The sequence below is a fragment of the Mobula hypostoma genome, assembly GCF_963921235.1.
Source record: "Mobula hypostoma chromosome Y unlocalized genomic scaffold, sMobHyp1.1 SUPER_Y_unloc_1, whole genome shotgun sequence".
Lineage (NCBI taxonomy): Eukaryota > Metazoa > Chordata > Chondrichthyes > Myliobatiformes > Myliobatidae > Mobula > Mobula hypostoma.
Window position 1 is genome coordinate 14,794 of NW_026948171.1, and position 72,089 is coordinate 86,882.

The window sequence follows — 72,089 nt, forward strand, 5'->3', positions numbered from 1 at the left end:
TTTTCTCCCATCTCCATCCATAGGTAAGACTCAGCTGTCCACTTTGTTGATTTTTTTCCCCCCCAAAATATTTAGCAAAGATGTCCTTTTTCCTGGGTAGAGGTTATTGATCTACTTATGGCAATCTAAAATCATCACAAATCCTGATGGACCAATCCTTAGCAGCTTCTGCGAGCACTGGCATTGCCCCTAGTCTCCACTCAAACTTGGAAAGAATTCCTTCAGCCTCCACGTGATCTCGCTCACTGATTAAATTTTTTCAAGGATGGTATATGGAACTGGACAGGCTTTATAAAACTCTGGTGTGGCATTTTCATTTAAATCTATTTTACCCTTGATAGGTTTGAGTTTTTCAATGTCATCGTTGAACACCGTTGTGACATCATCCACAACAGTGTTTCTTAATTCTTTCTTAATTCGCATTCAGTTGGCTATTGTAGGGCATTTGGCTTGGTGGATGGATCTCCAATCAAGATTAAGCTTTCTCAGCTAATCATGATTCCACAATGCCAGTCCTCCTGTTTTTAACCACTATGATGGGATCTTGAATTATCCTTTATGAACTGTGCTTTTAAAAAAAGAGAGAGAGCTGTACAACACAAAAACCTTGTTATTAAGAGAAAGAGAGGTGACGACTGGTCACAGTTTGTTTGGAATTTCTGCAGGGACACTGCTAGCTTCTGTGTCCCTACAGAGAGAGAAGGGAGGAGCTACTTGATGGACAGCTGGTGTTCAGCACGGTGAGATATGTAGAAGGTCAGATGATAGACTCACAGACACATGATTTTCGACACTGGATGAGCGTTGTTGTGCCCTCAGAAAGGTGGGTTTTTAGAGGATCAATCAGGAGAATCGATCAGTGGCTCTCACAGTGTGGAGCAGGGGTGACCGGTGGGGAGTTATTTGTGTGTCCAACCCTGGATTGGGTTGATAACTCTGCCACATGAAATGGTCCCCTTGTTGTGGTCACATTCGCTGACTTCTAAAGGATTTCGGAGGACAACGGGAAGAATCCACTGCTTCGACTTACTTGAACAACCACAAATCCTCTCTCCCTGCATCAATACTCAACTCAATACATAATAAATAATAAATATATAATAAATAATAAATAGTAATAGTGTGGCGACCCACTTTCTAGCACACACGAACCGGATCACGAAACAGCGCGCGCAGGCAGAGGGCCAGCCCCAAAAAAGGGTGCCAAGCCATCTCCACCAGCAGGGGGAAAATCCTGTGTGCGGAAAGGGTCTGGGAATATGCATTCCCCACAGCAGTCCCGCCCCAGGGAGGGCGGGAACTGGAAGGCTTTAAAGCAGGCCGCGAAGTTTGAATAAATCTCTTTATCACAACTCTAACTCATCGACTCCGCGTGGTTATTCTAGTGCTGTGTGTAGCACACCACTAAATTTGGTGACCCCGACGGCCCAAACGATATTTGGGCCAGAGATGACCGACGCCGCATCTGTTCATGCAGTTTCGTTACAACTGCCAGGCTTCTGGCCGCTGAGACTCCATCTGTGGTTGGAACAGGCAGAAGCACAATTCCACATTCGGCAGATAACCTCGGAGTCCACTCGCTACTACTACGTGCTGAGCTCACTCGACCAGGAGACTGCTGCACAAGTTGAGGAGTTTGTACAGTCGCCCCCGGAGGATGGCAAATACACAGCATTCAAAGCCCTGCTCATAAGGACTTTCGGACTCTCACAGCGCGAACGAGCTGCCTGGTTACTGCACCTGGATGGTTTGGGAGACAGGCCGCCATCGGCATTAATGAACGAGATGCTGGCCCTGGCTGAAGGACACAAACTCTGCCTCATACTAGAGCAACTGCCCAGGGACATATGCCTGCCGCTGTCCAACGCAGATTTTAGCAACCCCCGGGAGGTGGCGGCCCGAGCAGATGCGCTGTGGAATGCCAGGAAAGAGAGAGGGGCGTCCGTCGTATGGATCACCAAGCTGCGTGCCAAACGACAGACCAGACCAGGCCCGGCAGCACAGCCTACAAAACCCGGCGACGGGAGTGAGGAGCCCAACGAACAATGGTGTTTCTACCACCAGCAGTGGGGCACAGAGGCCCGCCACTGTAGACCACCCTGCAAATTCCCGGGAAACGCCAGGGCCAGCCGCTGCCGATCGCTACGGCGGCTGGCCATCAGGACAGCCTCCTGTATGTCTGGGACAAGCAGTTGGGACGCCGATTTTTGGTTGACACCGGAGTGGAGATCAGCGTTTTACCTCCAACGAGTTACGACACCCGCAACAGAAAACCCAGACCCACCCTGAGGGCTGCAAATGGCAGCACAATACGAACCTACGGCACTCGCACGGTGTGGCTGCAATTCAACTCCAGCCAGTTCACATGGGACTTCACACTGGCCGCCGTGGCCCAACCACTCCTGGGGGTGGGTTTTCCGCGAGCCCACAGCCTGCTGGTTGACCTGCAAGGGAAGCGACTAGTCCACGCCAAGACTTTTCAAATGTTCTCCCTGGGTGAAGCCAAGTTGCCAGCCCCACACCTGGACTCCATCACTCTGTCTAACGACGAATTCACCAGGGTCCTGGCGGATTTCCCATCAGTACTGACACCGCAGTTCACGGCAGCCATGCCCAGACACGGAGTACAGCACCACATCCCGACCCAGGGACCACCCCTCCACGCCCGTGCTCGAAGGCTTCCCCCGGACAAGCTCCGACTGGTGAAGGAAGAGTTCAAGAAGATGGAGGAATTGGGGATCATACGACAGTCCGACAGCCCATGGGTCTTCCCCCCTGCACATGGTGCCCAAGGCAACGGGGGGCTGGAGACCATGTGGTGACTACCGCAGACTGAATGAGGCTACAACGCCAGACCGCTACCCTGTGCCACACATTCAAGACTTCGCAGCAAACCTACAGGGCGCAAGGATCTTTTCCAAGGTTCTGTCTTCACTAAGGAGGACATAAATAATCTTCCAGAAATAGTAAGGGACAGAGGGTCCAGTGAGATGGAGGAACTGAGCGAAATACATGTTAGTAGGGAAGTGGTGTTGGGTAAATTGAAGGGATTGAAGGCAGATAAATCCCCAGGGCCAGATGGTCTGCATCCCAGAGTGCTTAAGGAAGTGGCCCAAGAAATAGTGGATGCATTAGTGATAATTTTTCAAAACTCGTTAGATTCTGGGCTAGTTCCTGAGGATTGGAGGGTGGCCAATGTAACCCCACTTTTTAAAAAAGGAGGGAGAGAGAAACCGGGGAATTATAGGCTGGTTAGCCTAACGTCGGTGGTGGGGAAACTGCTGGAGTCAGTTATCAAGGATGTGATAACAGCACATTTGGAAAGCGGTGAAATGATCGGACAAAGTCAGCATGGATTTGTGAAAGGAAAATCATGTCTGACGAATCTCATAGAATTTTTTGAGGATGTAACTAGTAGAGTGGATAGGGGAGAACCAGTGGATGTGGTATATTTGGATTTTCAAAAGGCTTTTGACAAGGTCCCACACAGGAGATTAGTGTGCAAACTTAAAGCACACGGTATTGGGGGTAAGGTATTGGTGTGGGTGGAGAATTGGTTAGCAGACAGGAAGCAAAGAGTGGGAATAAACGGGACCTTTTCAGAATGGCAGGCGGTGACTAGTGGGGTACCGCAAGGCTCAGTGCTGGGACCCCAGTTGTTTACAATATATATTAATGACTTGGATGAGGGAATTAAATGCAGCATCTCCAAGTATGCGGATGACACGAAGCTGGGTGGCAGTGTTAGCAGTGAGGAGGATGCTAAGAGGATGCAGGGTGACTTGGATAGGTTGGGTGAGTGGGCAAACTCATGGCAGATGCAATTTAATGTGGATAAATGTGAAGTTATCCACTTTGGTGGCAAAAATAGGAAAACAGATTATTATCTGAATGGTGGCCGATTAGGAAAAGGGGAGGTGCAACGAGACCTGGGTGTCATTATACACCAGTCATTGAAAGTGGGCATGCAGGTACAGCAGGCGGTGAAAAAGGCGAACGGTATGCTGGCATTTATAGCGAGAGGATTCGAGTACAGGAGCAGGGAGGTACTACTGCAGTTGTACAAGGCCTTGGTGAGACCACACCTGGAGTATTGTGTGCAGTTTTGGTCCCCTAATCTGAGGAAAGACATCTTTGCCATAGAGGGAGTACAAAGAAGGTTCACCAGATTGATTCCTGGGATGGCAGGTCTTTCATATGAAGAAAGACTGGATGAACTGGGCTTGTACTCGTTGGAATTTAGAAGATTGAGGGGGGATCTGATTGAAACGTATAAGATCCTAAAAGGATTGGACAGGCTAGATGCGGGAAGATTGTTCCCGATGTTGGGGAGGTCTAGAAAGAGGGGTCACAGTTTGAGGATAGAGGGGAAGCCTTTTAGGACCGAGGTTAGGAAAAACTTCTTCACACAGAGAGTGGTGAATCTGTGGAATTCTCTGCCACAGCAAACTGTTGAGGCCAGTTCATTAGCTATGTTTAAAAGGAAGTTAGATATGGCCCTTGTGGCTACAGGGGTCAGGGGGTATGGAGGGAAGGCTGGGTTCTGAGTTGGATGATCAGCCATGATCATAATAAATGGCGGTGCAGGCTCGAAGGGCCGAATGGCCTACTCCTGCACCTATTTTCTATGTTTTTCTATGTTTCTAGACCTCGTCTGAGGATACCATCAAATCCCGGTACATCCGGATGACATCCCCAAAACAGCACTCATCACCCTGTTCAGACTTTTCGAATTCCTCCGAATGCCATTTGGTCTAAAGAATGCCGCACAGACGTTCCAGCGGCTAATGGACGCAGTGGGACGCGACCTGGACTTTGCATTCATCTATTTGGACTACATTCTCATAGCCAGCAGTAGTCGTCAGGAGCATCTGTCCCACCTCTGCCAGCTCTACTCCCGCCTGAGCGAATTCGGCCTTACAATCAACCCGGCCAAATGCCAGTTCGGACTCGACACCATCGACTTCCTGGGCCACAGGATTACTAAAGACGGGGCAACCCCGCTGCCCGCCAAGGTAGACACGGTCCGCAACTTCCCCGACCCAACACAACCAAAGGCCTGCAGGAATTCGTGGGTATGGTGAATTTCTACCACCGTTTCCTCCCCTCAGCAGCCCGAACCATGCGCCCCTTGTTCACTCTAATGTCGGGTAAGGGCAAGGACATTACCTGGGACGAAAAGGCCGCAACCGCTTTCGTTAAAACCAAAGAAGCCTTGGTGCTAGTGCACCCCAGAACGGACGTTCCTACTGCCCTCACAGTGGACGCATCCAACACAGCAGTCGGCGGAGTGCTGGAACAACTCATCAAGGGTCGCTGGCAACCCCTGGCGTTCTTCAGCAAACACCTACGACCACCCGAACTTGAATACAGTGCTTTCGACCGGGAGCTATTGGCACTATACCTGGCAATCTGGCATTTCAGGTACTTCTTAGAAGGTAGGCCCTTCACCGCGTTCACGACCACAAACCGCTTACCTTTGCGTTCACTAAGGTGTCCGACCCCTGGTCGTCCCGCCAGCAGCGACATCTGTCCTACATCTCCGAGTACACGACGGACATCCGGCATGTCTCTGGAAAGGACAACGTCGTGGTGGACGCACTTTCCAGACCTACCATACAGGCCCTGTCCCAGGGGGTGGACTATGCAGCGCTGGCAGAGGCACAGCAGGCAGACGCTGAGATCCCCAGTTACAGAACTGCGGTCTCTGGTTTGCAGCTCCAAGACCTCTCCATAGACCCAGGTGAGAGGACCCTACTATGTGACGTAGCTACCGGCCAACCCCGCCCCGTCGTCTCAGCAGCCTGGCGCCGGCGGGTTTTCGAGTCCATTCACAACTTAGTGCACCCCTCCATCAGGACAACCGTCCGGCTGGTGGCCAACAGGTTCGTGTGGCATGGACTTCGTAAACAGGTCAGTGAATGGGCCAAAACGTGCATGCAGTGCCAAACGGCCAAGGTGCAGCGGCACACCAAAGCTCCGCCACAGCGGTTCGAACCCACCCACCGGAGGTTCGACCACATCCGTGTGGATATCGTAGGGCCCCTGCCAGTGTCACGAGGAGCGCGGTACCTCCTAACTATGATAGACCGGTTCACCAGATGGCCAGAGGCAGTCCCGCTCAGTGACACCACCTCCGAATCCTGCGCCCGAGCACTGATCGCAACCTGGGTAGCACGCTTCGGGGTACCAGCCCACATTACCTCCGACAGGGGCGCCCAGTCCACCTCCAGCCTGTGGTCCACTATGGCCAGCCTTTTAGGAACACAGCTACACCACACAACTGCCTACCACCCACAGTCGAACGGACTAGTGGAGCGTTTCCACCGTCACCTGAAGTCGGCTCTCATGGCCTGCCTGGAGGGGCCTAACTGGGTGGACGCACTTCCCTGGGTCCTGCTCGGAATCCGCACGGTGCCCAAAGAGGATCTGCACACCTCGTCGGCCGAGTTGGTGTATGGCACGCCCCTGGTCGTCCCAGGAGAGTTCATACCAGCCCCAAGGGGGCAAGAGGAAGAACCCACAGCAGTCCTGGACAGACTACGGGAGAGGCTCGGTAACCTGGCCCCCATCCCCACTTCACAGCATGGACAGAGCCTGACCTGTGTACCCAGAGACCTGCAGAACTGTAAGTTTCTTTTTGTACGACGGGGCGGACACCGGGCACCGCTACAACGGCCCTACGAGGGGCCGTTTAAGGTGATCAGGAACAACGGGTCCACGTTCGTGCTGGACATTGGGAGAAGGGAGGAGGTTTTCATGGTGGACTGACTCAAACCGGCCCATGTGGACTTGGCGCAGCCGGTCCAGGCTCAGGCACCGCGGCGCAGGAGCAGACCTCCCAAACAGAGGCCGATCCAGACTGTGGACATTGGGGGAGGTATTGCCGGTTCTGGGGTGGGGGGGGGGTTATGTGGCGACCCACTTTCTAGCACACACGAACCGGCTCACAAAACAGCATGCGCAGGCAGAGGGCCGGCCCCAAAAAGGGCACCAGGCCATCTTCACCAGCAAGGGGAAAATCTCGCGCGCAGAAAGGGTCTGGGAATATGCATTCCCCACAGCAGTCCCACCCAGGGAGGCCACGAAGTTTGAATAAATCTCTTTATCACAACTCTAACTCATCGACTCCGCATGGTTATTCTAGCGCCGTGTGTAGCACACCGCTACAATAGAAGCATAAATAGTTAAATAGTAATATGTAAATTTTGCCAGTAAATTATGAAATAAGTCCAGGACCTGCCTATTGGCTCAGGGTGTCTGACCCTCCAAGGGAGGAGTTGTAAAGTTTGATGGCCACAGGCAGGAATGACTTCCTATGATGCTCTGTGTTGCATCTCGGTGGAATGAGTCTCTGGCTGAATGTACTCCTGTGCCCAACCAGTACATTATGTAGTGGATGGGAGACATTGACCAAGATGGCATGCAACTTGGACAGCATCCTCTTTTCAAACACCACCGTGAGAGAGTCCAGTTCCATCCCCACAACATCACGGGCCTTACGAATGAGTTTGTTGATTCTGTTGCTGTCTGCTACCCTCAGCCTGCTGCCCCAGCACACAACAGCAAACATGATAGCACTGATCACCACACACTCGTAGAACATCCTCAGCATCGTCTGGCAGTTGTTAAAGGACCTCAGTCTCCTCAGGAAATAGAGACGGCTCTGACCCTTCTTGTAGACAGCCTCAGTGTTCTTTGACCAGTCCAGTTTATTGTCAATTCGTATCCCCAGGTATTTGTAATCCTCCACCATGTCCACACTGACCCCATGGATGGAAACAGGGGTCACCGGTACCTTAGCTCTCCTCAGGTCTACCACCCACTCCTTAGTCTTTTTCACATTAAGCTGCAGATAATTCTGCTCACACCATGTGACAAAGTTTCCTACCGTAGCCCTGTACTTAGCCTCATCTCCCTTGCTGATGCATCCAACTATGGCAGAGCCATTATATTACTGTATTGCGTAGTTACTAACAAATACCATTAGTTAACAGCAATATCAAACTCCAAGGTGTTTTCTATTTCTGCTGGTTCTTTAAACTGTCATGGGGTACGTGACACCACCTACAATACTAATGTGGTTTGCTGGTTACTATATCTCACTGTTTGGAACATAATTTGCAGTAATTATCTTTTCTTTGGAATAAGTTCTTAGTTGAATATTTGCAGGCTTTAGGTCATTATCTGAAATGCCATTCATACTCATTTTGAATGAAACTACCAAACCAGTGACTATATCCATTTTAAACGCAAACAACAGGAATTCTGCAGATGCTGGAAATTCAAGCAACGCACATAAAAGTTGCAGCAACTTGTTTGTGTTTAAATTCACTACTGCGAAGCCTCTTCCGGTGATGCCTACACAGAAGAAGTTTAGATCCTCTCTTCAACGGGAGTTCAGTGAAACCATCTCTCACTGCTCCCCATCTGTAATTTCTTCGGCTCTTCAACTTTTCGACCACACTTTGACTCAGACTCGCTATCACAGCCATATATCCTTTCTTGGAACGTGCCTCCATCGCCAACTTACTCCAGTTGGCTTTAGAACTCGTTTCCGAGCCACTCAATTTGGACCTTCTGAGGATCCCAGATACTCACATTTTATTGACTCTGCCTCTCATCGCTTCTCCCGGCAAGCTCTGAAGGCCATGAGGAGGTATTTGGTCTCCCTATCCCAGACCCTTCTACACCTTCGGGACACTTCATTCGCCGTCTGTAATGGTCCTACCCGTTATTTCATCCTCCGTCGGATTCACGCCTGCAATCGCCGTTCTTTTGACTTTGTCATGTTAGGCAAAGATCGCAAGATCCTACATCTACGGACTCCAGAGCCTGTTGGCCATGAAACTAGCAGGCATGAACTTCAGATTGCCTCTGCCATTGATCTCGCAGGTTCCAACACCTCAGGGCATATTCAAAACCCGGACTCCAGCATTCAAAGCGATTGCGCAACCACCAACTGCGACTCCAGCCTTGAACTCCAGGCCAGATCTTTATGCGCTGCTATTGTGACTCCCGTCTCCCCTTCCCCCACCAATACTCTGCAACCCCGTCTCCCTCAGATCCCACCGTCAGCTCCTGGGCCCTCAGAGGCTCCATCTTCCTCTCACTCCAACCCTCCCCTCTCCATTGACACCCCCAGCCTTCCCCCTCCCCCGTCTGATCCCAGCTCTCATCCGTGCCGGGTCTTTACCATCCCCTCCGACCTTCAACTGTAGGAGGCAGAACGCTCTGTCCTCAGTAAGGGCCTCACCTTTGTCCCCCTTCGCCCACACCTCAGCGAGTTCCGTGTTCGCCACGATGCGGAACTTTTCTTCCGCCGTCTCCGTCTCCGAGCCTACTTCTTCAGCAAGGACTCTTCCACCCCCACCGATGACCCCTTCTCCCATCTTCAACCCTCCTCTTCTTCATGGACACCCCGCTCTGGTCTTCTGCCTGCTCTGGATCTCTTTATCGCTAATTGCCGACGGGACATCAACCATCTCAACTTCACCGCACCTTGTTCCCATTCCAACCTTACTCCTTCGGAACGCTCTGCTCTCCACTCCCTCTGCTCTAATCCTAACCTTACTATTAAATCCGCCGATAAGGGTGGTGCTGTTGTAGTCTGGCGTACTGACCTCTACCTTGCCGAGGCACAGCGACAACTCGCGGATACCTCCTCTTATTTACCCCTCGATCGTGACCCCACTAAGGAGCACCAGGCCATTGTCTCCCACACTATCACCGACTTTATCCGCTCAGGGGATCTCCCATCCACTGCTACCAACCTTATAGTTCCCACACCTCACACTTCCCGTTTCTACCTCCTACCCAAGATCCACAAACCTGCCTGTCCTGGCCGACCTATTGTCTCAGCATGCTCCTGCCCCACCGAACTCGTTTCTGCATACCTCGACACGGTTTTATCCCCCCTTGTTCAATCCCTTCCGACCTATGTTCATGACACTTCTCACGCTCTTAAACTTCTCAATGATTTTAAGTTCCCTGGCCCCCACCGCTTTATTTTCATCATGGATGTCCAGTCCCTATATACTTCCATCCCCCATCAGGAAGGTCTCAAAGCTCTACGCTTCTTTTTGGATTCCAGACCTAATCAGTTCCCCTCTACCACCACTCTGCTCCGTCTAGCGGAATTAGTCCTTACTCTTAATAATTTCTCCTTTGGCTCCTCCCACTCCCTCCAAACTAAAGGTGTAGCTATGGGCACCCGTATGGGTCCTAGCTATGCCTGCCTTTTTATTGGCTTTGTGGAACAATCTATGTTCCGTGCCTATTCTGGTATCTGTCCCCCACTTTTCCTTCGCTACATCGACGACTGCATTGGCGCTGCTTCCTGCACGCATGCAGAACTCGTTGAGTTTATTAACTTTGCCTCCAACTTTCACCCTGCCCTCAAGTTTACCTGGTCCATTTCTGACACCTCCCTCCCCTTTCTAGATCTTTCCGTCTCTGTCTCTGAAGACAGCTTATCCACTGATGTCTACTATAAGCCTACTGACTCTCACAGCTATCTGGACTATTCCTCTTCTCACCCTGTCTCTTGCAAAAACGCCATCCCCTTCTCGCAATTCCTCCGTCTCCGCCGCATCTGCTCTCAGGATGAGGCTTTTCATTCTAGGACGAGAGAGATGTCTTCCTTTTTTAAAGAAAGGGGCTTCCCTTCCTCCACTATCAACTCTGCCCTTAAACGCATCTCCCCCATTTCACGTACATCTGCTCTCACTCCATCCTCCTGCCACCCCACCAGGAATAGGGTTCCCCTGGTCCTCACCTACCACCCCACCAGCCTCCGGGTCCAACATATTATTCTCCATAACTTCCGCCACCTCCAACGGGATTCCACCACTAAGCACATCTTTCCCTCCCCCCCTCTCTCTGCATTCCACAGGGATCGCTCCCTACACAACTCCCTTGTCCCCATCCCTCCCCACTGATCTCCCTCCTGGCACTTATCCGTGTAAGTGGAACAAGTGGTACACATGCCCTTACACTTCCTCCCTTACCACCATTCAGGGCCCTAGACAGTCCTTCCAGGTGAGGCAACACTTCACCTGTGAGTTGGCTGGGGTGATATACTGCGTCCGGTGCTCCCGATGTGGCCTTTTATATATTGGCGAGACCCGACGCAGACTGGGAGACTGCTTTGCTGAACACCTACACTCTGTCCGCCAGAGAAAGCAGGATCTCCCAGTGGCCACACATTTTAATTCCACATCCCATTCCCATTCTGACATGTCTATCCACAGCCTTCTCTACTGTAAAGATGAAGCCACACTCAGGTTGGAGGAACAACACCTTATATTCCGTCTGGGTAGCCTCCAACCTGATGGCATGAACATCGACTTCTCTAACTTCCGCTAATGCCCCACCTCTCCCTCGTACCCCATCCATTACTTATTTTTATACACACACTCTCACTCTCTCACTCTCCTTTTTCTCCCTCTGTCCCTCTGAATATATCCCTTGCCCATCCTCTGGGTCCCCCCCCCTCCGACTTTCTTCCTGGACCTCCTGTCCCATGATCCTCTCGTATCCCTTTTGCCAATCACCTGTCTAGCTCTTGGCTCCATCCCTCCCCCTCCTGTCTTCTCCTATCATTTTGGATCTCCCCCTCCCCCTCCCACTTTCAAATCCCTTACTCACTCTTCCTTCAGTTAGTCCTGACGAAGGGTCTCGGCCTGAAATGTCGACTGCACCTCTTCCTAGAGCTGCTGCCTGGCCTGCTGCGTTCACTAGCAACTTTTATGTGTGTTACTATATCCATTTTAATTAATTTGCTGTTCACTTCCAGAGTAAGCCATATTGCTTGTCTAATGTTAATTTTCACACTGTAAATCCTAAGGATTTACACCTAGTCCTGGGTCATCCTCATTAGTATTGGAATTTTCATCACCAGCATGCAGATTAGTATTCTTTTTAATTTGATTGTTTCTGTCCCTTCCCAATGAAGCAGTTTCTGTGCTGCTTTTTTAAAACTCTTGCTATATCATTTTTAAAAACTTAAACATCTGCTGTACTTCCACAGTAGATAGTTGTCTCAGGTCCATTTAAAACTTCCTCATCTCCACTGTCATATTTTGTAGTTCCAAAACATAAAATTAATTAAAGAGTGAACACAGAGCCAGGAATAACTCACAAATATTTAGTTTAGAGCTTTTTTTAAACTTATAGCAAGACATGCACATATGAATGTGGCATGATGACATATGCCATTCACATGCTTTAACAAACAATATATTTACTTTGTTTATAATATTTGTAACCCTTGGTTTGGCTTAATCTAGTGGATGATAGCCCCAGCCTGGCCAGACTTAGGTGGATGCTACCTGATGTGTACCCTGTTACAAATCAGTACCATGAAATAACAGAGTACACAATATGTGATTAAATGATTGAGCTTTATAATTCTTAATTTGGCTATATGGTCAAATAAAATAAAAAATAAAAAGGGTCTATTCTCATGAAACACACTAATGTGCAACATTGGAGCTCACAGTTCCGTTCATTTGCTCCCCATCGACCTCACTCCTCAGACCACTCTGTCCCGCGGTCTACCAACTCTCTCCATTTGCATCCTTTCTCTTCATCTCTCCCTGACAAAAGACTGAAAAATCCCGCTCCCAGACACAAGAAAGAACAACATCCCTCTCACTGGCTAACATGCCCCATTATCTCTAGTCATAACCCAAACGTTGCTGCTACAGAGAAACCATTACCTTAGCAATGGAACATTAAAGAGGAGCAACTTTAGTGAAGCCTTACAGCATGTTAGGTGGATTAGATTAGGAGACTACCTGATAGCACCCACCAAATTTAGTCATGTCTTCATGATTTTGAGATAATTTGCCAACCCTTCCTGCAAAACTCAAGGTCCATTCCAGGTGTAAAAAGCAGTGACATAGCTACTCAGAGTGACAGGGGCCACGCTCTTTTCCCCAGATGCCAGCCTATCAGGTAGTCTCCTGATTCTATGAGATCTCCATACTCTAACTTTTCATGTTCAGACACTACTAGGGATACTTCTAATCCACCTGGCAAGGCCTACCCCGACCTATCACTCATGTCCACCTGTAACTCAGAGCCCTCTGTCCCATGGCCAGGCCACGCTTCCTCCCCTGTACAGCCCCGCTACAACCCAGGCTGCCCACAGATAGCCTCCCCCCCCACCACCTCACCTGACTCAGCGGGAGAAGGGCCAGGAGTCTCTTCCTCAATCAGTGGGGAGTTAGCAAAAGGCAGCACTTTCGAATCATCATCTTCTGAATCAGTATCCCTCTCATGGCCCAGCCTCTCCTGCTGAGGGCCGTGCAGTCGCCCTGCGTTTTCGCAGAGTCCTCTTACTAGGTGTAGACTCCAGGTCGGGCTCTAGGTCCCCCTGCACCTCTTGACGCAGGGGCAACAGGTGGTTCCGATGGAGAATCTTGACAGGCCCATTCCCATCCTCTGGTTTCACCTGGAAAACCAGTAGGTTTGGCATCAGACTGTCTATCTCAAAGGGCATGGCTGCCCAGCGATCAGCCAACTTGTGCTTTCCAGGTAGTTCCAAATTCCTTATGAGTACTCCGTCTCCCAGCAGGAATTGGGAGAACCTCACCTTTTGATCATACCTCCTACTATTTCCTAAATTCTGCTTGGCAGCTGCAACCCCAGCTAATTCATAAGCCCTTTTCAGCTCTGTCCTCATGTCAGACACATTGTTCAGATAAGGCTTTGGTGGTAAGTCACTCTCGTCAGTCCCAAAACAAAGATCAATGGGCAACCTCACCTCGTGCCCAAACATCAGATAATATGGCGAGTACCCAGTAGCTTCATTTTGTGTACAGTTGTAACAGTGAACCGGATGCCCAATATGTTGACTCTACCTGCTCTTCTTGTTGATCTCCAGGGTCCTGTGCATGACGGAGTAGAGGAAGACAGAGTAGGAAGACTTTGTCTCGAGAGGTTTCGGCGAGCAGAGGCTGAGAACGAGCTTCACTCCAAGTGAGGTAAGGCCGGGTAGGTTCCTTTAAAAGGAGAATGGTCTGGAGCAAGGAAGGCGGTGAGGCTGTAGCTCATTAAGTGAGCTAGGGCAGTAGCAATAGTTGTGAGGGAAAGAGCGGCACCACTGTGCAGACACGTGATGTCAGCCGGGTGAGCGCCGAGCATTTAAAAAAGAGGAGCTCCCTATCCAGCGGGCAGCAGAGTGAGTGGTAGCAGAGGGAAAGGGCTTTGGCTGAAGTGAGCAGAGGCTGAGGAGGAGCTTGCTCCCAGTGAGGCCCGTCCACTCCCGAGGCAGTCAGCAATGTTCCACGCCCACATTTCAAAAGTTGAGGCAACATATTGGATAGGTCATGACAGCTGAGATTGGCCCCGTGGTTTGTTCCTCCTGCAGCATGTGGGAAATCAGGGATACTTCCAGTGTCCCTGATGACTATGTGTGCAGGAAATGTGTCCGGCTGCAGCTTCTGGCAGACCGCATTGAGCGGCTGGAGCTGCGATTGGATTCATACTGGAGCATCCACGATGCTGAGTAAGTCGTGAATAGCACGTTCAGTGAGTTGGCCACACCGCAGGTAGAGGCTACACAGGCAGAAAGGGAATGGGTGGCCACTAAACAGAGTAGCAGTAGGCAGGTAGTGCAGGAGTCCCCTGAGGTCATCTCCCTCCTAAACAGATATACTGTTTTGGATACTGTTGGGGGAGATGTCTCATCAGGGGAAGGCAGCAGCAGCCGAGTTCATGGCACCATGGGTGGCTCTGCAGCACAGGAGGGAAGGAAAAGGAGTGGGAGAGCTATAGTGATAGGGGATTCGATTGTAAGGGGATAGATAGACGTTTCTGCGGCCGCAAACGAGACTCCAGGAGGGTAGGTTGCCTCCCTGGTGCAAGGGTCAAGGATGTCTCTGAGCGACTACAGGACATTCTGGAGTGGGAGGGTGAACAGCCAGTGGTCGTGGTGCACATATAGGTAAAAAACGGAATGAGGTCCTACAAGGTGAACTTAGGGAGTTAGGAGATAAGCTAAAAAGTAGGACCACAAAGGTAATACTCTCCAGATTACTACCAGTGCCACGTGCTAGTCAGAGTAGAAATAAGAGGATATATCAGATGAATACGTGGCTTGGAATATGGTGCAAGGGGGAGGGATTCAAATTTCTGGGGCATTGGAACCAGTTCTGGAGGAGGTGGGACCGGTACAAGCAGGATGTTCTGCATCTGGGGTGGACTGGAACCAATGTCCTAGGGGGAGTGTTTGCTACTGTTGTTCAGGAGGTTTTAAACTAATGTGGCAGGGGGATGGGAACAAGTGCAGAGAGACAGAGGGGTGTAAAATGAGGGTAGAAGCAAAAAGTAGTAAGGTATAAGGTATAAGGGTTAAGAGAGTTGTAAAAGCGCGCCTGAAGGCTTTGTGTGTCAATGCAAGGACCAGTTGTAACAAGGTGGATGAATTGAAAGTGCAGATTGTTATTAATGAATATGATATAGTTGGGATCACAGAGACATGGCTCCAGCGTGACCAAGGATGGGAGCCAAAAGACCATGAAATCCTTGCTCCTAGACAAACAAGAAAGAGCAAAATCCTTCTCATTGGCTAACATGTCCCGTCATCTCTAGTCATAACCCAAACATTGCTGCTACAGAGAAACCATTACCTCAGCAGTGGGACATTACAGGGAAACCATTACATTAGCAGTGAAACCTTGCAGTGTGTTACATATTAATCAAATATTACTGAATATTAAATACATATCAGTAAGAATTCAGTATGCTGTCCTAAAATAGATAAGAACACATATCTCTTGCCTACAAGTGTGAAAAACTAACCCAAGAATCCCACCGAAGATTCAGATACAATAATGGTGATGGTCAGGCAACTCATGCAAAACTAGTCATGTGGGGTTACATGCTGACTGATTGTAAGTAATTGACTGCAGATAGTAAAGAATGTCTGGCATATAACAAAAGAGTAGTCATAAGACCACCTTCTAAAAGACAAATAAAGCCAATGCACCAATGCAGATATAGCAAATTGATCATAGAGACACATTTATGACATCTCAAGGCAATCCATTGTATCAGAAATTAAACAGAAATTAAATCTTGATGTGACACACTTAAAATGCTGGAGGAACTCAGCATGCTTTGAGGTGGTAATCTTTGTATGGACATATGTGGTTAGTCCCTAAGTCTTCTTGTAGTGAAACCTTCACCATCATGTTACTCAAAACTTCATATTCCCACTTGGCAGCATGTACATTTTCATACTTGCCAACCATTGGTAAAGTCTGATTTTACACCATATCTGAACAAATGAGTATCCAAAGATTCCACATACAATCAAGTGGCACAATTGAGAGAAGCAGCCAAGTGGGTCTATGAGGCATCGCAATACTAGTCTACTCTAGATGTTAAAAGTGGGATGTACTTGTTCCTGGAGTGTAACCATCCATAAACAATATGGCAATTTCAAAAATGTTACACCTTATTTTTTAATGTATAAAGAAATTCAAAAAAACAGAGGTACAAAGGGACTCCAGAGTCCTCATACAGAATTCTCTAGTAGTTAATTTGCAGCTTGAATCATTGGTGAAGAATGCAAATGCAATGTTAGTGTTCATTTTGAGAGGACTAGAATATTAAACCAAGGATGTATTGCTGAGGCTTTATAAGGCATTGGTCAGACTGTACTTGGAGTATGTGAGCAGTTTTGGGCTCTTTATCTAGGAAGAAATGTGCTGACATTAGCAAGGATTCAAAGGAGGTTTATAATAATTATGGGAATGAAAGTCTTATCATAAAAGGAGAACTGGATGTCTCTGGCCTAGACTCACGAATTTAGAAGAATGAGGAGGGAATCTCATTGAAACCTATTGAATGCTGAAATGCCTAAATTAGATGCAGAGAGAATGTTACCTATAGTGAGGGGAGTCTCAGCCCAGAGGGAACAACCTTAGAATGGAGGGATGCCTGTTTAGAATGGAGATGACAAAGAATTTCATTAGCCAGATGGTGGCGAATCTATAAAATTCATTGCTATAGGTAGCTGTAGATGTGAGGTATTTGTTTGTATTTAATTAAGCAGATGGGAACAATGTTGACAACACTGAGTTTGAGATGATTTGTCTGTAGATTTTAGAACTGGCTTACTTATAATGTTTTTATTGAAGCAATTATTGATACACTATGACGAATTATGAAGAAGCAAAGAGTGTGATGCACAAAAGAACTACTAGTTCATTTCTTGCTGGACATTTTGTCATAGTTAAGCAATACAATGACTTCAGATTAGCTGAAAGAGGAAAACTAAATTCAAACTGATTACCAGCTTTTCTGAAATGATGACATTTGCAATACAAAATGAAGAGTTTTATGACTTTGCAAAGTCGATGAATATTGGAAGAACCTTTCTTGCAAACAGAAATTAGGAAATCTGCGGGCCCTAAGACAGCTAGCATCTGTCTCCACATTAAACACCTTTCAGCAATTATGCAGGATAGCTTTAATCATTTCAGTTCCCAAGAAAGACTAAATCACTGAACTTAATGATTTTAGGCCCTTACTGTCACTTCAGTAATTATGAAAACCTTTGAACATCTGCTGGTGGTTTACGTTAAGTTGATTACTATTCCTCTTTTTGACCTGCTACTGTTTACTTACAGAATTAATTGTTCAGGTGAGAATGCTTGTACCTTCAAATTTGTGAGTGTTTTCAACGGAGTTGAAAGAGGACCAAATCTGCAGTAAGGTAATTCAACACTGTGATCATGGATGACCAGCTGTTCCAAAGGGAGCTCACAAACTCAGACTTCAATGGCTTGAAAGAGACACACTGACTATTTTTGACGGTTTTCTGCTAAAGAGTTCCAAGCTAATCATTCTTGCTTCTATGTACACCAAAGATGAAAATGAATAGTATGCATGTTCTCAGACACAGAGCAAAATATTTGTCACAACTAAGGAGTGGTGAAGCTGTGTGGGTTTCAGACTAATCCACCAAAGGAACAAAAGTCCAGTAGCACGGACCATGATCATTTGTGATGAGAACATCAAAGGTGAAATCATGCAGAACAGGTGTGTGCTCGTGTGCCTTTAGAATCCGCAAAAGGTAGAGGAAAAATAAACAAGGTGAATGCACCAGTTCAAGAATCTCCATCTGCTCCCTCCCTTCCAGGAACCTAAAAGAGATTGGGCCATTTATCTGTCCCACCACGAAGATATAATCCATAGCCTAACAGCTTAGGTCAAGTGACTAAAGAGGCAAAATTATCCTCTCAATTTGTCGGAGAGTTCAGATAGTCTACCCTGACCTCATTAGGTTTAGAGTTTTTTTAATGAGGGTTCCAATGGCAAAAACATTTCACAAAATGAGCCTTCTTTTAAAAATGTATTTGGTGGAAAAGGAGGAAAACAAAGAGAGAGATTATTAACACACAAAAGACAAATAAAATGTCAGCAATTATTTTTCATGCTTATGTAAGGATCATAAGTTGCATGTTATGGGTAAAGTGAACTAAATCAAACCATTTTAGTAATTATCATTTCAATGCGGATCATAACAAGTGCATACCTAGTTTTTCTACATCTTTCAAATCAAGTTTATATTGTGGAAGTTAATAATGGTATTTCTATGCCACTCTGTTAGCTGCTGACCTGTGGGTGGGGTTCACATATTGTACAAGCAGAGTTATCAATAGAATTAAGTAGCTACATGCACTATCCCTCAATAATAATCACAATAGAGGTAAAAGCCAGTGCCATTCATTGTAGTCCAAGCATTGTATTAATATGGTCATTCCAGAAAGAAATTCAAGTTGCTTTCATCAAAACATTAACTGTTAATAAATCAGTAAACAATCATTAATTTTCATCAAAAATGTCAGATGCACAGTTATGAATAGATCGAGCAGTGTGATGGTGCTGCCATTAGTGCCAAGCCTCGTATCTCCAGGACATAAGTTTAACCAGATGAAGCATTTTAACTGAAAGAATAACTGTCCATTTCTTCCACAGATAGTGCCTTATCCACCATCTTCCTCTAATAATTTGCTTTTTGACTTTGACTTTGAATCTTCATACCAATGAGACTTCTCTCTGGATATCAAAAACACAGACACACAGACACACAGACACACAGACACACACACACACACACACACACACACACACACACACACACATACACACACACACACACACACACACACACACACACACACACACACGTACACACAAATACACACATACATACACACATACACACGTTCTCACACACACAAGTACACATATGCATACATACACACACATTCACACAGACTTCCACATAGTCATTTGCACATGCACATACTTTCTCACAGAAACACACTAACAGATGCATTCACATACACACACCCTTATTCGTGTATGCATGCTCACATGCACACCCATATGTATACACACATTTATTTGCACACAAACATACAGACTTACATTCACATACCCTCACATATGCACACACATGTACAACTCACAGAAACACTCACATACATACACACATGCATACACACTTTCATACACATTCATTAACACGCATGCCACATACTTTCTCAGACACACATGTACACACACTCATTGACATAGACACACATACTCATTCTCTTATGCACAAGCATATAGTAACACCACACACACACTCACAGCTACATGCACACTCATACATACTCATATTCACATACCCTCACGTGTGCATACATGCACAACTCACAGACTCACAAACATAAACATACACACACACCCACACACATTCATCTGCACACATACTCACATGCAAGCTCATGTTTACACACTCACATTCGTGCTCATGTTTACACACATTTACAGACACACACTTATTTGTACAAGCACACACACACACACACACACACACACACACACACCCGACACAGGCACATACACTCATCCATACAAACATGCTCACATGCACAATCATGTGTGCATGCACCGACAGACACATTCGTTCACACACAGAGATACCCATAAACACATTCATACACACTCATTTGCACACATATACTCACATGCACACCCACCATACGCAGACTCACACACACATTCATTCACACACCCACACACACATACTCTCAGATGTATTCACACATACAGATTCACAGATACACTCACACAGACAGGGCTCCTCATATACGCACATTAAAAAACACTCATTTGCACAGAAACATTCACATGTACACATTGTTACGTACCCCATAACTGGGTTGCCAAACCAGCAGAAATGGATCACTCAGTTGGAGTCTGGAGTACTAGAACTAAGCAAGTTTTATTAAAGAAACAAGCAACACAGTAATCGAAAGGATAATAAATGCAACAGTTCTTGGTGGGTGGGTCCTTGGTGATGTCACCTGAGGTCACCGACTGTGACCCCTCCTCCAGATGCGGTCGATCCTCTGCAGTGAACCCGGCACCCAGGCAAGGGTGGACACACACCGGGTTCCCGCTGATCGTACCTTTCCACCCTGTGTGTTTAAGGTCCGATACTTCCCACCGGCTCGTGAGAGGCGCACCACTTCCAGGGTCTCGTTACCTCGGGTGTCGTGTGTCCTGCCTTAGCGAACCTGTCCCTTTTTATCCCCCTGCTGGGGCATCGCCTGTCCATCACTTCAAACAGTTCAGGGTTCAAAGGGGGAGCCGCTCCAGACAGCTCTCTCTCCCGTCCCTTCATTACACATCTCCAGACGCTGCTTCATTGTTCCTTATCTCTCCTTCCCCTGAAGGCAGGTGGCAGACCAACTGCTGATGCCACTGATGCTAGCCCAGGCCAGCAAACATCTTAATTTTATGTGTATTCTCGTCACAACATTCACTCAGACACATTCATACACACACTCATTCATGCGCATACTAACACACATTCATACACTCACGTGGACATACCTCCCCTGTACCCACACTCCTTCTTCTTCTTCGGTTGTCCATTGAAATCCAATGACGATGTCCACTCCTTTAACGGTGAGATCTTTGATGAATATACAGTCCTATCCTGGACCCACAAGCTCTATTGCAGGTGGGACATGTATATATAGTAGTGGTGACAATCATGGCTGCATTTCTCCTGGCTCTCTTCTACTGTCTTCTGGTTGCTCTTTCCATCTCCAGAATATGAACCCCATCCCTTCACAGCTGTCACCAAGTTGTATGGTCAGCAGCAACATCCTCCAGGTCCGCAGGTCTGATCTTGCACTTCCTTAAAACATTCTTCATCTGATCCTTATAGTGCTTCTTCGGCCCTCCAGCTGAGCATCGACCATGATGTAGCTGGCAGTATAACACTCTGCAGGGTAGCTGACATGGGGGCATCCTTATCACTTGCCCCAGCCACTGCAGCTGACGCTGGGTGATCATGGCCTCAATACTCCTGCAGTTGGTCTTTACAAGTATTTCAGTGTGAGGCACCCGCTCATGTCAGGTAATTCCCAGGATGTGCTGGAGGCAGCTTACTTGGAAGCGCTCCAAGGTCTTGATGTGATGCCTGTAGGTTACCCAAGCTTCACAGCTATAAAGGAGGGTGGTGACACAGACCGCTTGGTATATGGTGACCTTTGTGGAGGGACAAAGGCTCCTGTTCTGAAAGACTCTACGCCAAAATCTCCCAAAGGCAGCTGATGCCTGTTTAATGCGGCTCTGGATGTTGTTGTCAATGCCGCTATCCTCAGAGAGAATGCTCCCCAGGTATTTGAAAGATGGCACTACAGACAACTTTTCATCACCAACAGTGAAGGCAGGTAGAGTGGGTGGGAAACTGGTACTCCACTGGCAAACCACTTCTGTCTTGGTGGTATTGACAGTCAGCCCTATCCTTCTGTACGCTCTCACCGCCACGGCAAGGACAGTCTGCAGATCCTCCGGAATATGGGCCACAAGAGCACAGTTGTCTGCATACTGCAGCTCCAGGACACGCTCTCTACGGAGTTTGGTGGTTGCGTGGACCCTCCTGATGTCAAAGAGGTTGCCATCTAATCTGACGTCCACTGCCACACCGCTGCTGTCTTCAATCTCGTTGTGGAGAAGCTTGGTATCACACAAGAGGAAGATGTTAAAGAGCACTGGTGCTAGCACACACCCCTGTGCATACAAGGAAGGGCTCGGACTCTTGTCCTCCTATGGTCACCCGAGCACTCATCCCATCATGGAACTGGTGGAGGATGTTAACAAATTTATTGGGACAGCCGAACCTGAGGAGCACATCCCATAAGAGCTCTCTTTCCACAGTGTTGAATGGTTTGGAGAGGTCAACAAAGGCCATAAACAGGTCCTGATGTTGCTCCCGGCACTTTTCCTGAAGCTGCTGGGCTGTGAAGATCATGTCAATCGTGCTTCTGTTCTTCCTAAATCCACACTGCGATTCAGTCAGCATTGACTCGGTTTTGTTGCTGAAGAGTCTCTGAAGCATCACCTTAGCCAGGACCTTTCCAGCAACAGACAGGAGTGATATGCCCCTACTATTGCTGCAGATGGCCTTGTCACCCTTGTTCTTATAAATGACAATGATGTTTTCATTTCTCCATTGCTGTGGGATGTTCTCATCAGTCCAGGCCTTGGTGATGTACTGGTAGAGGGTGCGCATACACATGTACCCTCCGTTCTTCAGTAACTTAGCAGGGATATTGTCATTGCCAGGGGACTTCTTGTTCTTAAGGGAATGGACAGCTGATAGAACCTCCTGGAAGGCTGGAGGTAGACTGAGGTTGTGGATAGGAGGGAGTTCAGGCAGTTCGTCCAGGATGGTGGGGTTTGCGTCAGAATCCTGATCAAGCAGGGTGTTAAAGTGCTCAGCCCACCTCAGCAGAATCTGATTCTGCTGGTAAACACACACACATACACACACACACACATATGAGTGCCTATATACACATATATTTGCACAGATAGTTTATTCAATCAAACCACATTACTGAGTTAGATCTCCATTAGTGTTATACTGAGATGTTACAATTAAATCATCTGCAATACCATGGGTAAGTAGCCATTAAATGTTTTGTTTATTAACACAACAGTAATGAACTTCTTGCTTGTTCTTTCATGGGAACTATTTTTACATGTTTAAGGCACAGTAACCTTATTAAGAGAAGACATTGAATCTATTGCACACTAAGAGAAATGGTGCTTTGATGAACAGATTTATTCCAGACGGCGTGGGAGGTGTTTGAAATGTGCACTTGCTTTTCAGCTTTCTGTGTTGGAGCTATAATGGGTAGGATGCAAGGATAGAAAGTGAGAAGTAAAAAAAAAAAACTGGTTTACTAGATTAAGGAGAAGTTGCAATGAATTTTGTGATGAGTTGGGTGCTGCCATAAACCAGATGATTTTGGTTTAACAGATTATATCTTCAATAATCTCACAGGCAGCATTAAGTGTTACTAGTTTTGTTACTGTACTTAAGTCACAGGACTACTCTTTCAAGGGTTTACATGGATTATTCTTAGTGGTGTGAAACTAAATCCTGGGCTGAACAAGGGGTACAATGTCTCCATGAATGTGGCTTTGAAGGTGTATATTAAATTCATATAGTCGGCATTGTAAAAGGATACCAAACCACCTTCATAATTGAGATAAATTCCAACTTTTTGGGACTTTAACCGTGAGAAGATAATCACATGGGGCACAGTGTTTGCCAAGTAGTGATTATTTCTTTTCTCCAAAGTCCATAAACCATTTTGAGGTGTCAATGAGATATGCATCTTACGTTCCACGGATTTTTTAGTCACCCCTAAAATCCAATCTGTCTTGCAACCTACAAAGATCTCCCAGTAGTGTATTCCAGATGACAACCCTTGCTTGCCCAAGACAAAGGGATGGGTAGTGAATCGCAAGCTGCTATCCAGGGGTTTCTTCAGACCATGCCTGTATACGACACTGCTCATGTTGTTGAAGATGAGGAGGTCCCGGTGTGCAGTTTCAGCATCTAGACTCAGCAGCACTGAAGCAAAAATTAAAAATTTTAACTTAGAAGAGTGAAGAAATGTACTGAAATAAAATATGATATCTTGACAAAGTGAAAAAATTTTATCATGTAGGAATCAACCATTGATAATTACAGAGCTCCAAAAGAGCTATATACATTACAATAAAAACAAACACTTTAAATTCAGATTCCACTTTTACTATGTTGCACCATACTTCATTATATTGTTCTCTCAAAGTACAAAGCTCAAAGTTCAAATTAAATTTATTATCAAATTACATATAGTTAACTTGAGATTCATTTTCTTGCAGTCATTTATAACAGAACATATATACAATATAATCTACAAACAAAAAATATATAAAGACTGTAAGGCGTTTGGCTTTCTAGCACAGCAGCAAAAATTTTAAATAGTTCTGTGGAAAATTTAAACTTCTAACCAATATTACTTTGCTGAGCTCTTGTTGTAAATAAGTTAAGAGTGAGGTCTCATAGGCCCATTTTAAACAATGTTAGATAACGGGGTTCTATTGATCTCTGTCATCAAAACAGACAATACGAGTCAAGTTATTTTCTTCATTGCAACTGACTTGAAGGAAGCTTGCTGACTAGACTGATTTTGTCATTTAGCATATCAAACATGGTAATACATATAGTGAGGGTACCCATAGACAGCATTGTTTGAGGACAATGAAGACAATACCATTCCAGTTTACCAGGAAAAAGGCATTTCTTTGATTCATTCTCTGATTTCTTTGGCCCCATTACTATTAGCTCTGTTTTTAGCTGCCTAGTCTCTAAACTCATCATTAAGGAACACTCCATACATTGCGTGTCCTCTTTCTCATTACTGGCTGATGACCCACAATTATGTATTAGAAATAGTTTCTTCTTCACCAACAGCTTCCTGAATGAAGCTTCTGAATATTTGGAAATTCATGAAGCATTTTCTCTCTTGAGACTATCAACCCCTCTTAATACTAAACTATTTCAATTCATTTTAATCTTCTAACTTTGGGTGAAACACGTGTTTTACGCCTTTACGATTTTTCTTTGTAATTTAATCCAAAGAAATTCAAAGCATTCCGGTGTATTTAATTCAAATTCATCCTTCCTGTGGTTTGTAACCTGAACTACATTCAGCACACCTTACAGGATCTAGTCAAGACACAAGAGTTTCTGCAGTGCTGGAAATCTTGAGTAACACCCTCAAACTGCTGGAGGAACTCAGCAGGTCAGGTGACATCTATGGAAGGTGGGGAGAGTAAGAAAGTTAATTCAGGATTCTAATCCTTCCGTTCTAGTTGCAATGAAGGGGCTCAGTCTGAAATACCTATTTACCTCTGTATTTGTTTCCTGACCTCCCGAATTCCTCCAGCATTTTGTAGGTGATGATCTAGCCAAGACTTTATACATAATTTCAATCTCTCTGTAAATCACTCCTTTGGATGTTAATACATTATTCCATTGTTTTCACTGGCTGTTATCTGTCCTCTTCCTAGAGATGCTGTCTGGTCCACTAATGCCCCACCTCCCCCTCATACCCCATCCGTTATTTATTTATATACACACATTCTTTTTTTCTCTCTCTCCTTTTTCTCCTTCTGTCCCTCTCATTATACCCCTTGCCTGTCCTCTGGTTCCCCCCCCCCACCTTTTCTTTCTCTCTAGGCCTCCTGCCTGGCCTGCTGTGTTCACCAGCAACTTTTATGTGTGTTGTTTGAATTTACAGCGTCTGCAGATTTCCTCGTGTTTGCATTTTTAAAATCCATTTTGGCCTGCATTGTTTTTAACAAAAGGTTAAATGTTCTATTGCTTTCAGATCCAGAGTAGATTACCCTAACACTTATTTACTTTTAAATTCATTGGTTTGTTATCTCTGTAATTTGAAGTTTTTTATCTGACTATTTCCAGTGTCTCTCATCAGCAAGCTTGGATGCGTGGCGTCTCTCTTAATCCCCGAGTAAATGTTTGTTTAATTTCGGTGCATTTAAATTGCTCCTTTGAAAAAGCCACCTTTTAAAATTTAAAACACAATCAACAGAAATTCTGCAAATGCTGGAAATTCAAGCAACACACATAAAAGTTGCTGGTGAACGCAGCAGCATCTCTAGGAAGAGGTACAGTTAACATTTCAGGCCGAGACCCTTCGTCAGGACTAACTGAAGGAAGAGTGAGAAAGAGATTTGAAAATGGGAGGGGGAGGGGAGATCCAAAGTGATAGGAGAAGACAGGAGGGGCAGGGATGGAGCCAAGAGCTGGACAGGTGAATGGCAAAAGGGATATGAGAGGATCATGGGACAGGAGGCCCAGGGAGAAAGACAAGTGGGGGGGGGGGAACCCAGAGAATGGGCAAGGGGTATAGTCAGAGGGACAGAGGGAGAAAAAGGAGAGAGAGATAAAGAATGTGTGTATATAAATAAATAACGGATGGGGTACGAGGGGGAGGTGGGGCATTAGCGGAAGTTAGAGAAATCAATGTTCATGCCATCAGGTTGGAGGCTACCTAGACGGAATATAAGGTGTTGTTCCTCCAAGCTGAGTGTGGCTTCATCTTTACAGTAGAGGAGGCCATGGATAGACATGTCAGAATGGGAATGGGATGTGGAATTAAAATGTGTGGCCACTGGGAGATCCTGCTTTTTCTGGTCGACAGAGTGTAGGCGTTCAGCGAAACAGTCTCCCAGCCTGCGTCGGGTCTCGCCAATATATAGAAGGCCACATCCGGAGCACCGGACGCAGTATATCACCCCAGTCGACTCACAGGTGAAGTGTCGCCTCACCTGGAAGGACTGTTTGGGGCCCTGAATGGTGGTAAGGGAGGAAGTGTAAGGGCATGTGTAGCACTTGTTCCGCTTACATGGATAAGTGCCAGGAGGGAGATCAGTGGGGAGGGATGGGGGGGACGAATGGACAAGGGAGTCGCGTAGGGAGTGATCCCTGCGGAAAGCGGGGGGGGGGGAGGGAAAGATGTGCTTAGTGGTGGGATCCCGTTGGAGGTGGCGAAAGTTACGGAGAATAATATGTTGGACCCGGAGGCTGAGCAGAGTTGAATGCCGTCCCTTTCTCGCAATTCCTCCGTCTTCACCGCATCTGCTCTCAGGATGAGGCTTTTCATTCCAGGACGAGGGAGATGTCTTCCTTTTTTAAAGAAAAGGGCTTCCCTTCCTCCACTATCAACTCTGCTCTCAAATGCATCTCCCCCATTTCACACACATCTGCTCTCACTCCATCCTCCCACCACCCCACTAGGAATAGGGTTCCCCTGGTCCTCACCTACCACCCCACCAGCCTCCAGGTCCAACATATTATTCTCCGTAACTTCTGCCACCTCCAACGGGATCCCACCACTTAGCACATCTTCCCCCCCCCCCCGCTTTCTGCAGGGATCGCTCCCTACGCGACTCCCTTGTCCATTCGTACCCCCCATCCCTCCAAAACTGATCTCCCTCCTGGCACTTATCCTTGTAAGTGGAACAAGTGCTACACATGCCCTTACACTTCCTCCCTTACCATCATTCAGGGCCCCAGACACTCCTTCCAGGTGAGGCAACACTTCACCTGTGAGTCGACTGGGGTGATTGCGTCCGGTGCTCCTGATGTGGCCTTTTATATATTGGCGAGACCCGACGCAGACTGGGAGACCGCTTTGCTGAACACCTACGCTCTGTCCGCCAGAGAAAGCAGGATCTCCCAGTGGCCACACATTTTAATTCCACATCCCATTCCCATTCTGACATGTCTATCCACGGCCTCCTCTACTGTAAAGATGAAGCCACACTCAGGTTGGAGCAACAACACCTTATATTCCGTCTAGGTAGCCGCCAAGCTGATGGCATGAACATTGACTTCTCTAACTTCCATTAATGTCCCACCTCCCCCTCGTACCCCCTTCGTTATTTATTTATATACATACATTCTTTATCTCTCTCTCCTTTTTCTCCCTGTGTCCCTCTGACTATACTCCTTGCCCATCCTCTGGGTCTCCCCCCCCTTTTCTTTCTCCCAGGGCCTCCTGTCCCATGATCCTCTCATATCCCCTTTGCCAATCACCTGTCCAGCTCTTGGCTCCATCCCTCCCCCTCCCGTCTTCTCCTATCATTTTGGATCTCCCCCTCCCCCTCCCACTTTCAAATCTCTTACTAACTCTTCCTTCAGTTAGTCCTGACAAAGGGTCTCGGCCTGAAACGTCGACTTACCTCTTCCTAGAGATGCTGCCTGGCCTGCTGCGTTCACCAGCAACTTTGGTGTGTGTTGTTTTAAAATTTAATCCTGGTGTTTCTTTGGTGAGGATAATTGCAGCTTTGAGTAAAAGATTAAATACAATTCTCTTACACCCAACAACACAGCATCTGCAGATTTCCTCGTGTTTACGTCTCTTACACCTTTTTAGTTACCCTTTCACTTACACCCTTCAGTTATAGGGTCAGAGTCTAGAGACATACAGCATAAGAAAAGAACTTTCACCCGACCATGCTGATTATTTATTATCTGTTTATTTTCATCCCACTGATGGACACTTTGTCTGCAGACTTCTGTGTATTGGCTTGGGAATTCAAGTGCTCATTTTGATATATTATAAATATGAGAAAGTGCTGTTTCCACCACTCTTTTAGGATGTATTCCGGATTCCATCCATCCTCTGAGCAAGAAAGGTCTTCCTCAGATCTTCACTACTCCTCTTGCTCTTCGCCTTAAATTACTGCTCTATAATTAGTGATGTGCCTATTATGGAGAAAAGTTTCCTACAATCTACCCCATTGATACCCTAACTCCATCATGGTCCTGGTGGGAAATTTAGGAAGAGGCAGCTCAGCTATGTCTTATTGTAGACTTTTCCTGGTACTTGTGTGATGCATCATGCGCCTTTTGAAACAATATCCCATCTGGTTTAGGCCTGGGCATAAATTAATTTAGAATACATGGTGCTGAACAATCCTGTCTGACAGCAGACTCACTATCTGAAAACTGCTGGTAGGTAGGTGAAGGAATATGGTAACTAAGTCCCAACAACAGACAACTACTTTCTTTCCTCACCGGTATTAAAACCAATTTCATTGACTATTTTTTTCCAGGTATAGTATATCATTAGGATGTTGTACTTGGCATCGTCCATCTTTACAGACACTTCGCTGGGATCAGAAATTGCCATTTTAACTCTAGAATAGAGATTGAAATTTAAATATTAGTTTGCCAACTGAGATAAATTCAAATTAATTAATATCTAATTTCAAAATGGAGTTACCTTTCTTGTGCTGTTTTTAGCTTCTGAAAAGAGAAAAGCATACAATGTTAATATGTTTATCATTGCAAGAGGATGTATGTTAGGTATCAGGATCCTACACACTTCACCTGATCAAACATAGTATCAGATTCTTTTTCTTAATTTTCTTAAACATGATCCTGTCTGTGAAGTTTTTATTGACTAAGCAGAAACTTCTTTTGACTACCACTAATAAAGTTTTAGCAACTAAATTCACTTCCAATTAAACTACATTTCTTCCATTGTTAGCATCCAACACTCACAGGTGTGGTGACATTTACAGGGAAGATGCAAAGTAAATCTTCCCCTTTATAATTCTATCAGTCATTTCCAAGAATGAAGAGCTATTGACTGAATTCACAGTAAAGCTCCTTTTGCACTGTTGAATTAAACTCCGTGTATGCCAGACCTAGACTAAAGCTCCTGCACATTGTCACATCTCAGTACAGTATTGAAGCACACTGAACTGCCTCTTCACTTTATAATGACACTAGAGTAGGGTACGTCAGTTTATCTGTTGTCTTTGTGACTCCTCTGAGTGAGATTTCTAACATTACAGGCAGAAACCCACAAATACGTTGCACAAAGCTTTCAATAGACTTGCTTTGGTAAATATCAATTGAAGTGATGTTTTTAGTGAGTTGGTGATGAGCGTAAAGGATTGTGTTTCACTACAACCCATCATCCCACAGGATCATCTCATAATGTGTGTATGGTAGAGAAAGATATGTAATATTTTGAGGTTTAAGATGAAACTTGGAATGAATTAAATACCTGACTAATGTTGGATTACTAGAAACAAGAAATTCAATTCATTTTGTAGATATTGTACCATGGAACTGGAACTGGGTTCAGAGCAAATATGCTGAGGTCATGATACATTGGTGTCAGATCATAACAGACCAGAGTTGGGAAGATGGTGCAGGGATAAGAGCAGATATCCTCTGAGATCATATATTGGTGTTGAAATTAGAACAGACCTACCGAGATTATGATAAGAAAGCTGGAGCTGGGAGCATGGAAAACTGGGACGATACCTTGCGATAGTAAATGTTGCTATAAAGCTCAACTGGACTTAGCAAGTAATGTGGTCTAGGCACATGTAGTCCATCACTCCTATATTCTCCAACAGCTAGATGCCATAGGGCAGATAGCTTTCTTATTCTTTCCAGTGTTCCTGGGCACAGTTGCTTCAGTGGTATGATATGTGACTTGTATATACTCTATGTGGCCACTTTATTAGGTACAGGAAATAATTCCACCTCACTCTTCCAACTACACTGTGGAAATAAATCAACTTTCATGTGTCTTTCCCCAGGACAGGTGGGTTGATTAATACTATCCCTGACTGGCTGAATACAGGTTCAAGTTGGGAAGAAAATATAGTGTGAAATGAATCATAATCAGAATAAAGTTTATTATCACTGATATATGCTGTGAAATTAGTTGTTTTGCACCAGCAGTACTGTGCATAAAAGTCAGCAGAGATCACAGTAAAGTGCAAATGAGGGAGCAGAATAATGAGGTCATTTTATGGGTTCATATAAAATACTTCACCATTAGGAATGTAAGGGCATCTTCCAGAATAAGGTCCTCGGTGACAGCTTGAATGATGTCTGATAATGTACTCAGTTCAAAGGTCAGCTGCATGATGATTTCTTCCAGCCTCGTGAAGCGTTGCCAAGCATCATTGTGGAGTTCTTGCATAATGCTCTCCTCTTCCCTTCTCAGGAGCTCTTGAAGGCGCACAAAGACCTTCCCAATGTTTTGCTCTGTCATTGATACTTCATCCTGGAATAAGTAATCATATACAATTGAAACCTGCAGCACAAAACAGACCCTTCGGCCCACAATGCTGCGCTGAACATGTCCTTACCTTAGAAATTATCTAGGGTTACCCATAGCCTTCTATTTTTCTGAGCTCCATACACCTGTCCAAGAGTCTCTTAAAAGATCCTATTATATCCACCTCCACCGCTGTCGCTGGTAGCCCATTCCACACTCTCACCTCTCTTTGTGTAAAAAAACTTACTCTTAACATCTCCTCTGTACCTACTTCCAAGCACCTTAAACCTGCCCTCTCATGCTAGCCATTTCAGCCCTGGGAAATAGCCACTGACTATCCACACGATGAATGCCTCTTACCATTTTATACACATCTATCAGGTCACCTCTTATCCTTTGTTGCTCCAAGGAGAAAAGGCTGAGTTCACTCAACCTATTCTCATAAGGCATGCTCCCCAATCCAGGCAAAATCCTTGTAAACCTCCTCTGCACCCTTTCTATGGTTTCCACATCCTTCCTGTAGTGAGGTGACCAGAACTGAGTACAGTATTCCAAGTGGGGTCTGACCAGGGTCCGATGGACTGATTTTTTTTCAGACAATAGTAAACTTCTAATATTTTCCATAATGTGGCTGTGAAATTTTAGGATTTCAAAATCTGATATAATAGATATTTGTGCACAGAGGAAATTGAGGGATATGGGGGAAAGGACCTGGCAAATCCTAACAGAAAAGAGAAATTCAAGGTGCTTTATAGCCTTCCCCAGCTTCAATGTTACTAAAACCTCAATTAAAAAGGATTAATACTCGGCTATAGAAATGTCAGACATGAAGATTAATGATGTTTAGTAATTGGCAAAAGAATAAATGATAATCTTTCCACTTTCTGATTAGTCAAGGATGGACTAGAAGCACATATAGGCTGTGTAAGAGTTCAAAGATCTCTCCGTTGACATGCCACGTTAAAACATTTTTATCTTTTGATGGAAATTGACCTAGAGACTTGACCCATACTAGTTAGACAGCAACCTTAATCCATCAGAGGCTCTGATATCTTTCTCTTATATTTGTCCTGTTAATTCTGACAGAGGGAAGTGTGTATGGAACCGGAGGAGATAGCAGAGGTACTTAATGAGTACTTTGCTTCAGTATTCATTATGGAAAAGGATCTTGGCAATTGTAGGGATGACTTGCAGCAGACTGAAAAGCTTGTGCATGTAGATATTAAGAAAGAGGATGTACTGGAGCTTTTGGAAAATATCAAGTTGGATAAGTCATCAGGATCGGATGAGATGTACCACAGGCTACTGTGGGAGGTGGGGGAGGAGATTCCTGAGCCTCTGGCAATGACATTTGCATCATCAGTGGGGATAGGAGAGGTTCCAGAGAACTGGAGGGTTGAGGATGTTGTTCCATTATTCAAGAAAGGGAGTAGAAATAGCCAAGGAAATTATAGACCAGTGCGTCTTACTTCAGTGGTTGGTAAGTTGATGGAGAAGATCCTGAAAGGCAGGATTTATGAACAATTGGAGAGGCATAATATGATTAAGATTAGTCAGCATGGCTTTGTGAAATGCAAGTCATGTCTTACAAGCCTGATTGAATTTTTTGAGGATGTGACTAAATACATTCATGATGGTAGAGCAGTAGATTTAGTGTATATAGAAATCAGCAAGACACGGGACAAGGTACACCATGCAAGGCTTATTGAGAAAGTAAGGAAATACGGGATCCAAGGGGAAATTGCTTTATGGACCCAGAACTGGCTTACCCACAGAAGGTAAAGAATGGTTGTATACGGGCCATATTCTGCCTGGAGGTTGGTGACCAGTGGTGTGCCTCAAGGATCGGTTCTGGGACCCTTAGTCTTCGTGATTTTTATTAAAGGCTTGGGTGAGGAAGTGGAGGGATGGGTTAGTAAATTTGCTGATGACACAAAGGTTGGGGGTTTTGTGGATAATGTGGAGGGCTGTCAGAGGTTACAGTGGGACATTGATAGGATGCAAAACAGGGCTGAGAAGTGACAGATGGAGTTCAACCCAGATAAGTGTGAGGTGGTTCAGTTTGGCAGATCAAATATGATGGCAGAATAAAGTATTGATGGTAAGACTCTTGGGAGCGTGGAGGATCAGAGGGATTTTGAGCTCCAAGTCCAGAGGACACTCAAAGCTGCTAAGCAGGTTGACTCTATGGTTAAGAAAGCATACAGTGTATTGGCCTTCATCAATCATGAAATTGAGTTGAGTAGCTGAGGGGTGATGTTACAGCTAGATAGGACCCTGGTCAGACCCCACTTGGAGTACTGTGCTCAGTTCTGGTTACCTCTCCACAGGAAGGATGTGGAAACCATAGAAAGGGTGCAGAGGAGATTTACAAGGATGTTGCCTGGATTGGGGAGCGTGCCTTATGAGAATAGGTTGAATGAACTTGGCCTTTTCTCCTTGGAGCAACAGAGGATAAGAGGTGACCTGACAGAGGTGTATAAAATGTTAAGAGGCATTCATCGTGTGGATAGTCAGTGGCTTTTTCCCAGGGCTGAAATGGCTAGCACGAGAGGGCAGTTTTAAGGTGCTTGGAAGTAGGTACAGAGGAGATTGCAGGGTTGAGTTTTTTATGCAGCAAGTGGTAAGTGTGCGGAATGGGTTGCCGGCGTCAGTGGTGGAGGCAGATATGACAGAGTCTCTTTAAGAGACCCCTGGATAGAAAAATTTGAGGGCATGGGTAACGCTAGGTAATTTCTAAGTTAAGGACATGTCTGGCACAGCTTTGTCAGTCGAAGGGCCTGTACTGTGGTGTAGGTTTTCTATGTTTCTATGTTTCCATAAATACTGAATTCTCCTGCTTCCAACTTTGGATAAATTGCTCCCTCTCTATGTCCTTTTATAAGATCTTCTAGTTTTTTTCTACACTTACCTCAATCCCCAACACCCGCTTCTTCACTGATTCCATTTGCTCATCACACACACTCCTCTCACTGATTCTTCACCCCTCACTGTTCCCATCTATCCTCCCCAACCTCCTCCTTTTATTCCTATCTTTATGTTGTTGCTATTTTCATTCTCTCCTTCCCCATCCTACCAACACCCCACCACTTAATCTGGATCACTACAAAGTCTTACTCCACGTCCATATAGATTAAGTGAATCAAATTGGTCGAGGCAGTCTTAAAGAGAACTTCATAGAATGCATCCATGATGGCTTTTTTGATACAAAAGCATGTGCTTTCTTAGTTCTGGTCCTGTGCAATGAGACAAGTAAAATTAGTGAACTTGTAGCTAGGGATCCTCTCGGAAAGAGTGATCACAGTATGATTTTCATTCAAATGGAGGCTGCAATTGTTCAATCTAAAATCAGTGTATTATGCTAAACAATGGAGACTAAAGTGGGATGAGGGAGGATTTGGCTAGAGTGGTCTGGGACACAGGCCATATGGTAGACAGTTGAGGACAGTAGAGGGCTTTAGAAGAGATTTTTTCACAGTGCTCAACAAAAGTATTTTCCGGTTAAAAGCAAGGACAATAAGGGCAGGGACAGCCAGCCTTGGATAACTAAGGAAATAAAGAAGACATCAAACTAAAATCAAGTGTGTACAAAGTCGCCAAGAGTAATGGGAAGTTGGAAGATTGGGAAAACATTAAAAAGAAATAAAGAACCACTAAGTGAGCAATAAAGAAAGGGAAGATAGATTATGAAAATAAATTAGCATAAATATAAAAACAAATAGTAAAAGTTTTTAATCATTATATAAAGCAGAAAAAGGTGGCTAAAGTGAACGTAGGTCCCTCAGAGGATAAGAAGGGAGAATTGATCTTGGGTAATGAGGAAATGGCAGAGGCTTGGAATGACTTTTTTGTGTTGTTCTTCACAGTAGAGGATATTTCAAACATGCTAAAGAGAGATGTTGTGGATATGATGGAAGGTGAGGACTTGGATACAATAGCTATCACTAAAGACGTAGTGCTGAGCAAACTTGTGGGATTAAAGATAGACAAGTCCCCTAGTCCTGATGTAATGCATCCCAGGGTATTGAAAGAAATGGCAGACATTATAGTAGAGGCTTTGATGACAATTTACCAAAATCCTCTGGACTCTGGGCAGGCTCCGGCGGTTTGGAAGACATCAAATGTCACACCACTGTCCAAAAAAAGATGTAGGCAAAAGGTGGGTGACTATAGGCCAGTTAGTTTAACATGCTATGTTGGGAAAATGCTCGGTTAACACTAAAGAAGAAATAGCAACACATCTGGAAAGAAATAGATGCATCAGGCAAACACAACATGGTTTCATCAAAGGCATGTCCTGTTTGATAAACTTGCTGGCGTTCTTTGAGGATATAATGAGCACAGTGGAAAGACGGGGACAGGTGGCCATTATTTACTTGAATTTCCAAAGATATTTGATAAGATGCTGCATAAAAGGCATTAATAAGATAAGGATGCATAGAGTTGGGATGATGTATTAGCATGGATAGAAGACTGAATAACTAATTGAAAATAGAGAGTTGGGATACAATGGTCTTATGCTGGTTGTGAGCGGCTTGCCTCAGTTAGGTGCTAGGTCTGAAACTGTTCATGATATAATTAACAACCTGGAAGAGAGGAATGAGTGTAGTGTATCTGTTGATTATATTAAATTGAATGGAAAAGCTAATTGTGTAGAAGATGGAGTCTGCAGAGAGATGTAGATAGGTTAAGTGAGCAGGCAAGGGTCTGGCAGATGGAATACAATGTCAGGAAATGAGAGGACATCCACTTTGGAAGGAAAAATGGAGGATCAGATTATTATTTAAATGTGCAGAGGGACTTGAGGGTATTTATGTATGAATCACAAAAGGTTGGTTTACAGGTGCAGCAGGCTATCAAAAAGGCAGATGAAATGTTGAAATGTTGGCCTTCATTGCTAGAAGGATTGAATTCAAGTGCAGGGAGGTCATGCTGCAACTATACAGGGTATTGGTGAGGCCGCACTTGGAGTACTGTGTGCATTTCTGGTCTCCATACTTGAGGAAAGATATACTTGTTTTGGAGGTGGTGCAGAGGAGGTTCACCAGGGTGATTCCAGAGATGAGGGGGTTAGTCTATGAGGAGAGATTGAGTTGCCTGGGACTGTACTCACTGGGATAAAGAAGAATGAGAGGAGGTCTTATAGAATCATAGAAAATTATGAAAGTGATAGTTAAGGTAGAGGCAAGAAAGTTGTTTCCACTGGTAGGTGAGTCAAGAACTAGGGGACATAGCCTCAAGATTCTGGGTAATAGATTTAGGACGGAGATGAGGAGGAACTGCTTTTCCCAGAGAATGGTGAATCTGTGGAATTCTCTGTCCAATGAAGCAATGGAGGCTACCTCAGTAAATATATTTAAGACAAGCTTGGAATGATTTTTGCATAGTGGGGGAACTAAAGGTTGTGGGAAAAGGCAGGTTGATGGAGGTGGGTCCATGGCCAGATCAGCCATGATCTTATTGAATGGAGGATCAGACTCGATAGCCCAGATAGCCTACTCCTAACCCTATTTCTTATGTTCTTATGTTTTTATGCTTTTTCCTACACTTCTCTCTACTTTATACTAACCCTTCTATCTTTCAGTCTAAATTTGGGGTCTTGACCAAAACATCAACTGTCTATATCCTTCCAGAGATGCTGCTGAATTCCTCCAGAATTTTGTGCCTTGCTCCAGATTCCAGGATCTTTATGATTTATATTATGTTTGAAGCTCAAGCCTCATCTTTTAATGGAAAATCCTACCATGAACGACATAATTGCGATATTTTCTACTAATTTCTTGGGCTGCATAATGTAATATTTAATACTCGCACCATCAGCAAAGTTAGGTTCTCCTCATAATTGGACTTCATGATTTGGTGATGAGCATGCTTCATTTTCAATGATTCCAGAGTTGTAGCCAATTCTTCCTAAAAATAAATACCACACATATTACATAGAACATAGAACATAGAATAATACTGCACATTACAGGCCCTTGGGCCCACAATATTGTGCCAACCCTCAAACCCTGCCTCCCATATAACCCCCCACCTTAGATTCCTCCATATACCTGTCTAGTAGTCTCTTAAGCTTCACTAGTGTATCTGCCTCCACCACTGACTCAGGCAGTGCATTCCATGCACCAACCACTCTCTGAGCAAAAAAACCTTCCTCTAATATCCCCCTTGAACTTCCCACCCCTTACGTTAAAGACATGTCCTCTTGTATTAGCAGTGGTGCCCTGGGGAAGAGGCACTGGCTATCCAGTCTATCTATTCCTCTTATTATCTTGTACACCTCTATCATGTCTCCTCTCATCCTCCTTCTCTCCAAAGAGTAAAGCCCTAGCTCCCTTAATCTCTGATCATAATCCATACTCTCCAAACCAGGCAGAATCCTGGTAAATCTCCTCTGTACCCTTTCCAATGTTTCCACATCCTTCCTATAGTGAGGCAACCAGAAATGAACACAGAACTCCCAAGTGTGGCCTAACCAGAGTTTTATAGAGCTGCATCATTACCTCGCAACTCTTAAACTCTATCCCTCGACTTATGAAAGTTAACACCCAATAAGCTTTCTTAACTACCTTATTTACCTGTGAGGCAACTTTCAGGGATCTGTGGACATGTACTCCCAGATTCCTCTGCTCTTCCACACTACCAAGCATCCTGCCATTTACTTTGTACTCTGCCTTGGAGTTTGTCCTTCCAAAGTGTACCACCTCACACTTCTCCGGGTTGAACTCTATCTGCCACTTCTCAGCCCACTCGTGCATCCTATCAATGTCTCACTGCAATCTTTGACAATCCTCTACACTATCCACAACACCACCAACATTTGTGTCATCTGCAAACTTGCCAACCCACCCTTCTACCCCCACATCCAGGTTGTCAATGAAAATCATGAAAAGTAGAGGTCCCAGAACAGATCCTTGTGGGACACCACTAGTCACAACTCTCCAATCTGAATGTACTCCCTCCACCATGACCCTCTGCCTTCTGCAGGCAAGACAATTCTGAATCCACCTGGCCAAACTTCCCTGGATTCCATGCCTTCTGACTTTCTGAATAAGCCTACCATGTGGAACTTTGTCAAATGCCTTACTAATATCCATATAGATCACATCCACTGCACTACCCTCATCTATATGCCTGGTCACCTCCTCAAAGAGCTCTATCAGGCTTGTTAGACACAATCTGCCCTTCACAAAGCCATGCTGATTGTCCCTGATCAGACCATGATTCTCTAAATGCCCATAGATCCTATCTCTAAGAACCTTTTCCAACAGCTTTCCCACCACAGACGTAAGACTCACTGGTCTACAATTACCTGGACCATCCCTACTACCTTTTTTGAACAGAAGAACAATATTCGCCTCCCTCCAATCCTCCAGTACCATTCCCGTGGACAACGAGGACATAAAGAGCCTAGCCGGAGGCTCAGCAATCTCTTTCCTCGCCTCGTGGAGCAGACTGGGGAATATTTCGTCAGGGCCCGGGGGACTTATCCGTCCTAATGTATTTTAACAACTCCAACACCTCCTCCCTTAATATCAGCATGCTCCAGAACATCAACCTCACTCATATTGTCGCCACTGTCATTAGTAAGACATTAGCATCAAATTAATCACCAGAATGACAAGAATTTATAGCAGGGTCATGAATTGCAAATATAAAAGGCTTGGAAAGCCCCACTTCTGTTGCAAGGAATTACAGACACTACCGCATGGATCAGGCAACTAGTCCATGCCAATGTTTATATTTCACAGAAGTCTTAATCTTTCATCTATCTTTTTCCATACATCCCCCGCCCCATTCCTTCTAATCACATCTGCCTTCTCTTTAATCTACTTGGCTACTTGTCTCAACTACTCACTTTGATGATGTAACCATTTTACCATTACACTGGTAAAGAAGGTACATCCCAATTTTACAGGTTATAATTTGTTCTCACTCTCTGGCAGACTAAGCACGTTGTAGTTATGCACATGAAAATAGACCCTTCTGCTTAACATGTCCATGCCCACCAAAAAACTTTCCTAATTTGGTCCAATTTGCCTGCAATTCAGAAATAGAGTCAGGTTTATTATCACTGGCATGATAATAAACTTGATTCTTTAGCAGTAGCTAAATTAATTACTGTAAGTGTGTGTGTGTGTATATATATATATATATATATATATATGATTAAGAATAGTGCAAAAACAGAAATGATATATATACTTAAAAATAGTGAGGTAGCGTCCAAAGGTTCAATGTCTGTGTAGAATTGTATGGTAGAGAGGAAGAAGCCGTGTGTGCCTTCAGGCTTCTGAACCTACCTGACAGTAACAGTGAGAACATAGAACATAAAACATAGAAATTTACAGCACATTACAGGCCCTTCAGCCCACAATGTTGTGATGACCATGTAACCTACTTCAGAAGCTGCCTAGAATTACCCTGCTGCATTATCATCATCATCATCAGGTGCCATGACTAGTTTGAGCTTTTTGAGCTTTGACTGCCATGGCCTACACACTCCTGTTTCTGGTCAAATGGATCAATTCATTGGTATCCATTTCCAGTTCTCTGGCTGCTGTCTCCATCATCATTTGTCTTTGTCTTCCTCTCACTTTCTTCCCTTCAATCTGTCCCATAATTACCGTGCATTCTAACTCTTCTTTCCTAATCACATGTCCAATGAAGTTACGTTGCCTTTTCATGATCACATACATGATTTCTCTTTTTGTGCTTGTTCGGTTCATGACATCCTCGTTAGATATTCGTTTCATCCATGATATTCTTTGCATCCTCCGCAAAAACCACGTCTCTGCTGCTTCAGTTTGTTTCCTCATGTTACTAGATATTGTCCAACATTCTGAGCCATATAACATAACTGAATAAACCTAACATTTCAGTACTCTGAGGCGGGTTGTCCTGCCTAGTTTAGCATTGGTCAGTATACTCTTCATTCTCGTGAAGGTGTTTTTTGCCATCCCTATTCTTCTTTTGATGCCAATGTCACCCAGCTTCCTAAGTAGCAGAAGTTCTGTACTTGTTTTAAGTCTTCCCCATTTATTTTCAGCCTGCAGATAGGATTCTCCTTCTTTTTGGATATCACCATACATTCTGTTTTTTTTATGCAATTGATAGATAGACCCATTTTAGCACTTTCTTCATCAATTATATCAATTAAGATTTGTAGTTCTTCCTCCATACTTGCAATTAACACAGTGTCATCTGCATATCTGAAATTACTAACTTTTCACCGCCAACTTTGATTCCCAAGATGTCACTTAATTTTTGTGATATTGTTTCACTGTACACATTAAACAAATCGGGGAGAAAATATACCCTTGTCTAACGCCTCTCTTGATTTTCGTAAATTGACTCATTTCTCCATCTATTCTTACAGCAGCAGTTTGTTCCCAGTACAGATTTCTGATTAGGCGGAGGTCTTTCAAATCTAGATCTATAGCTTTCAGTAATATTTTAAATAACTTACTGTGCTTCACTTTATCAAATGCTTTTGTGTAGTCGATAAAACAAACAAACAAATCTTTTTGCACTTGAATAGCTCGTTCTGATAGTATCCTTAACATTAATATTGAATTTCTTGTCCCTTTGTCTTTCTCCTCTGTTCTTCAGGTGGATGTTTGAAAGCAAAGGACGGTACCATTATCATAGAATTACATAGGACCGTAAGTTTAATGAGTCATATCACTAAGATACTTCTAAGAATTTTGATGACAAGAGCTAAAAGTAAGATACAAGCTGAAATAGGTAAAGAACAATGTGGTTTTGTGAAAGACAAAGGTACCCTGCTGCATAGGCCTCCATTTTTCTAAGCTCCATGTACATATCTAAAGAGTCCATTAAAAGACCCTTTTGTATCCACCTCAGCCATCGTTGTCAGCAGTGCATTCCATATACCCACCACTCCCTGAGTGAAAAACTTAGCTGATATCTCCTCTGTACCTACTCCCCAGCACCTTAAAACTGGGCCCTCTTGTATTAGCCATCTCAGCCCTGGGAAAAAACTCTGACTATCCACACTATCAATACCTCTCATCAGCTTATACACCTCCATCAGGTCATCTCTCATCCTCCATCGCTCCAAGGAGAAAAAGCCAAGTTCACTCTTGCTATTTTCATAAGGCATGCACCCCAATCCAGGCAACATCCTTGTAAATCTCCTCAGTACCCTTTCTATAGTTTCCATATCCTTCCTATAGTGAGGTGACCAGAACTGAACACAGTACTAGAGTCCTATACAACTGTAACATTTCCTCTCAGCTCTTAATCCCATAATTGACGAAGGCCAACACCGTATGCCTTCTTAACAACATTGTCAACCTGTCCAGCAGCTTTGAGTGTCCTTCGGACTCGGATACCAAGATCTCTCTGATCCTCCACACTGTTAAGAATCCTACCATTAATACTATGTTCTGTCTTCAAATTTGACCTAATGAAATGAATCACTTCACAGTTTTCTGGGATGAACTCCACCTGCCACTTTTCAGCCCGGTTTTGCATTCTGTCAATTTTCTGCTGTAACCTCTGACAACTTCCACTCTATCCATAATACTTTCAACTTTTGTGTCATCAGCAAACTTACTAACCCACCCTTCTATTTCCTCAACCAAGTCATTTATAACAATTACAACCAGGAGAGGTCCCAGAACAGATCCATGTGAATCACCACTGGTCACCAACCTCCATGTGAAATATAACCCATCTATAACCATCCTTTGCCTTCTGTGGGCAAGCCAGTTCTGGATCCACAAAGCAAGTTCTCCTTGGATCCCATGCCTCATTACTTTCTGAATAAGCCTCTCATAGGGAACCTTGTCAAATATGATTCTGTGGACGCAGGAAAGAAACACAGATAGTGATTTTCCTCTCAGGTGCCAGGGTCTGGGATGTTTCTGATCACATCCATAATATCCTGAAGCAGAAAGGAGAATAGCCAGAGGTCATGGTACGTATTGGTACCAACGACATAGGCAGGAAAAGGGAGGAAGTCCTGAAAGCAGACCACAGGGAGTTAGGAAGGAAGTTGAGAAGCAGGACCTCAAAGGTAGTAATCTCCAGGTTACCGTCTGTGCCACGTGACAGTGAATATAGGAAAAGAGTGAGGTGGAGGATAAATGCATGGCTGAGGGATTTGAGCAGGGGGCAGAGATTCAGATTACTGGATCATTGGGACCTCTTTTGAGGCAAGAGTGACCTGTATAAAAAGGACGGGTTGCTCTTGAATCCAAGGGGGACCAATATCCTGGCAGGGAGGTTTACACTGGGGAGAGTTTGAACTAGAATTGCTGGGGGGTGGGAACCGAACTGAAGAGGCGGAGGAAGAGGCAGTTGGCTTGCAAATAGAGGAAGCTTGGAGACAGTGTGAGAGGGAGGATAGGCAGGTGATAGAGAAGGGACGTTCTCAGACCAATGGTTTGAGATGTGTCTGTTTTAATGCAAGGAGTATTATGAACAAAGAGAATAAGCTTAGAGCATGGATCAGTACTTGGAGCTATGATGTTGTGGCCATTACAGAGACTTGGATGGCTCAGGGACTGGAATAGTTATTTCAAATGCCAGGCTTTAGATGTTTCAGAAAGGACAGGGAGGGAGGCAAAAGAGGTGGGGGCATGGCACTGCTGATCAGAGATAGTGTCATGGCTGCAGAAAAGGAGGAAGACATGGAGCGGTTGTCTACGGAGTCTCTGTGGGTGGAGTTAGGAACAGGAAGGGGTCAATAACTTTACTGGGTGTTTTTATAGACCACCCAATAGTGACAGGGATATCGAGGAGCAGATAGGGAAACAGATCCTGAAAAGGTGTAATAATAACAGAGTTGTCGTGGTGGCAGATTTTAATTTCCCAAATATCGATTGGCATCTCCCTAGAGTAAGGGGTTTCGATGGGGTGGAGTTTGTTAGGTGTGTTTGGAAGGTTTCTTGACACAAAAGGAGAGGCCATACTTGATCTGGTATTGGGAAATGAACCTGGTCAGGTGTCAGATCTCTCAGTGGGAGAGCATTTTGGAGATTGTGACCACAATTCTATCTCCTTTACCATAGCATTTAGGAACAGACAAGTTAGGAATGTGTTTAATTGGAGTAGGGGGAAATATGAGGCTATCAGGCAAAAACTTGGAAGCATAAATTGGGAACAGATGTTCTCAGGGAAATGTATGGAAGAAATGTAGAAAATGTTCAGGGGATATTTGAGTGGAGTTCTGCATAGGTACATTCCAATGAGACAGGGAAAGGATGTAGGTACAGGAACTGTGGTGTACAAAGGCTGTTGTAAATTTAGCCAAGAAGAAAAGAAAAGCTTACCAAAGGTTTAAAAAACTAGGTAATGATAGAAATCTAGGAGATTATAAGGCTAGCAGGAAGGAGCTTAAGAAGGAAATTAGGAGAGACAGAAGGGGCCATGAGAAGGACTTGTTAGACAGGATTAAGGAAAACCCCAAGGCATTCTACAAGTATGTGAAAAGCAAGAGGATAAAAATGAGAGAATAGGACCAATCAAGTGTGACAGTGGAAAAGTGTGTATTGAACCAGAGGAGATAGCAGAGGTACTTAATGAATACTTTGCTTCAGTATTCACTTCGGAAAGGATCTTGGCAATTGTAGGGATGACTTACAGCGGACTGAAAAACTTGAGAATGTAGATATTAAGAAAGAGGATGTGCTGCATTTTTTTTAGAAAGCATCAAGTTGGATAAGTCACCAGGACCAGACGAGATGTACCCCAGGCTACTGTGGGAGGTGAGGGAGGAGATTGCTGAGCCTCTGGCGATGATATCTGTATCATCAATGGGGACAGGAGAGGTTCTGGAGGACTAGAGGGTTGTGGATGTTGTTCCCTTGCTCAAGAAAGGGAGTAGAGATAGCCCAAGAAATTATAGACCAGTGAGTCTTACTTCAGTCGTTGGTAAGTTGATGGAAAAGATCCTGAAAGGCAGGACTTATGAACATTTGAAGAGGCATAATATGATTAGGAATAGTCAGAATGGCTTTGTCAAAGGCAGGTTGTGCCTTATGAGCCTGATAGAATTTTTTGAGGATGTGACTAAACATAATGATGAAGGTAGTGCAGTAGATGTGGTGTATATGGATTTCAGCAAGGCATTTGATAAGGTACCCCATGGAAGGCTAATTGAGAAAGTAAGGAGGCATGAGAACCAAGGGAACATTGTTTTGTGGATCCAGAACTGGCCTGCCCACAGAAAACAAAGACTGGTTGTAGATGGGTCACAATCTGCATGGAGGTTGGTCACTGGTGGTGTGCCTCAGGGATCTGTTCTGGGACCCCTTCTCTTCCTGATTTTTATAAATGACCTGGATGAGGAAGTGGAGGGATGGGTTAGTAAATTTGCTGATGACACAAAGGTTAGAGGTGCTGTGGATAGTGTGGAGGGCTGTCAGAAGTTACAGCGGGACATTGATAGGATGCAGAACTGGGCTGAGAAGTGGCAGATGGAGTTCAACCCAGATAAGTGTGAGGTGGTTCAGTTTGGTAGGTCAAATATGATGGCAGAATATAGTATTAATGGTAAGACTCTTGGCAGTGTAGAAGATCAGAGGTATCTTGGGGTCCGAGTCCATAGGACACGCAAAGCAGGTTGACTCTCTGGTTAAGAAGGCATATGGTGTATTGGCCTTCATTAATCGTGGAATTAAATTTAGGTGCAGAGAGGTAATGTTGCAGCTATATAGGACCCTGGTCAGACCCCACTTGGAGTACTGTTCTCAATTCTGGACACCCTACTACAGGAAGGATATGGAAACCATAGAAAGGGTGGAAAGAAGGTTTACAAGGATGTTGCCTGGATTGGGGAGCATATCTTATGAGAATAGGTTGAGTGAACTTGGCCTTTTTACCTTGGAGCAACGGAGGGTGAAAGATAACCTGATAGAGGTGTACAAGATGATGAGAGGCATTGATCGTGTCAATAGTCAGAGGCTTTTTCCCAGAGCTGAAATGGCTAGCACATGAGGGCACAGTTTTAAAATGCTTAGAAGTAGGTACAGAGGAGATGTCGGGGTAAGTATTTTATACAGGGAGTGGTGAGTGCGTGGAATGGACTGCTAGTGACAGTGGTGGAGGCGGATATGATAAGGTCTTTTAAGAGACTCCTGGAAAGGTACATGGAGCTCAGAAAAACAGAGGGCTATGGGTAACCCTTGGTAATTTTCTAAGGTAAGGACATGTTCGACACAGCTTTGTGGGCCGAAGGGCCTGTATTGTGCTGTACAGTTTCTATGTTTCTAAATGCCTTGCTGAAATCTATATACACTACATCCACTGCTTTACCTTCATCAATGTGTTTTATTACACCCTCAGTAAGGCATGAGCCACCCTTGACAAGGCCATGCTGACTATGTCTCTACATATAAGAAAACAGGTCTCCCCTGCCATCCGAAGGTAGACCGATCCTATGAAATGGTTCGTAAGCCAAAATGTCGTAAAGTGAAGAAGCAATTACCATTAATTTATATGGGAAAATTTTGTGAGCGTTCGCAGACCCAAAAATAACCTACCAAATCATGCTTAATCACACATAAAACCTAAAGTAACAGTAACATATAGTAAAAGCAGGAATGATTTGATAAATACACAGCCTATATAAAGTAGAGATACTTCTCTACAACAATTGCCTGCACAGATCTCCATAGCAAAAATCTCACGCAAGCACTGTTGGCATAAACGCGCTCTCCAGTAACCTTTAAACTATGAAGCTGCCAAATCTACCAAATAACACGTAAAAGTACACAGCCTATATAAAGTAGAAATAACGTATGCACAGTGTAGTATCACTTACCGGAATTGGGAAAACAGCGCCGAGCACACTGATGATGGTGTGTTAGACTGAGTCATCGCAGGCTGGGTGGTGCAGTGGCCCCCACCCTCTGGGCCACCGACCCGGTACATTGCCACGAAGAACGCAGCAGTAGCCGGGAGGCACACAGCACATTATTAAGAAAAAAGCCGAAATAAACATGCTAATTAATTAGGTGCTGCCCAGCTCGTAAATGTCAGCGCAGATCAGAGGCGATTGCCGACTGCATCACCTCTGATCTGGGCAGACGATTACGTGCTAGGTGGCACCTAATTAATTAGCATGTTTATTTCAGCTTTTTTCTTAATGATGTGCTGTGTGCCTCCCGGCTACCGCTGTGTTCTTCGCGAATCGGTACAGTATCTGTCTGGGGCCCGGGTGTTGGGGTGGTGGGACACGGGGCTGTCACCTCATCATCGATCAGGGCAGGCAACTCATCTTCTCCTATGACTGCCCGCCTTGATGTCGAAGGTCGAGGTTCGTCGTCTGCTGTGGCTGATGTGGAAGGCTTGCTTGACTGCTGAGCCTCACGCATTTTTCTATCATACAATTCTTTGTAAGCATTCAAACCATCCTGAAAATATCCCCTAAACCTATGTACCCTTTCAAAATTAAAGTCGTACTTTATAATTGCGGCGAAAATCTCAAGCAGTTGCTTCACTTTCTGCATTCAGTTTCGATTGTTATCCGTTCCTCTTCCAATTGCATCAGCTCTTCATCTATCAGTTCTTTGTCATGGGATGACAAAACCTCTTCAACATCATCTTCGTCAACTTCCACAAGCCAAACTCACTTTGTCCTTGCTCCGTTCACCATGATTGAAATGCTTAATTATGTCTAGTTTTACACTAAGTGTAATACCCTTACTCTTTCAGGCTTTTCCGACACCATAGAACTCATCTTGCTAACGGCTGCTCAATGCAACGTGTTTAAGCAATGCCGTTCCGAACCCGGGGGAGAGTGGCTGCTCCGGGCACACACTGCCTTTTATCGTAACAGTGCAAATACCTTTTGAAAATGAAAACAGGGTACTAATGTAGGTCTTTTGTAACTGTGAGGTTTTCGTAAAGCGAACGTTCAAAAAACCGGGGACACCTGTATGTCTCTTCAAATACTCATAAATCCTGTTTCTCAGGATGTTCTCCAACAACTTGCCCAGCACTGCAGTAAGACTCACTGGTCTATAATTTCCTGGATTACCTCTGCTCCTTTTTTGAACAAGGAAACATTTGCAAACTTGCAATCCTCTAATACTTCTCCTATCCCTATTGATGATGCAAAGATCATCACCAGAGGTTCAGCAATCTCCTCCCTCAATTCGCTTGGTAGCCTGGGGTACATCCCATCCAACTTATCCAACTTGATAACTTTCAACAGTTCCAGCACATCCTCTTTCTTAATGTCTGTCTATACACTCAGGTTTTTCGTCCCTACAATTGCCAAGATCCTGTTCCGTAGTGAATACTGAAGCAAAGTATTCATTAATACCTGAGCTATCTCTGCTGGTTCCATACATACTGGAAAGTTTAATTGGTCCTATTCTGCCTTATCCATGTCTTATCCTCTTGCTCTTCATGTCCTTGTAGGTTTTCCTTAGTCCTGCTTACCAAGGCTTTCTCTGGGCCCCTTCTGGCTCTCCTACTTTCTTTCTTAAGCTCCTTCCTGCTAGCCTTATAATCTTCTAGATCTCTATCATTACCTAGTTTTTTGAACCTTTTGTAAGCTCTTCTTTTCTTCTTGACCAGATTTACAACAGCCTTTGTACACATTGGTTCTTTTACCAGCCTCAGTGGAAAATACCTATGCAGAATGCCATACAACTGTTCCCTGAACATTTTCCACATTTCTGCCATGCCATTCCCTGAGAACAGCTGCTCCCAATTTACACTCCCATGTTTCTACCTAATAGCATCATATTTCCCCTATCCCAATTACGTTTGTAAATGTTTTCCATATTGTCTGATCTTATCCCTCTCCAGTGCTATGGTGAAGGAAATAAGAGTTGTAGACACTATCCCAAAATGCTCTCCCACTGAGAGATTGCACCTGACAAGGTTCATTTCCCAATACCAAGTCAAGTACAGCCTCTCCTCTTGTAGACTTATCTACATACTGTGTCAGGAAAGCTTCCTGAACACACCTAACAAACTCCACCTCATCTAAACCCCTTGCTCTAGGGAGATGCCAATCGATATTAGGTAAGTTAAAATCACCGATCACAACAATCATATCATGAGAGAAAAGGGCGTGTGCTGGGTGATGGAGTCCCTTAGGATGTATGTCGCCTTTCTGCGGCACTGTTCCTTCAAAATGTTTTGGATAATTTGGAGTGGCCAAGATGGAGCTGACTAATTTTACAATTTTCTGTAGCCATTTTTAATCCATACCAGACAGTAATTCAGTTTGTCAGAAGTTTCTCCATGATACATCTGTAGTTTTTGAATGTTTTGGGTCAGTGGTCCCAACCACCGGGCCGTGGACCGGTGCCAGGCCGCAAAGCATGTACTGCTGGGCTGTGAGAAAACGGTATGATTTGGTGATATGACTCAGCTGCATTTTTCCTCATTCCCTGCCAGGCTCTGTTGAGCTTGAACACACGTGTTGTCATTACCCGCACCTCATCCATGTCAGCGTGGGAAGATCAACTCTTCGAGCTTGCAAATGACGGCAAGCTGAAAAGTATGTTTGACATAACATCTCTGCCGGCATTCTGGATCAAAGTCAATGCTAAATATCCTGAGATAGCCACAAAAGCACTGAAAACGTTGCTTCCATTTCCAACATATCTCTGCAATTAGTGCCACAGAAACTAAATTGCGGAATAGACTGGACATAAGGAACCCCCTTTGAGTATCGCTGTCTCCTATCACCCTCGATAGGATCGTCTTGTTGCAGGGAAACAAGCCCAGGGTTCCCACTGATTCAGCGATATTGGTGCGTTGCAATGATTTTATATGTTCATACGGGGAAAATATGCGCTGTGTATTTAGTATCTAAACGTTACTTAAAATGTTATGATGCTATTGACTTATAAGTGACTTATATAACTATATAACAATTACAGCATGGAAACAGGCCATCTCTGCCCTTCTAGTCCGTGCTGAGCACTACTCTCACCTAGTCCCACCGACCTGCACTCAGCCCACAACCCTCCATTCCTTTCCTGTCCATATAGCTATCCAATTTTTCTTTAAATGGTAATATCGAACCTGCCTCTACCACTTCTACTGGAAGTTCATTTAACACTTACTTCAAGCTCCCCCGTCCTCCCCTGATAATTGACTTATCACTATATTCATGCGAGGAAAATATGCGGTGTGTTTAATATTAAATTTGTTAAGATAAACCCTTTTAGAAAGGAAATTGAGTGTATTAGCCACTTATCACCTATATTTCGGTTGTGATTAACACTGCCAAAACAGAATAGCCAAAAACGATTTGTAGAAAAATATCAGCAGGTACACACATGCGCACTCGTGCCCGTGGAAGGCTTCATGGGCATTGTAGGCTTTCTCAGGGTAAACACAACGTATTTGACTGCTACTCTTGTCCGTTGGCAACCTTACCACCACCGCACCCCCCCCCCCCCCCCACCACCGGTTGGCCAGTCCGCAAGAGTATTGTCAATAATAAACCGGTCCATGGTACAAAAAAGGTTGGGGACCCCTGTTTTATTTGACAAACTAATTCTCCTCAAAATCCTAATGAAATATAGCTACTGTCCTGCCTTCTTTATAGCTGCATTGATATGTTGGGACCAGGTTAGATCTTAACATCCAGGAACTGGAAACTGCTCACTCTCGCCACTTCTGATCCTTCTATGAGGATTGGTATGTGTTCCCTTATCTTACCCTTCCTGAAGTCCACAATCATCTCTTTCGTCTTACTGACGTTGAGTGCCAGGTTGTTGCTGCGACACCTCTCCACTAGTTGGTATATCTCATTTCTGTATGCCCACTCATTACCACCTGAGATTCTACCAACAATAATAGTATCATTAGCAAATTTGAAGTTGGTAGTTGAGCTATACCTAGCCACACAGTCACAGGCATATAGAGAGTAGAGGAGTGGGCTAAGCGCATACTCCTGAGGTGCACCAGTGTTGATTGCCACTGAAGTTACTCATTCCAATCTGCACAGATTGTGGTCTTCTGAAGAGGAAGTCAAGGATCCATTTGCAAGAGAGGCCCAGGCCCTGGTTCTGTAGCTCATCTATCAGGACTATAGGAACAATAGGAACTGAACTAAGTCAATAAAGAACATCCTGACCATAGATGTGAATGCTACTGGATGATTGTTGATAAGGCAGCTAACGCTAGTCTTTTGGTTACTGGTATAATTGTTGCCCTTTTGAAGCAGTTGGGAACCTCCAACCATAGCAGTGGGAGAATGAAGATATCTTTAAATACCCCGGCCATTTGCCTGGCACGTTTCCATAGCCTTAACTGGTACTCCTTCAGACTCAGCCTCCTTGTGAGGGTTCACCCTCCTGTAAGGCAACCTGACAGCCATCAAGACACAGATTCACCAGGTGCAACAGGGATCTTTACAGCTGTAGTTGTATTCTCCCTTTCAAAGCGGGCATAGAAGGTGTCAATTTCATCTGGTAGTGAAGCATCACTGCCATTCATGCTATTGGGTTTCGCTTTGTAGGAAGTAATGCCCTGTAGACCCTGCCAGAGTTGTCGTGCATCTGATGTTGCCTCCAACCTCATTTGAAATTGTCCCTTTGCCCTTGAACCTCTGGTTCATCCATGGATTTTGGTTCATGAACAGAAAGTTGTTGTAGGCCCACACTCATCGTCACAGGCTTAAATGACATCAACAACCACCGTAGTGTACTCATCCAGAACCCTGCTACTGTATTACCTTATAGTATGTCTTCAAATTCGACCCTCCACTCTGTGGCTAAAGAAATTCCTACTTATCTCCATTCTAAAAGGACACCCCTCTATTCAAAAGCTGTATCCTCTTGCGTTAGACTCTCCCACCACAGGAAACATCTTCTCCACATCCACTCTATAAAACTTTCACCTTTCCAATAGGTTTCAATTAGGACACTCCTCATTCTTCTGAATTCCAGTGAATACAGGCCCAAAGCCATCAAACACCCTTCATATGACAAGCTGTACAAACCTGGAATCATTTTTGTGAACCACCTTTGAATTCACTCCAGTTTTAGCACAACCTGTTTAAGATAAGGGGCCCAAACCTGCTCACAATACTACAAGTGAGGCCTCACCAGTGCTGTATAAAGTTTCAACATTGTAATCTTGCTTTAATATTCTAGTCTTCTTGACATGAATGTTAATATTGCATTTGCCTTCCTCCCCACTGACTCAACATGCAAATTAACTTTCAGGGAATCTTGTGCAAGTACTCCCAAGTCCCTAGGCACCTTAGTTGTTTTGTATTTTCTCTCCATTTAGAAAATTCTCAACTATTTCATTTGTTCTACCAAAATACATAACCATACACCTTGACGCTGTATTCCATCTGCCACTGCCACTTCTTTGCCCATTCTCCTAATCCTGACATTCCCAACCTTTTTAAATCATGGACCTCTACTATTAACTAAGGAACCTGTTGACTCTAGATTGGGAATCCCTGTCCTAATCTGTCTAAGTCCTTCTGTAGCCTCTCTACCTCCTCAAAACTACCCACCCCTCCACCTATCTTCATATCTTCTACAAATCTTGCAACAAAGCTATCTATTCTATCCATCCAAATCATTGATGTAAAAAGAATCAGTCACAACACAATCAGTCTTCTTTCTTTCACCCACTTCATGCCCACTGACACCTGGACCTTCCAGCGTGCTCCTAGTGTCTTCTACAGTGAGGATTGATGCAGAATACTTATAACTTCATCCCTATTTCATTGTCCCCCATTACTACTTCTCCAGCATCATTTTCCAGTGTCCGATATCTACTCTCACCTCTTTTAATGAATTATGGATCTGTATTCCCATATCTCTTTGTTCTCCTGCACTCTTCAGTGCCCTACCACTCACAGTGTAAGACATACCCTGTGTGGTCCTCCCAAAGTGTAACTCCTCACACGAGTCTGCATTAAATTCTATCTGCTATTTATCAGCCCATTTTTCCAGCTGCTGCAGATCTTGCTGGAAGCGTTGATAGTCTTCCTCACTCCATCATGTCTCCTGCCTTCTCAATGTAACCATACCCAATGTTTTGGCTTCCACAGCTATCTGTGACAATGAATTCAGAGATTCCCCACCCGCTGGCTAAAGAAATTCCTCATCACTGTTCTAAAAGGGTCATCCTATTCTGAGGTTGTGGCCTCGGTTCCTAATATAGGAAACATCCCCTCCTTGTCCTTTTAGCATTCAATAGGCTTCAAGATTCAAGAATTTTTAATGCCATAAATACATAAGGTGGCGTATATGCATAGGTAAAGTGATGCTAGGTACAGAAGTGATTGTACATAAAGTGACTGACAGAAATTGCCAAAGTAGCGGTGGTGTGGGGTATAGTGGATGGGTTAGTGGGTGGAAGTGTCAATCAGTACTAATACCTGGGAAAAGTATCTGTCTTTGATCCTGGTTTGTATTGTCTTCAATCTTTGCAAAAAAGCCAACAATGTCATTATTCAAATAATTAACCTATAATGTATAAAGATTTGGTCCCAACACAGATCCCTGTGGGCCTCTAGTAGTCACTGGCAGCCAGCCACAACAGGGTTCCTTTATTTTCACTCTGCCTTTGGCAATCGGCTTCAGCTTTATCCATGCTAATATCTTTCCTGTAATACCATGGGCTTCTAGCTTCCTAAGCAGCTAGAAGCCTTGGGGAAACCATGCTGACTATTGGCTATTTCATCATATGCCTCCAAGTACCCTGAGACTTCATCCTTAACAATCAACTCCAACATCTTCCCAACCACTGAGGTCAGACTAACTGGTCTTTTGTTTCCTTTCTGTGACCTCTCTCCCTTCTTGAAGAATGGAGTGACATTTGCAATTTTCCTGTCTTCCATCTAGAACCTTTCCCGAATCAAGTCATTCTAAAAAGATTACTACTGATGCCTCCAAAGTCTCTTCAGTATTCACAAAAAATGCTGGTGGAACGCAACTGGCCAGACAGCATCTATAGGAAGAAGTACTGTTGACAATTTGGGCTGAGACCCTTCATCAGGACTAACGGAAAGAAGAGATAGAAAGAAATTTTAAAGTGGGAGGGGGAGGGGGAGATCCAAAATGATAAAAGAAGACGGGAGGGGGAGGGATGGAGCCGAGAGCTGGACAGGTGATTGTCAAAAGGGATACCAGGCTGGAGAAGGGAGAGGATAATAGAAACATAGAAACATAGAAAATAGGTGCAGGAGTAGGCCATTCGGCCCTTCGAGCCTGCACCGCCATTTATTATGATCATGGCTGATCATCCAACTCAGAACCCAGCCTTCCCTCCATACCCCCTGACCCCTGTAGCCACAAGGGCCATATCTAACTTCCTTTTAAACATAGCTAATGAACTGGCCTCAACAGTTTGCTGTGGCAGAGAATTCCACAGATTCACCACTCTCTGTGTGAAGAAGTTTTTCCTAACCTCGGTCCTAAAAGGCTTCCCCTCTATCCTCAAACTGTGACCCCTCGTTCTAGACCTCCCCAACATCGGGAACAATCTTCCCGCATCTAGCCTGTCCAATCCCTTTAGGATCTTATACGTTTCAATCAGATCCCCCCTCAATCTTCTAAATTCCAACGAGTACAAGCCCAGTTCATCCAGTCTTTCTTCATATGAAAGACCTGCCATCCCAGGAATCAATCTGGTGAACCTTCTTTGTACTCCCTCTATGGCAAAGATGTCTTTCCTCAGATTAGGGGACCAAAACTGCACACAATACTCCAGGTGTGGTCTCACCAAGGCCTTGTACAACTGCAGTAGTACCTCCCTGCTCCTGTACTCGAATCCTCTCGCTATAAATGCCAGCATACCGTTCGCCTTTTTCACCGCCTGCTGTACCTGCATGCCCACTTTCAATGACTGGTGTATAATGACACCCAGGTCTCGTTGCACCTCCCCTTTTCCTAATCGGCCACCATTCAGATAATAATCCGTTTTCCTATTTTTGCCACCAAAGTGGATAACTTCACATTTATCCACATTAAATTGCATCTGCCATGAATTTGCCCACTCACCCAACCTATCCAAGTCACCCTGCATCCTCTTAGCATCCTCCTCACTGCTAACACTGCCACCCAGCTTTGTGTCATCCGCAAACTTGGAGATGCTGCATTTAATTCCCTCATCCAAGTCATTAATATATATTGTAAACAACTGGGGTCCCAGCACTGAGCCTTGCGGTACCCCACTAGTCACCGCCTGCCATTCTGAAAAGGTCCCGTTTATTCCCACTCTTTGCTTCCTGTCTGCTAACCAATTCTCCACCCACACCAATACCTTACCCCCAATACCGTGTGCTTTAAGTTTGCACACTAATCTCCTGTGTGGGACCTTGTCAAAAGCCTTTTGAAAATCCAAATATACCACATCCACTGGTTCTCCCCTATCCACTCTACTAGTTACATCCTCAAAAAATTCTATGAGATTCGTCAGACATGATTTTCCTTTCACAAATCCATGCTGACTTTGTCCGATCATTTCACCGCTTTCCAAATGTGCTGTTATCACATCCTTGATAACTGACTCCAGCAGTTTCCCCACCACCGACGTTAGGCTAACCGGCCTATAATTCCCCGGTTTCTCTCTCCCTCCTTTTTTAAAAAGTGGGGTTACATTAGCCACCCTCCAATCCTCAGGAACTAGTCCAGAATCTAACGAGTTTTGAAAAATTATCACTAATGGGACGGGAAGCCTAGGGAGAAAGAAGGGGGGAGGGGAGCCCAAAGGATGACGAGCAGGCAAGGAGTTACAGTGAGAGGGACAAAAAGAGGAAAAACAGGGAGAGAAAAAAAGGTGGGGGGGGGGAGTAAATAATAAATAAATAAATAACGGATGGGGTACGAGGGGGAGGTGGGACATTAACAGAAGTTAGGGAAGTCAGTGCTTATGCCATCAGGTTGGAGGCTACCCAGACGGAATATAAGGTGTTGTTCCTCCAACCCGAGTGTGGCTTCATCTTTACAGTAGAGGAGGCCTGGATAGACATATCAGAATGGGAATGGGATGTGGAATTAAAATGTGTGGCCACTGGGAGATCCTGCTTTCTCTGGCGGACAGAGCGTAGATGTTCAGCAAAGCGGTCTCCCAGTCTGCGCCGGGTCTCGCCAATATATAAAAGGCCACATCGGGAGCACCGGATGCAGTATATCACCCCAGCTGACTCACAAGTGAAGTGTCACCTCATCTGGAAGGACTGTCTGGTGCCTTGAATGGTGGTAAGGGAGGAAGTGTAAGGGCATGTATAGCACTTGTTCCGCTCACAAGGATAAGTGCTGGGAGGGAGTTCGGTGGGAAGGGATGGGGGCGGGAGAATGAATGGACAAGGGAGTCGCACAGGGAACGATCCCTGCAGAAAGCAGAAAGGGGGGGAGGGAAAGATGTGCTTGGTGGTGGGATCCCGTTGGAGGTGGCGGAAGTTACGGAGAGTTATATGTTGGACCAGGAGGCTGGTGGGGTGGTAGGTGAGGACAAGGGGAATCCTATTCCTAGTGGGATGGTGGGAAGATGTGGTGAGAGCAGATGTGCGTGAAATGGGAGAGTTGCATTTGAAAGCAGAATTGATGATGGAGGAAGGGAAGCCCATTTCTTATAAAAGGAGGACATCTCCTTCGTCCTAGAATGAAAAGCCTCATCCTGAGAGCAGATGCGGCGGAGACGGAGGAATTGCGAGAAGGGGATGGCGTTTTTGCAAGAGACAGGGTGAGAAGAGGAAAAGTCCAGGTAGCTGTGAGAGTCCGTAGTAGATATCAGTATATAAGCTGTCTCCAGAGATAGAGACAGAAAGATCTAGAAAGGGGAAGGAGGTGTCAGAAATGGACCAGGTAAATTTGGAGGTAAATGAAGTCAACAAGCTCAGCATGCATGCAGGAAACAGCGCGCCAATGCAGTTATTGATGTAGCGAAGGAAAAGTGGGGGACAGATACCAGAATAGACTTGAAACATAGATTGTTCCACGTCGACTGTACCTCTTCCTATAGATGCTCCCTGGCCTGCTGTGTTCACCAGCATTTTTTGTGTGTGTTGCTTGAATTTCCAGCATCTGCAGATTTCCACGTGTTTGCATCTCTTCAGTATCCTATCTGTTCCCCGTGACATCTGCCTTTAGATCTTTCAGCTTCTCAAGTACCTTCTCCTTATTAATGGCAACTACACCTACTTCTTCCCCTTGACCTTTTGCTGGTGTTTTCCACAATTAAGACTGATTCAAAATACTTATTTGACTCCCATTACTCCCTCCCCAGCATCATTTTCCAACAGCTAAAAATCCACCCGACTCTTCTTTACTCTTTATATATCTGTATGGAGTTTATTGCCTATCTTATCTTTATATTTCATCTTTTCTCTTACAGATATTTTAATTTGCCTTAAATTGTTCATAAAAGCTTCTCAATCCTCTTGCCTTCCATTAAGTTTACTATATTATTTACCATCTCTTTTGCTTTTATTTTGTCCTTGACTTCCCTTATCAGTCATGATGCCTCATCCTCCTTTTAGAATACTTCTTCATCTTCGGGGTGTATCTATCCTGTGGTTCTTACTGTCATGAAGGAGGTATGGACATGAACACTACTATTTAATTTATTTCTGTTTTTATATAATAAGAGTATATATAATACATATATAATGTCCATCAGTCTTCTTGATTTTCTAGTTTCTTAACTCTACCTACAAGGGTTCTATCTCTTCCAATCCTACGTCGTCTCTTGGTAGGATTTGAAATAATTTTTCTTACCAATAGTCATTCCACCCACTCTTCCTTCCTGCCTTTCTTTCAATACAATTTGTATCTTTGAATGTTAAGCTCCTAATTATGATCTTCTTTCAATCACAACTCAAAGATTCCCATCATGACATACCTGCCAATTTCTAACTGTGCTACAAGATCATCTACCTTATTCCATAAACTGTACAAATTCAAATCCAGTATTCATCATCCCTTTCATCATCACCCATTTCAGTCTAGTGTTCATCATCCCTTTCATTTTTTTCCCATGTTACCAGAAATTGAATTCCTATCCCTTTCTAACCTTATTGTTTTTTTTAAATTTATTTTGGAAACTTTTGTAATCCTTTCCTGCACTCTCCTTCCCTGCAGTGTGTCAGCAGTAATTTTTATGCCAGAGATATAACTGCTGCTACTGCTGTTCTCCAAAAGGCCATCTTGCACAACAGTACCAACAACAAGCTATTTTTTGCTAAGGGGAATAGTCATAGGGGAATCCTATAGTCTCTGCTCTCTCTTTCTATCTTTTTGCAGGTCACCTAAATCCATAACCTGCTCTTTCTGTGTTACCACTTCACTAAGGGTCTTGTTGCTGATATGTATTATGAATGCTCATTAAGCCTAGCGGCAGATCCAGTTGCTGGATTGAGTCATTCTGGATCTACGGCTGGATAAACTTCTCAGAAGCTCAGTCATAAAGAAGCAGGAAGTTTCTCTGATCTTCCATATCCTGTAAGGAGTTTATGACTGCCCTGACTGCCATCTCTAAACAATGCTTCAGACTTACACTTCAAACACCACACTTTGACCTCACAACATCTACAATCAAAATGACAGATCTACTACAGCCTTCACCCCTTTTATACACTATCAGGTGGGGAAAAAACTACTAATTTAAAATGTTTTAAACTGTTCTTTGTTGCTCCAACTCAATTCCTCGTGTACCTTTACCAAACTGGACCTTATCGGAAAGGGTAAATTATATCATCTGAACACTTTGTTCTGCCAAAGTCAGTGCAGGAAAGGATACACAGACACAATAAACAACAGTCAGATGGATATACCCTACTAAATTTAAGCTCAGCATAAATGGGAAGTCTGGTGAATTGATATGTTACAGGAGATAAGAGGACTAACATCAGTTTGTATCATTGTAAAATTAGTAATAGTAAATTTCAAGGCACCTTTACTAACTTGCCCTGCTTTTGTTATTGATGCCAGAAAGTTTATTTAACACAAGACAATGTTGTTCTGAGTCAGATCAGGTGGGATTTTCTTGGACAAGAAGATACGAACCCATTAGGAAGATACAGCAATGGCCCAGGCACAGGAGCAAACTAATATTAACTACAAATCACTAAATTCCAAGCATGACAAAATGCTGTAAATCCAAAGCAACACGTGCAAAATGCAGGAGGAACTCAGATGGCCAGGCATTATCTATGTAAAAGCAGAAACAGTCAATGTTTTGGGATGATATCCTTCAACAGATCCAAGCATGTATAACTGGACTGAGGGTAGGATGCGTAGCTATCTGTAAATGGTGAAAATAAGACAAAGGTGACTATATGAATGGGGAGAAGTTGTGAAGTTTTCCTAAATGATCCTGGTAGTTCCTGGTAGGGGTACTATTCCACAGCTATAATATTTCTTGACAAAGGGCTTGATGTCAATGAGGAATGGCAGATAATTAACATGTCCAGGATTTTATACTAAAATAATGCCAATTAAATAAAGAAAATATAAAACATCTCTAAAACAAAATGAGTTTAAATTGAAACACTTGAAAAACCTAATTGATTTCTCTTATAAAATTAATTTGTGTTAGAAAACTACTTTTCCTACTCGGAAGTTTACACTCAGGAATTTGAGCTAACACCAGACTGTAAAGCTGAGAGAATGTTACATTGTAGTGCAACACACACAACAGCTCAGGTAGTATCTATGGAGGGAGTGAATAGTTAACATTTTGGATCAAGCCAATGCTTAGGACTGGAATTGAAGGACTCAGAAGCCAGAAGAGAAAGGTGGGGTTAAAAGGTGGAGTACAAGCTAGCAATGCAATATATCTTTCCAGGAGAGGAAAGGTGAGTGAGTGGGGAAGGGGGAAATGAAAGGAAATATTGCAAGCATCTAGAAGGTGAGAGAAGGAAGTGGTAAAGAGCTGGAAGAGAAGGAATCAAATAAGAAAAAAACCATATAAAACAAAGGGAACAAATTGGAGAATCAGTGGGAGATAAGGACCTGGGTTAAAAAGTCAACTGTCTGTTTCCCTCCTGGATACTACCTGGCTTAAGGAGTTCCTTCAGCATTTTGTATGTGTTACTCAGGATTTCAAATGTCTGCAGAATCTTCTGCACACAACACTTTCTAATTTGGTGACATTCTGAGATTGGAAGAAGCACCATGTAAATTCAAACTGTAAAACAATAGATGCTGGGAATATGCAATAAATCAGGCAGGATCTGTGGAGAGAGAAACACAAATGCTCATTCAGATGGATGAGTTCATTAGAACTAGTCAATCATTTCCAGCACTTTCGGCAATTATATCATATCTCTAGTATATGCAGTCCTTCTTTTTCATTTTTCAATATAAAGGCAAGACTTTATTTCCCTGCCTCTACCATCACAAGTTACCTTATAGTATTGAGCAGCTTCATTGACAGGAGAAACCCGATGGTTTTTATGCTTATTTGAATCCCTGCAGATCAGACAAATTAACTCCTGATCATCTTCACAGAAGAGCTTCAACTTCTCTTTGTGCTGCGGACACATGTCATAATCTTTAGGGTAAAATCCAAGTGAAGATGCATTTGGGCTCAAAGACCAGAGAAGCACAATAACAAAAATGAGGATGAGGAGAAGTAGAAACACAAAACTTTTGTCTCCACTTGAGTTGCTTTCTCCAGAACTATTACTTTTCTTTGATTGAAGAATCTCAACAACATATGCCAGTGTACGATTAGTTCTCAAGATGCCTGAGGAAAACTGTCGACAAAGAGGACAGATAGATGTATCTTGTCTGTCCCAATACTCCATTATACATGGTCTGCAAAAATCATGTTCACATTCTGTGGTGACTGGGTCTTTAAATGTATCCAAGCATATTGAGCATGAAAATTGGCTTCTGAAGTCATCTTCCACAGGCATGGTGGGATTTGGCTGTTGTGAATTTAACGACTTCTGGTTCTCCCAGTCTCTCTGCTACCAATCATTTGGTTCCAATAAGCTGTGAAATCTGTTCTTCCTGTTTGCAAAAACATGAAATACACTCAAGAATTGTACATGGTTAAAATGTCTGGTTCATGCTAGGTCCAAACTATACTGACAACACATATTCTGCTTCACTTTCTTTTGACTGCATGAACTTTTTCAAGGACAATTGCAGCAGGACCATAAAAGCTGAGTTTGTGGTGAACCATACTGACTGATCTACTAATGAAGGCAAATTTCAGGAATATTCTCCACTTCCTATCTCAGGACTATTCCATTATCCTGTGGAGATCTTAGCAATATATTATAAACTGCTGCATCATGGAGGTCACGAGGTCACCCCACACTCTATACTCAAGGAATGGAGACTTTATCCATTTATCCTTCAGTCTATAGTAGGGCAGTGTCATGGGAGTGACAAGTATTAGAATGGAGAGGCTTTAGGTTTGGCTCTTCAGGCTTAAGTAAGTTTCTTCTTTTTTATTCTTCATTCCTTGTCTGTTAGTGCACTGAAAATAGTACAGAGTTAATCAAATGTCCCTTGTGTGACACATTGGGACCTTGGGAGATCTCCAGTCTCCCAGATAGCTGTATCTGCACCAGATGCATTGAGATGCAGTTCCTGACAGAATGAACTGGAGCTGCAGTTCAATGACCTTCAGCTCATATGGGAGAATGAGGAGGTGATAGATCAGAGCTGCCGGTGCACAAGAGGATGGGTTATACTTGAACTCAAGGGGGACTAATATCCTTGTGGGGAGGTTTGCTACAGCTGTAGGTAGGGTTTAAACTAATTTTGCAAGGTGGTGGGAATTGGAGTGATAGGACTGAGTATGTGGAATTTGGTTTACAAATAATAGCAGTGTGTAGTGAGACTGCTAGCAAGGGTGATAGGGCAAAATTGCAGTTATTGGGATGAGTTGCAATGTAAAAAGGTGACAAAATTGAAAAAGATGAAGAATCCAGGAATGAAGATATTATTGAATAAATGCAGTATACAGAATAAGGTAATGAACTTGTAGCACAATTAAAGATTGGCAGTGTGACATTGTGAGTATTACTGAATCGTGGCTGAAAAAAGATCATAATTGGGAGTTTAGCACCTATATTTTGAATTAAAAACAGATGTTCAATTTGCAGTGTAAGGTCAATTTAATATAACTTTTCTGCATTTGAATTCTGATAATTAGAAATGGACAGCAATGTCTTGTTTGTAAAAGTTCATCAATGTTTAGATTTGATGTTCAGTGTCAGATTTTAGTCATGTGTTTTTAAACTTCCCACAATTTCAGAAAAGCTTTTGTCTTTTATCCATGGTCTCTCATTTTATTTATCAATGCATGTGTTTTTAATTAAAATAACTTTATTAAATTAGTAACAGCAGAGTTAAGATGTAGTTTTTGGTAAAACCTCTGGCCAATAGGGCTTCTAGTGAGGCCCTTAATCATTTGTAATGATTTTGAGATTCTTATGGAGAAGGAATTAGAGGAGTACAACTAGCTTGGATGGTTAGAGTAATTTTTAAAAAATTTCTGCATAGAATGTATTTCAGTTGCAAACAAGGGAAAGTCTGCAGATACTGGTAAACTGAGCAACACACACAAAATGCTGGAGGAACTCAGCAGGTCAGGCAGCAGAGCTGCCAGTAGTAGAGTTGATGTCCCACATTTACAGCAACCTGGTCTTGACGCTGACTTGCTGTCAATGTGTCAATGTGTCAATGCTGTCATGTATATTTAAATTTCCTACAACAGTTCTGATGTCCATCCACTTCCAAAGGAGTGCGATTTGAGTGGTTAAATTGCCCATAATGAGTAGGTGAGTCTTAAATCTGGGGACCGTGAAAAGAAAAATGGGAAGACTGAAAAGAAAAGTTTAGTGTAAATGGATGAGTAATGGTCAGTATCGTCAGTGTGGCCTGTTTACTTGCTGCATGATTCTTACATAATACAATCAGGAAAAGGTAGGCTACTTCTGAAAGTGATAAGAGGTGGATAATATTTATGTTGTATCCCATACTAAAACAAATTGTCAGCTCCATCCTACCATTAAGGACATCTTCAGAAGTTGGTGCTTTAAGAAAGTGGGTTCAATTAAGAACTCTCCCATCTAGGAAATTCCCTGTCCCCATTGCTAAGGATACAGGAACCTACTAACCTACACTCGATGATCAGGAGTAACTTCTTCCCCTCTGCTATTAGATTTCTGAATGGACCACATACACTACCATGTTATTCCATTTTTTCTGCCCTATTTAATATTTAATTGATAGAAATTTTTGTCTGTAAGCTATATTACTGTTGCTGTAAAACCACAAATTTTGCATCATATAAGTCAGTGATAAGAAATCTGATTGTGTATTACAAGAGGCAAAAAACTGAAGATTTGTAAACCAGAAAGAAACCGAATATGTTTACAACATTTAGTCACAGATAAATGCCATGGACCAAAACCATTAAGCTAGGGGTCCATGGAACTCAGGTTGGGAATCCCAGATCCAGTCTGGTATTTAGAACAGTATAGACTAGAACTTTGTACAGCTGAGCACACACTTTGTATGTCAGTACTTAGTGAACATTGGAATCAGATTCATTAGATATACACTTGGGGTGCTTATAATCCAAAATTGTGAGTGTGACTTGGTACCCTTGCTCTTGAGATTCAACATCAGATCATTAAATGTTGGTAAGAAGTGAGGGAAGAGATATTGATCAACTGTGTTCCAGTCTGGTATGGAAGGAATATCTATGACAACCATTGCCAATGACATGGGACCTCAGCGACAGCAAAAAAATTGTAGGCCGTATCTCTGGAAATGATGAGTTTGAGTACAGAGAGGAAATTAAGAACCTAGTGGCATGGTGCGAAGACAATAACTTATACCTCAACGTCAGCAAGACGAAGGAATTGGTTGTTGACTTCAGCAGGAGTAGTGGACCACACGACCCCATTTACATTGGTGGTGCGCAAGTGGAACAGGTCAAAAGCTTTAAGTTCCTGGGGGTCAATATCACAAATGACCTGACTTGGTCCAACCAAGCAAAGTTCACTGCCAAGAAGGCCCGCCAGTGCCTTTACTTCCTGAGAAATCTAAAGAAATTTGGCCTGCCCCTAAAACCTTCACTAATTTTTATAGATGCACCATAGAAAGCATTCTTCTAGGGTGCATTACAACCTGGTATGGAAGTTGTCCTGTCCAAGACTGGAAGAAGCTGCAGAAGATCGTGAACACAGCACAGCACATCATACAAAACAATCTTCCATCCATGGACTCAATTTACACTGCACGCTGTTGGAGAAGTGCTGCCAGGATAATCAAGGACACGACCCACCCAGCCAACACACTTTTTGTCCCTCTTCACTCTGGGAGAAGGCTCAGGAGCTTGAAGACTCACACAGCCAGATTTGGGAACAGCTTCTTTCCAACTGTGATAAGACTGCTGAACGGATCCTGACCCAGATCTGGGCCGTACCCTCCAAATATCCGGACCTGCCTCTCAGTTTTTTTGCACTACCTTACTTTCCCTTTTCTATTTTCTATCTATGATTTATAATTTAAATGATTAATATTTACTATCGATTTGTACTCCGGGGAGCAGGAAGTGCAAAATCAAATATCGCTGTGATGATTGTACGTTCTAGTATCAATTGTTTGGCGACTGTAAAGTATAAAGTATGGGTTCATTCTCCACTGTCTCTCACTTTATCTAATCATTACAGCTTTTAAGTATTTTAAAACAGCTCTTGATGCTGCTTGGAATAATTCTACCTCGACTAAGTATAGGCATTTCCTGGAAAACATTAGACATTCAAATTTTACTCTGGTTTTCAGTTAGTTGATATCATACTTCTCAGAGCTGACACTGTGATGCAGCTGGTAGAACAGCTGCCTCACAACTGAAATAAACTAGGTTCAGTTCTGACTTCTGATTCTCTCTGTATGGAGTTTCCATTTTCTTTTCATGATGTGGGATTCTTCAAGATGTACTGTTTTTGTCCTACATACCAGAGACATATGCGTTGGTAGTATTGGCCAGAAAAAAATGACAGTCTACAAATCAATGAATTCAAATGAATCAAGGACAGTGGAAGCAGACAGACTAATTGTCTTTGTTCTCCATGCTTGGGGATGGAGGCTGCCATTTTGTGAAGACACTCTATTCTCCATTTTGTGAGCTTGACATGCTGGACTTGATCAGTGTTTTAAAGAAGACAGAATGATACTTCAGGTAATCTGCTGGACTGTTATTTCTGAGATGTTCTTTGGTTGAACATAACATTGCAGGTTTGTGAATGTTGGATTGATGCAGGCCAGAGGTGATTTGAGCTCGTTGCTGATTGTGAAAAGAGAAATTGATACGCGAAGTGTAAAATTGATTATGAAACTGCCTATTCCCCAAGACCTGAAAGGGCTATGGTCCTCTCCGGGGCTGGTAGGATACTGTAGAGATCACATTGATGGATTTGCCACTAAGGCAGCTCCTTTAATGGAGTTACTGAAAAAGAATGTGACGTGGGAATGGAATTCAGAACACACCCGGACCATCACAGCTCTGAAGCAAGCACCTGCTTTAAAAACCCCAAATCTGAATGAACCATTCTCATTGGAGGTGGCTACAACTGATACCACCCTCATCAGTGCTGTTACAAGAGACACATGGGAAGTTAAGACCAGTAGTGTATGCTTTACGCATGCTCTCACCAGTAGAGCAGGAGTATACCGTATGTGAAAAACTATTTTTAGTAGTTTTCTGTGTGGTACGACATTTTGCCTACGAAGTGGGATTTAATCCACTTACAATACTGACAGAACATACCCACGTACAATTACTGTTACATGGAAGGATTAAAGATGGTTTGGATACTGTTGGGGGAGATGTCTTTTCAGGGGAAGATAGCAGCAGCTGAGTTCATGGCACCATGGGTGGCTCTGCAGCACAGGAGGGAAGGAAAAGGAGTGGGAGAGTTATAGTGATAGGGGATTCGATTGTAAGGGGAATAGATAGGTGTTTCTGCAGCCGCAAATGAGACTCCAGGGGGTATGTTGCCTCCCTGGTGCAAGGGTCAAGGATGTCTCTGAGCAGCTGCAGGGCATTCTGGAGTGGGAGGGTGAACAGCCAGTGGTCGTGGTGCACATAGGGATCAACGATATAGGTAAAAGACTGGATGAAGTCCTGCAAGGTGAATTTAGGGAGTTAGGAGATAAACTAAAAAGTAGGACCACAAAGGTAATGCAACATCTCTAGGAAGAGGTACAGTCGACATTTCAGGCCGAGACCCTTCGTCAGGACTAACTGAAGGAAGAGTGAGTAAGGGATTTGAAAGTGGGAGTGGGAGGGGGAGATCCAAAATGATAGGAGAAGACAGGAGGGGGAAGGGATGGAGCCGAGAGCTGGACAGGTGATAGGCAAAAGGGGATATGAGAGGGTCATGGGACAGGAGGTCTGGGAAGAAAGACAAGGGGTGGGGGGGGGACCCAGAGGATGGGCAAGAGGTATATTCAGAGGGACAGAGGGAGAAAAAGGAGAGTGAGAGAAAGAATGTGTGTATATAAATAAATAACGGTTGGAGTACGAGGAGGAGGTGGAGCATTAGCGGAAGTTAGAGAAGTCGATGTTCATGCCATCAGGTTGGAGGCTACCCCGATGGAATATAAGGTGTTGTTCCTCCAACCTGAGTGTGGCTTCATCTTTACAGTAGAGGAGGCCTTGGATAGACATGTCAGAATGGGAATGGGATGTAGAATTAAAATGTGTGGCCACTGGGAGATCCTGCTTTCTCTGGCGGACAGAGCGTAGGTGTTCAGCAAAGCGGTCTCCCAGTCTGCGTCGGGTCTCGCCAATATATAAAAGGCCACATCGGGAGAACTGGACGCAGTATATCACCCCAGCCAACTCACAGGTGAAGTGTCGCTTCACCTGGAAGGACTGTCTGGGGCCCTGAATGGTGGTAAAGGAGGAAGTGTTACAATCAAATTTCTGGAGCATTGGAACCAGTTCTGGAGGAGGTGGGACCAGTACAAACAGGACGGTCTGCACCTGGGCTGGACTGGAACCAATGTCCTAGAGGGAGTGTTTGCTACTGTTGTTCAGGAGGATTTAAACTAATGTGGCAGGGGGATGGGAACAAGTGCGGAGAGACAGAGCGGTGTAAAATGAGGGTAGAAGCAAAAATTGGTAAGGTGAAAAGTAAAAGTGGTAGGCTGGCAAATCCAAGGCAAAAATCAAAAAGGGCCTCCTTTCAACATAATTGTATAAGGGTTAAGTATGTTATAAAAGCAAGCCTGAAAGCTTTGTGTGTCAATGCAAGGAGCATTCTTAACAAAGTGGATGAATTGAATGTGCATAATTATTAATGAATATGATATAGTTGGGATCACAGAGACATGGCTCCAGGGTGACCAAGGATGGGAGCTCAACATTCAGGGATATTCAATATTCAGGAGGGATAGACATGAAAGAAAAGGAGGTGGGGTGGTGTTGCTGATTGAAGATGAGATTAACACAATAGAAAGGAAGGACATAAGCCGGGAAGATGTGGAATCGATATGGGTAGAGCTGCATAACACTAAGGGGCAGAAAACGCTGGTGGGAGTTGTTTACAGGCCACCTAACAGTAGTAGTGAAGTTGGGGATGGCATTAAACAGGAAATTAGAAATGCGTGCAATAAAGGAACAGCAGTTATAATGGGTGACTTCAATCTACATATAGATTGGGTGAACTAAATTGGTAAGGGTGCTGAGGAAGAGAATTTCTTAGAATGTATGCGAGATAGTTTTCTGAACCAACACGTCCGAGGAACCAGCTAGGGAGCAGGCCATTCCAGACTGGGTATTGAGCAATGAGGATGGGTTAGTTAGCAATCTTGTCGTGCGAGGCCCCTTGGGTAAGAGTGACTATAATACGGTGGAATTCTTCATTAAGATGGAGAGTGACATAGTTAATTCAGAAACAAAGGTTCTGAATTTAAAGAAGGGTCACTTTGAAGGTATGAAACGTGAATTAGCTAAGATAGACTGGCAAATAATACTTAAAGGGTTGACGGTGGATATGCAATGGCAAGCATTTAAAGATCACACAAATGAACTACAACAATTGTTCATCCCAGTTTGGCAAAAGAATAAACCAGGGAAGTTAGTGCACCCATGGCTAATGAGGGAAATTAGGGATAGTATCAATTCCAAAGAAGAAACATACAAATTAGCCAGAAAAAGTGGCTCACCTGAGGACTGGGAGAAATTCAGAGTCCAGCAGAGGAGGACAAAGGGCTTAATTAGGAAGGAGAAAAAAGATTATGAGAGAAAGCTGGCAGGGAACATAAAAACTGACTGTAAAAGCTTTTATAGATATGTGAAAAGAAAAGGATTGGTTAAGACAAATGTAGGTCCCTTACAGTCAGAAACAGGGATGCAGACCATCTGGCCCTGGGATTTATCTGCCTTCAATCCCTTCAATTTACCTAACACCATTTCCCTCAGTTCCTCCATCTCATTGGACCCTCTGTCCCCTACTATTTCTGGAAGATTATTTATGTCCTCCTTAGTGAAGACAGAACCAAAGTAGTTATTCAATTGGTCTGCCATGTCCTTGTTCCCCATGATCAATTTATCTGCCACATCCGGACACATGCACATGGCCAATCTCAGCAGCGACACCTACCAGAGCAAAAGGGCAGGGCAGCTCTATTTCGAGAGGGCCACATTCTGATAATCGCCATCAGCATTTGAAGATTGGGACAGATCTAACCGCCACCAATCAATAGAGATAATTAAATCTTATTACAATCATGTACTTTGAGACACCCATAAAACCCTTTGCTGCAGTCAAAGGACAGCGATGACTATATCACGTCCGTCTAGGAGAGCGCCAACCACATCATCAAGAATAATCTTCATCCTTTGGCGTTAGTACTTCGTATCTTCTATCCAGCATTAGGATTTTAAAAATGGTCAGTCTAATTATGCTGCGTGGAAAGGGAGGGGGGACATTATGGTCAAATGATGATGCCAAATATCATTGGAAAGCGGCAAGGAGAGGGAGAGAACAAGAATCAGATTAGAGGGCCGCACGACTCCAGGATCAAGGAGCCAGGACAAATAAAGATGAGAGAAGAAGAGACAGAAGAGGAGAGGCATGCACATCTCTAGGATCAGAGACCAGGACAAAAGAGATGAAGAGTCGGGGGCTGAAAGGGCTGCACGTCTCCGGAATGACAACGAGGTGCACAAGGGTGGCAGATAAACCAGAAATGATGCCATCAAAAGTGTCCTTCATTAAATGAGGAGAAGCTATATTTGCTTTGCTACGCGTCGGTCTTCTTTAATAAACTGAGGATTTCTACTTCAGTTTCCAAAGCAAAGCGATACCAATAGCATTCAGGAAAACTTAATGTTCATTCTGGTCACATCAGACTGCATTACCCTTTTCTCAAAGGGTGCCCCAACGGGTCACCCCATTGTCTAGTTACAATATATATTTGAAGTGGCAAAGGGAAAAGAATATGGAGTCATAAAGGTGAAAGCCCACACTAAATTATCTCCTGAGGGAAATAGAAAGGCTGATGAGGTAGTGAAGCAAGGTGTTTTATTTGGGCAGGAACAGCTCCTACAGATTGGGGAGATTGGGAGGCAGAAAGAACAACAGATTAAGGTTATGTATTTAACAGAGGAGCAGAAGAAAAATAAAGAACAAAAAATAATAGAAATAGGATCAGAAATGTATGGAGAGCACAAGAGTATACATTTTAAGGATGGAGTAGTCCTATATGAAGGCAAGTTTGTGGTCCCAGAGGGAGGATGAAATCAGATGATTCACTGGTACCATGATTTATGGGAACACCAGGGAGCTGATAGCATCTGGAAAAGTTAAAGGGGTGTGCTGCTGGCCTAGGACGAAGGACGATGTGGAACACTATGTCAAGAATTGCTTGATTTGCACACAATATAATCCTGATAGAAATGTAAATAGACAATATTCAATAGACAATAGGTGCAGGAGTAGGCCATTCAGTCCTTTGAGCCAACACCACCATTCACTGTGATCATGGCTGATCATCCACAATCAGTACCCTGTTTCTGCCTTATCCCCATATCCTTTGATTCTGCTATCTTTAAGAGCTCTATTCATCTCTTTCTTAAAAGTATCCAGAGACTTGGCCTCCACTGCCTTCTGGGGCAGAGCATTCCACATATTCACCACTCTCTGGGTGAAAAAGTTCTTCCTCAACTCCGTTCTAAATAGCCTACCCCTTATTCTTAAACTGTGGCCTCTGGTTCTGGACTCACCTATCAGCAGGAACATGCTTCCTGCCTCCAGCGTGTCCAATCCCTTAATAACCTTAGGTTTCAATCAGATCCCCTCTCATCCTTCTAAATTCCAGTGTATACAAGCCCAGTCGCTCCAATCTCTTAACATATGACAGTCCCACCATCCCAGGAATTAACCTTGTGAACCTACGTTGCACTCCCCCAATAGCAAGAATGTCCCTCCTCAAATTTGGAGACCAAAACTGTGCACAATACTCCAGGTGTGGTCTCACCAGGGCCCTCTACAGCTGCAGAGGGACCTCTTTGCTCTTATACTCAATTCCCCTTGTTATGAAGGTCAGCATGCCATTAGCTTTCTTCACTGCCTGCTGTACTTGCATGCTTGCTTTCAGTGACTGATGTACAAGAACACCTAGATCTCGTTGTACTTCCCCTATTCCTAACTTGACTCCATTTAGATAATCTGCCTTCCTGTTCTTACCACCAAAGTGGATAACCTCACATTTATCCACATTAAACTGCATCTGCCATGCATCCGCCCACTCACCCAGCCTGTCCAAGTCACCCTGCATTCTCATAACATCCTCTTCACACTTCACACTGCCACCCAGCTTTGTGTTACCTGCAAATTTGCTAATGTTCTTTTAATCCCTTCATCTAAATTGGGGGTCGCCAACCCGTCGATTGCAATCGACCTGTCGATCTTTGAGACTTTCCCAGTAGATCCCAAAAAAAAGAAAAATAAATACACAAATACTGTTGTAATGTGAGCATTATAAAAATAAGTAATACTAATTAGGGTCATGGTAATATAGCAATACTTTTGCTACAAAGCTGTTTGTAAAGAGAGATTGTTTCCGGGTTGTGGGGTTTTAGTTCGTTCTTTCTGCCCAGTGCGCATGTGTGTAGCTCCCTGATCATGCACCGCGTTTTCAGCGTAGCCTGTGCTGCATCAAAGTGACTAATTTGGTTAGATAAGAGTACAGACTGTCACAAACATCAGTATACAGCACTCGCTGGTGATATCCTGCAAGGTAGCTCGCTAGCATGGCAGAGGCGCCACGAAAGAAGGTGAAAACATGCAAGTTCCATCCAGAATGGGAAGAGGAATTTCTATTGACCTTGGTGAAAGACAAGTATGTATGTATGTTGTGCCACCAAACACAAGCACTGACTAAAAGAGGGAATCTGGAGCAGTACCACAAGACCAACCACCAGGAATTTAAAGACACCTACCCTCCAAAGACCGCAATTTGTGCCTGGAAAGTTGAGGAGCTGAAATCGGGGTTGAAGGCCCAGCAATCGTTTTCCATAAAACATGCTGCTCAAAATAAGGCTGCTATTGAAGCATCATTTCCTGTAAGTCACCTTTTGGCTAAACACAAGAAGTCTTTTACAGATGGCAATTTATTCAAGGAAGCAACGGCCATTACCGCAGAGACTGTTTTTAATGACTTTAAAAACAAAAACGAGATCACAACCACAATATATAATATACCGCTTGGCTCTGCAACAGTGACAAGGAGGGTAGAGTCACTGTCAGAGGATGTGAATATTTTACACTACAATTCGATGAATCCCTGGATGTAATGCAAACAGCTCAGCTTGTTGTATTTGTCAGAATGGCATTCCAGGATTTTACAACAAAGGAGGACTTCCTGACTCTTTTGCAATTAAAGGAGAGAACGAGAGGTGAGGATATTTACAATGAGTTTAAAACATGTCTGTGAAATGACATCCCCATTCATAAACTGGTGGCAATTACTACTGATGGGGCCCCAGCAATGCGTGGTGTGCGTGTTGGTTTTATAGTACTGTGTCGTAATGACCCTGATTTTCCCGACTTCCTGAATTATCACTGTGTGATTCATCAGCAGGCCTTGGCTGGGAAGGTCATGAACTTTTCTCATGTAATGACAGTGGTGGTAAAAACTGATAAACTTGATTCCAGCAAAAGCGCTTTAGCACCGCGTATTCAAGGAATTATTGGATGAGCTCGATGCCGCTTACGGAGATATACTTCATGCTGATGTTCGATGGTTGAATCGTGGCAAAGTGCTACAATGATTTGTTGACTTGTTGCCTGAGATAAAGACTTTTCTGTCGATAAGAAATGAGGAGCACGAAGAGCTATTAGATGATGCGTGGCTACTGGACTTAGGGTTTCTGACAGACATAATGGTTAAATTAAACGCACTTAACAACGAGCTCATGGGAAAAGACTGACACCTGCCCCACATGATAAGGGCAGTAAATGTGTTCAAGGCCAAGCTCGGTGTTTGGATTTCAAGTTTAAAGAATGCGAGTCTGACACACTTCCCAAACTTGGAAAAAATGTTACAGGCCATCAAGGAAAAAAATGCTTTTCGCCCTGAGCAGTACTGTGCTTACCTAGACAAACTGGCTATAGAGTTCAATCGGCATTTTAAGGAGTTAAATGTCATGAAAAATATTGCTGCATTTATTTCAAACCCATTTCTGCCGATTGATATAGAACAGATAGCAGCCAGATTCTAGCAAGAAGTGCCAAGTGATACTGAAATGGAAATAATTGATTTGCAAAATGACATCGAGCTTAAAGCAAGATTAACGGACGGTGACTTTTGAGGACTTGTCAGCAGGGAGAAGTTTCCTCATCTCGCCACATGTGCACTAAAAGTCAGTGTCTACTTCGGGTCAACTTATCTGCGTGAAATTGCATTTTCACAGATGAAAATTATTAAATCTAAGTACAGGAGCTGTTTTACCGACAGACACCTCACAGACTGTCTCAGACTGGCTGTCTGTAGTTACGAGCTAAATTTCAGGGAACTAGCAGAAAGTATTCAGCCCCAGTCATCACACTGAGTATAACAGTCAATTTTTATTCATTTATTTTTCATGTAGAAATAAAACTAAATAATGGAACTTAGAATTAAAGGTGTGAAGTATTGTAATATT

At 43.9% G+C, this 72,089-nt stretch overlaps 1 protein-coding gene across 1 annotated transcript; it reads right to left on the minus strand.

The window, feature by feature from the left end:
• Window positions 1–23,432: 23,432 nt before the first annotated feature.
• On the minus strand, window positions 23,433–59,820 carry LOC134341420 (zinc-binding protein A33-like). Its single transcript, XM_063039281.1, has 6 exons — window positions 59,308–59,820; window positions 36,801–36,896; window positions 30,759–30,992; window positions 29,184–29,206; window positions 28,976–29,097; window positions 23,433–23,953 (listed from the first exon to the last, which is right to left on the minus strand). Exons 1-6 carry the CDS (start codon window positions 59,818–59,820, stop codon window positions 23,433–23,435), a joined length of 1,509 nt encoding a protein of 502 aa, XP_062895351.1.
• Window positions 59,821–72,089: the final 12,269 nt, after the last annotated feature.

Excerpts from the sequence above, each read along its gene's own strand:
- LOC134341420 (XM_063039281.1), bottom strand. The coding sequence starts at position 59,820 with ATGCCTGTGGAAGATGACTTCAGAAGCCAATTTTCATGCTCAATATGC. Across the intron at positions 36,897-59,307 it reads AAGCTGCTCAATACTATAAG|GAAGAATTGGCTACAACTCT; the intron begins GTAACTTGTGAT and ends ATTTATTTTTAG. Across the intron at positions 29,098-29,183 it reads CTAAAAACAGCACAAGAAAG|AGTTAAAATGGCAATTTCTG; the intron begins GTAACTCCATTT and ends TCTCTATTCTAG.